At 43.0% G+C, this 72,089-nt stretch overlaps 1 protein-coding gene and 1 non-coding gene across 2 annotated transcripts; one reads left to right on the top strand and one right to left on the bottom strand.

Annotated features, from left to right (window-relative positions):
- Positions 1-23,451: 23,451 nt before the first annotated feature.
- Positions 23,452-23,637, bottom strand: LOC126936759 (U2 spliceosomal RNA). The gene has a single exon (XR_007719565.1). It is a non-coding gene; the product is annotated as a U2 spliceosomal RNA (small nuclear RNA).
- Positions 23,638-27,291: 3,654 nt separating this feature from the next.
- On the top strand, positions 27,292-54,330 carry POU2AF1 (POU class 2 homeobox associating factor 1). Its single transcript, XM_050757737.1, has 5 exons — positions 27,292-27,582; positions 47,716-47,846; positions 48,856-48,898; positions 48,983-49,248; positions 52,102-54,330. The coding sequence occupies exons 1-5, from the start codon at positions 27,567-27,569 to the stop codon at positions 52,414-52,416; spliced, it is 771 nt and encodes a 256-aa protein (XP_050613694.1). The 5' UTR covers positions 27,292-27,566; the 3' UTR covers positions 52,417-54,330.
- The last annotated feature ends 17,759 nt before the right edge of the window (positions 54,331-72,089 follow it).

The following is a 72,089-nucleotide window of genomic DNA, read 5'->3' as shown; positions in this document are numbered from 1 at the left end:
GATGGTGCTCAGTATCCTATCCAGTGGGCCAGCAGGGCCCTACTGAGCCATCCACTCATCCCCCACTCCAGGCATGCAGAAGCTGACAGTCACCTGAAGGTCATCACAATCAAAAGACATTAGTGTGTAGCCAGGCACAGTGGTGTGTGCCTGTAGTCTCAGCTACTCAGGAGGCTGACATGGGAGAATGATCACTTGAGCCCAGTTTAGAGACCCTGTCTCTAAAACAAAAACAAAAGAACACTAGTTTGTAGTGAAATGGTCATATGATTGTTGGTTGTTAGCAAGTCACTTACGTCTTCTAATCTTAAATTGCATCTTCTCTGAAGTAAGGGCACTAGTAAAACCTGTTCCACAGATTTGTTGGGAGAAAGTAAAGCATCATACATTACGAAGGGCAGTAAAGATATGTTATATCTGCAGAATGCTGTAATAATAATTACTAAGTAAGGATGCTAGTAATAATAATATCTAATCTCTATACAGCACTTGCTATATGCCAGAAACTCTTCTAAGTGTTTTATACATATTTAATCCTTACAACAATCTTATAGGATAAGTACTATCATTAAAACTAAGGCACAGAGAGGTTCAGTAGATTGTCCAAAGTTACACAGCTAGCAAGTAGCATAGTCGACATTTAAAATCAGGCTTTGAGTCTGTGCTAACTGCCACGCTATACTTCCTCTTTATGAAGAATGTGAGCATGTACATTTTATAAAGCATAATTTCAGGTAGCCCTCCCTCCCCACTCCCTAAACTCTCTGGCAGCGGCAACATTGGGTTATTGTTCATACTGAGATCAATCCACCCCTGAAAAAGTATCTGGAGTCTGCTGCACATTCCAAATCTTGCCAAAGCTTCTTTGGTGCTCCAGAAAACGATAAAGAGGGTCAGTTTTGTTCTCAGTGAGAGGCCAGGTAACCTCTGCAAACTCTCTGGGTTCTCATGGTTCTGACATTTTTTGTTTTTTTTTTTTGAGATGGAGTCTTGTTCTCATCACCCAGGCTGGAGTGCAATGGCATGATCTCGGCTCACCACACTCTCTGCTTCTCAGGTTCAAGCAATTCTCTTGCCTCAGCCTCCTGAGTAGCTGGGATTACAGGTGCCCACAACCAGGCCCGGCTAATTTTTGTATTTTTAGTAGAGACGGGGTTTTGCCATGTTGGCCTGGCTGGCCTCGAACTCCTGACCTCATGATCCACCCGCCTCGGCCTCCCAAAGGGCTGGGATTACAGGCGTGAGCCACCGCGCCTGGCCAGTTCTGACATCTTAATGTCCACCAGAGTCCTCAGTAGCTGAATCTGACTGCAATGGAGGTGACTCCAGAAATCAGACTACAAATATGCATTAGGAACCCACACTATGACCAGCATAGTGCTGGGATGTGGGGGATGATGTATAGGAAGCAGGATTGTGGTGTGTATCCACAAAGAGTTAGCAATCCAGTTGGAAAGATCCAACAGGTGAAACCACAGAATAAGATAACAAGATAACATGAAGTGACAATGTAATGATTGAAACTGTTCAATATTGACAATGAGACCATGAGAGATAAAGGGAACATGCTACTAATTGTATACCATTCAGTCCCTGGTCTTTATATCAAAGCTCCAAGTTTTCATGTCTCCCAGCATGAATGACCTGTCCTTTCTTCCTAGAGAAACAATTCCAAGAAAAAGGACACTCTTCACTCAGCAGCTCCTGCCGTATTCACTGAGATGTGTTTTTTTGTTTTCCTATGTATTTCTTCATAAGAGATGGTAGATAAGTCAATCTGGGGTCTGTTACCCTTCGAGTAATACCTGAAAAAGTGAGGAGAGCAGAGGGCACTTGGGTCAAGTTGTTATGTCGGATGATTCCCTGCACCCTGTTTCGTGGTGTGCCCTCACCTCTCTAGGGACCTAGAAACTGCTTCCTAACCACAGATGCTTAGGTTGCTTCAGGTAAGGCATCATCTTAATTCTTTGATGGGCAGCAGCCCTTTCTCCTCTAGCTGGATGACATTGGGTAAGTTGCTTACTCTCTTTTGAATTTTAGTTTTCTTCATCTATAAAATGGATGTATTAGTCCATTTTCATGCTGCTGATAAAGACATACCCGAGGCTGGACAATTTACAAAAGACAGAGGTTTAATGGACTCACAGCTCCATGTGACTGGGGAGATGTCACAATCATGGCAGAAGGTGAAAGGCACGTCTTACATGGTGGCAGACAAGAGAAGAGAACTTGTGCAGGGAAACTCCCCTTTATAAAATCATCAGATTTCATGAGACTTATTCACTATCATGAGAACACCATGGGAAAGACCTACCCCCATGATTCAATTACCTCCCACTGGGTCCCCTCCCACAACATGTGGGAATTCAAGATGAGATTTGGGTGGGGACACAGCCAAACCATATCAATGGATATATGAAAGTGTATGTGAGGACAAGCTGAAATAATCAATACAGAGTCCTTACCATCCTGACTGGTACATAATACTTTTTTCTAAAATGATATTTTTGTTATTAGTTCTACTACTAATATCCTCACATTGCTACCAACATTATCATCACCATCATCATTACCACCAACATCATCAATATCATCAATACCATCATCACTGTCATCATCTAACTAGTACATCCCATGTCCCATTTCCTTAGGACCTATTCAAATGACTTGTTGGTTAATCTGATAAATACCAAGCTCTCTTTGAGTGACAATGGCTTAATTTGTCACCCCACTCAGGAATATCTTTATTCAAGTTTGCAAGGGGCAAGAGAGTGACTTACTGAAAATTAATGCTGACAATTGTAGGCCCCATGGTGGGAGAGAAAGGAAGTTAGTTTTGGCCAAATGGACTTTTGGATGCTTCCCAGATCCCCTCCTCTGCAGCTGTCAGTTCTGGCCCAGAGATAAACTGCTTCACTGGATTTTCTCCATTGTCTCGCAATGCAGGTAAAGGAGACCTGAGCCCACAAACAACATTTCCCCTTTCTCCATTAATTACAGTGTCATGGTGAAGGGAGAACTTCATTTTAATTTCAGTCCTACATAACGCAGTGCCTGGAGGAAAACAACAGAAGTGTTTGAGGTTGAAATTCTGAAGCATAAAAAGCACAGGTTAATTACCTTTGGCTTCACAGGCAGATTTCTGTGTACACAATTGTGTTTCATCTTTGTAACCTGAGGCTCTACTTTGAGGGTTTCTCAAGTAGAGAAATTACCCATGCTCTGTCCAGAGTCGTGCTCGAGTTAAGAGCTCACAGGATGATGGGCATAAATACCACTGGAGCAGCCCTATGACTCTTGGGGCTCCCGTAAGAGAAGTCCTTCTCTGGAGAGAGATCGATTTGGCAATTCAGAAGGCTAAAGGGACTCATTCTGAAATTTTTGCTTTGGGGCTCCCACTTAATGTTCTACTCTGCAAAGCGGTGTTCAGTTCCATTGAAATTCTTCACCAAGTCAACACAAATTTCAATGTGGAAATGAGTGTGTGGAGACATTTCTGATGTATTTTATTATTATTATATTATTTTGCTCTTGGCTGAAAACACAGTCAGACCTTTGTGCAGAATGTGGATTCTGAAAGGCCATTGAATGCCAGTTGGGAGAATCTTTAAGGCATCTCAGGGGAACAGTTACCACAAATACAGCACATGCCAACTTGCCTTGAGGCTAGGAAGGCTGAAGCTTTCTCTGTAGCACCCCCACTCTTCCTACATACTAACCCTGAGAGGATCTGGAAGGCACATCCCCTTGGCTGGTACAGGAGGCTTATTCCATTCATCCATCGAACAAATATTTGTTGAGCGTCTGCTGGTGCCAAACCTATTCTAGGTGCCAAGGATATAGCAGTGAACAGAAATAGGCAACAATCCTTCCTGACATAGAATTCCCTTTTCCTCAGGTTGGTTGAATATTGGTATTTTGTTCTCTCTGACTGTATGTGTGTGTGAATTATGTAAATATATCTTAGATTTTATATATAGATCTTAGATTTCTTAGATTGATATAAAATAACATGTAATAAATTTTAAATATATTGACATATTGTATTAGTCTGTAATCACGCTGCTAATAAAGACATACCTGAGACTGGATAATTTATAAAGGAAAGATGTTTAATTGACTCAAGTTCCACATGGCTGGGGAGGCCTCACAATCATGGCAGAAGGTGAATGAGCAACAAAATCACATCTTATGTGGCAGCAGGCAAGAGGGCGGGTGCAGGGAAACTCCCCTTTACAAAACCAGTAGATCTCCTGAGACTTATTCACTATCACGAGAACAGCATGGGAAAAACCTGCCTCCGTGATTCCATTACTTCCCATCGGGTCCCTCCCAAGACATGTAGGGATTATTACAATTCAGTGTGAGATTTGGGTGGAGACACAGAGCCAAACCTTATCACATATAAGCAATATATGAATAAAAATATATAATTATACATTCTTAGATTGTGTGTTCCAAGAAGGCAGGGGTTGAATTCATCCAATTATGTTTGTACAAGCCCAGAATGATACCATTCATTCATTCATTCATTCACTCAACACATACTTTCTGAGTGCCTACTGTGAATTAGGTGATGGGGATACAGTGATGGGCAGAAAACCCCTCAGAGATTATAGTCTAATTTAGTAAATATGAGAACAAAGATAGTGAGGCCATGGTATTTGTTGACATTTAATTTAAGTTTATGATGCACAAATCTTAAATCTTACATCCAAAGAGTCATGCTATATTCATTGCTAGTTGACACATTTTTTTGGCATGAATGACATTGCCCACCCTATGTACAACTTGGTTTTTAAAAATCTTTTTATTTTGAAATAGTTTTAGGTTTGCAGAAAGGTTGCAAAAATAAAGCACAGAGGATTCATATGCTCCCTTCTCCCTGCTTTGTTTTCCCTTTTATTTATTTATTTATTTTTTGAGATGGAGTCTGTCTGTGTTGCCCAGGCTGGAATCACTGCAAGTTCTGCCTCCCAGGTTCACGCCATTCTCCTGCCTCAGTCTGCCAAGTAGCTGGGACTACAGGCGCCCGCCATCATGCCCAGCTAATTTTTTGTGTTTTTAGTAGAGACGGGGTTTCACCATTCACAGGATGGTCTTGATCTCCTGACCTCGTGATCCACCCGCCTCGGCCTCCCGAAGTGCTGGGATTACAGGTGTGAGCCACTGTGCCCGGCCCCAGTTTTCTTTAATGTTATCAACTTATGCAACTATGGTACATTTATCAAAACTAAGAAATTGGCATTTATGTAATACCATGAACTAACTTACAAACTTTATTTGGATTCACCAATTTTCCTATTTTTTTTTTTTTATGTTCCGGGTTCCAGTCAGGAACAGCCTATGAAATCATTCATTGTGACTCTTTAGTGTCCTCTGCTCTGTGAGTTTCTCAGTCTTGTTTTTATGACCTTGACAGTTTTGAGGAGTACTGGTAAGGTATTTTATAGAATGTCCCTCAGTTTGGGTTGTTTGGTGTTGTCTTATGGTTATTCTGGAGCTATGGTTTTTTAGAAAGACTACTATAGAGGTGAAGAGGGCTTCTCGCTACATCCTGCCAAGGCTATATGATATGAACATGACTGGTCACAGGTGACATTAACATTGGTCACTTGGTTAAGGTGGTGTCTGCTAGGTCTCTCCATGGTGAGGTTATTTCTTCCCCTTCATACACTCTTTGTTAGAAGCTAGTCATTAACCAGCCCGCGTGGGAGTGGGAGAGATTAACCTCTATCTCCTAGAGGAAGCCTTCTTTCTTCTTGAGTTTTCCTTACTTATGTGTCTTGTCTTTGGGGATAAGGGCTTTAAGAATCATAAGATTCACTTTGGGAGGCCGAGACGGGCGGATCACAAGGTCAGGAGATCGAGACCATCCTGGCTAACACGGTGAAACCCCATCTCTACTAAAAATACAAAAAATTAGCCGGGCGAGGTGGCGCGCCTGTGGTCCCAGCTACTCGGGAGGCTGAGGCAGGAGAATGGCGGGAACCCGGGAGGCGGAGCTTGCAGTGAGCTGAGATCTGGCCACTGCACTCCAGCCTGGGCGACAGAGCGAGACTCCGTCTCAAAAAAAAAAAAAAAAAAAAGAATCATAAGATTATTTTCCTTTGAAGTGATGTTAAAGTTATGCTATATTAAAGTTTAGACATTTAATCTGTTTGTACTGTACTTTGTTTAGAACATTCTTCATCATTTAACATGAGCTTGTGCAATACAGACAAAGAAGGAGAGAGAGATGAATTTTCATTGGAGGGTTCTAAAGTTCTTGTTATTTGTAAACTAACTCAAGTACTACAGATGCAATACCCTTTCCTCAGTTGAGAGCAGTTTTAGGAACTGCCTATTGTATTTTAAGATAAGAGACTCCATAGTAGTTCAATTCACATAACTATAGAATCACAGAACACTAGGCCTGGGCACAATCATCTGCTCTGGTCTCCTCCCTTTACAGATGGGGAAACTGAGGCACAGAGCGGAAGCATGACTTTTCCGAGGTTGCCCAGCCAGTCAGTGGGAGGCTGGGCCTCCTGCTTCTCAGGGTTCTTTTGCTGTAAATTCCTGTCTGACCTCCCCAGTAACAGAGGGGATTTACACCGTCTCCCCTCACTCCACGCTCACCCCATCTTCCCCCATCCCGCCTCTCTCCAGGGCCTCCCGTTTCTCTCGGTAGATCAGGAATAAGGCCTCTATCCAGACCATACTTAGGACAATGCAGGATTGCAAATACCGCCACACCTCAGTCCCACTCAGCCCACACCCGCCACCCTGAGGGCAGAAGGACCTCTCAGGCTTCAGCCACTTCCCTGCATCCCAGCCCACCAACCTCAGCTGTGGCCTGCAAGTCCCACACCTCTTCTAGCCAGGCTCTGGTACAGGATGGAGACGCTGTGGTTTAAAAGTGGAAGCTCTCTAGTAAATTTGGAGTTCACTCTCAGAGACCGCCGTCCCGGAAACAAGGCGATCAATTCCCTTAGAAGACCACACCCGCTTAAAGCCATGGAGGGACTAAGCAAGTAGGTCTTACCTTCTCAGGGGGCAATATGACTCACAGTTTGCATTTGGGAGAGGAAACAGGAAAAACATTGCCCCCTTCCTCCTACCACCCACTTCCCCTGGGGCTAGAAAGTGAAGGGGTAAACATCTGGCTGAATTTGCCCTGCTCAGGAGATAGGTCATTTCCCCCACGAAAGGAATGAAGCTTAAAATCCCATTGGGCTCCTACGTTCAAAGGGAGTCCAATGATCAAATTCACATGCGAATGCTTTCCAGTGGTTCCCTGGACAATGAATTTTACAGGAGGTCAGGGGAAGAGCTTTCTCATGCCAGAGGCTAAGGGGTATCCAGGGGTTCAGTCAAAATATCTGACTGGCTGGAGTTTTCACATTGCCCATTTGGACAGTCTTGGCCACAGCTGGGGATCCTACAGGAAGCAGAGCCAAAGGTAATGAAAGCCTCCAAGGAAGCGGCTGCAATTGCGGCTTCAAGGGCACCTCCTCCTGCGTGGGGCTTCCACAGATTGGGCAACCCACGTGGTGACGTGAGTAAAGGTGAGGTTTGGGTGCCTCAGTTTCCCTCTGGGGTTGTGCTTCATCCACATATCCCTCTTGGTGTAGGATCTTCAGTTTTCATGCCTTTTCGCCCCATTAAGATCTCTCAGGAAAGCTCAAGAACTCTTTTATGCTAGCATGTAAATCACCGGCTCTGCCTCAAAATATTAGACCTTTACAGGCATCATTGCTTTTAAACAGGGATAAACATGGTTCTCAACCTTGGCCTTGCAGCAATATCACTTATGATACATTTATCAAATACAGAAGACTGGGCCCCACTCAAATTCTATAATGTTAAAAAACAAAAACAAAAACAAACAAAACTCCACAGGTGAATCTCACTCACCAACAGGCCTCACAGCCATCCCTAGTTTAAGTGAGAAGGTGTCACTGTGTGATTCCCAGACCAGCAGCATCACCTTCACCTGGAGCACAGAAATGCAAATTTTCACCCCGTCTCTACTGAAAATACAAAAAATTAGCCGGGTGTGCCCGTGGGCGCCTGTAGTCCCAGCTACTCGGGAGGCTGAGGCGGGAGAATGGCGTGAACCCGGGAGGCAGAGCTTGCAGTGAGCCGAGATGGCGCCACTGCACTCCAGCCTGGGCTACAGAGCGAGACTCAAAAAAAAAAAAAAAAAAAAAAAAAGGAAAAAAGAAAAAAAAAAAAAGATACGCAAATTTTCAGCCTGAACAAGACCTCCTGAATCAGAAACTCTGGAGGTGAGGCCTAGTAATCTGATGCATGCCAAAGTTTGAAAACCACTGCCTTAGGCTAAAGGACCAAGGTCTTACTGGGGCATTTTAGTTAAGATTTGGAGTAATGTGGTTGGAACGCAGGGGTGTCCTCTGAAACCACACTTGGTCAATGGTCGGCTGCTCTGCAAGCACATAGAGCTATCTCTGATTGCTTGTCAATCTATTGAAGCTGTCTCAGACTTGCAGATGATTAGCGGTGTTGGAACCTTTTCTTTCGGTAGGAAAGACAGTGATGATTGACCTAAAGCGGCAGCAACACAGTGGCTAATTAGTGGTGGTGATGGTGGTCATGACTGCCCTCTTCTTTCCACTGATGCCCCACAAGCCACAGACTGTAAGTGAGGGTGGTAGACAGGGCAGAAGCAGAGGATAAGGTGGTGGTAGGGGAAGTTAATGATTTTATTTAAGAGAAATTATACTGAATTAGAGATCATGGAACTCTTGCACACAGTATTTCTTTAACTGTACATTTATCTTTTTTTTTTTTTTTTTTTTTTTTTTTTTTTTTTTTTTTTTTTTTTTTTTTTTTGAGACGGAGTCTCGCTGTGTCACCCAGGCTGGAGTGCAGTGGCGCGATCTCGCTCACTGCAAGCTCCGCCTCCCGGGTTTACGCCATTCTCCTGCCTCAGCCTCCGAGTAGCTGGGACTACAGGCGCCCGCCACCACGCCCGGCTAGTTTTTTTGTATTTTTAGTAGAGACGGGGTTTCACCATGTTAGCCAGGATGGTCTCGATCTCCTGACTTCGTGATCCACCCGCCTCGGCCTCCCAAAGTACTGGGATTACAGGCTTGAGCCACCGCGCCCGGCCACATTTATCTTAAAAACAGTGATCCCAAAGCATCACTTGAAGCATAGTATCTTTACGGCCTGAAAGCACCGTAAATAAGAAGGATTTCCTGAACATTCGGCTGAAATGTGGTGACATTTCAATTCTATTCAATAAGCACTATTCTTAGTATTGGGATACATCAATGAACAAGAGACACTGTCTATAACCTCAGGATGTAGGAAGGAAAACAAATCAGCGAGAAGACAACCCCCCTTACCGCCCCTGCCCTTAAAGAGGAGACACAGATGCCCTGTGAACACCTACCACTTGGCTTGATCTGACATCTGGGACTCAGATGAGTCCTCTCTGGGTAAGTGATGTTTAATCTGAAAACTGAAAATTGAACAGGAATCAGTTAGGCAAAGGGATGGAGGAAAGTAAAGGAAAAGGTGGAGAGAAGAACATTCTAGACAGAGAGAAGCGCTGGTGTGAAGGCCTGGAGTAGAGAGAAACCCTGGTGTGGAAATTTTAAGAACTGCAAGCTGAATATGCTGTATCCTAGAAAGTATGGGGGGAATATGTTAGGAAATGAGGTTAGAAAGGCAGCCATCCCAGCTCCCACAGGGCCTAGGAAGTTAGATGAAGGATTTAGATTAGGGCCTAAGGGCAACTGGAAGGGCAATTGAAGGATTTAAAGCCATGGAAGAAGATGAGAGATTTGCATAAAATATAAATCTCTTGGCTGCATTTGGAAAGTGGATTGGGGGAGGAATTGTGGGTATTTGGAGACAGTCAGGAGACGGGTGTCATACGGATTAAATTTACAAATGTTTGCGTAGGGAAAATATGAAATGAGCTAAGAAATTAGAAGACTAAAATGTGTGCTTCATCTTATGCTCTTTTTCAGCCCTAGTTTCGTTTCTTTGAATGAAACAGCTCTATGAGAGCTCTCTTCAGAGTTTGTATGTTCTCAACACAGTTCCTAGCCAGTGGCATGAATAAATCAACCTATACTAATTGAAAATTAGCTGTGGGCAAACAGTTTAAAACACTGCTGGGCACCATGGGGGATTCCAGGAAGGCTCGGTCCTTGCCTGTGAGAAACTAACAATTGAGTAATGAAAATAAACAGAAACTCTTAACTCTTAACTGTTCATTGAAGATTCAAGTACCATGTGAATAATTATCAAAAAGTGAGGAACTGAATCATAAACACTGTAAAAGGAGGGTTAGAAATGATTTCAGGGAAGTGTAGGTATTGGGCACCTACATCCTTCCTTTGAAGGGTGCTGGGAGGTGGGCGGACCCATATGATTGAGAACACATTGAGGGCGGGAGTAGCGTGAGCTAGGCCTTGTGGTTGCATCCCCATTTGGGGTTACATTTGTCTTGATTTTCAGGGAAGGTTGACTGATCCTCAGACACCATAGAAAAGTATACTAGCTGTTGCCAAAAAACAAGGGGGTAGTGAAATGTTCCCATCTTAATTAGTGGTCACTTTTCTGCTGGAACTGCAGCAGAATGGGGACATGTGGGTAGACTTGGTTGGGAAGGGAAATGGGGCTGACTTGGGAGAGGCCTGGAAAGGGCAGAGGGGACAGGGAGTGCTGTGGGCCTTCCATAACCCTGGCTGGTCACCCTGGAAATCAAGGTGACTGGGTTTCAGAATGTTACCTAGTGCCGAGGCAGTTTACAAGTTACATATAACAGGAGGGACCATTCTAAAAACTCTATCCCCAAAGCCCCAACTCTTTGCCCCTTAGCATGGAGACAATCTGTTCTTATGTAGGAGTTCAACTGCTCTGAAGGGGACATTGGCTCTGAATTGCTCTCAAGTCTCAAGTATCATTTGCTACTTGATGGCCACCTGCCACCATCCTGGGCAGGGGCTGCGGAGAAGGTTGAAGGGCACAGGGACTGAAACTGTCCTGCAACAGCAGCGTCAGGTCTGGGCTGGGCTGGGAGAAGATGGGCATGCCTCCAGGGTAGCTTCTGCGAGATACCTGTACCGGCTGGTGGACCAGGTTGAGGGACTGTGCAAAGTGATCAAGGTGATGTAGGAGGCGTGCCTCTAAGTTTGGCTGGAAGACGTTTGTCTGCAGGGTGAGTTCAAGGGGACATTGCCTAGGGCAGAGTATTTCCAACTCTGTATGTTCTCTGGAGATGCTTGTGGGGCTGCCTGGACTGAGGGCTAGGGAAGCCAAAGGAGTGGGAAGACCCCAAAGACAGCCTATGGGCCCCACCTGCTCCCTTTTCACTGAAGTTGGGGCTTTTCTATCTGCTTTATATTTTGGAGAACTGCTTAATAATTTATTTGAAAAAGAAAAGGATGCTGCTGACAGAAACCAGTTGAAAATCTTTGTCGTTTGAACAGCCTTTTCACAACGTGCTCTTTTGGTCCCATGCCTACCATGCTTGAAGGCATGTCCCTAAAATAGGGGAGGTCCTTGACTCTCGGACACCAACAGGGATGACAGTATTGAACCCAGGACCTGCTCAGTGTGTACATACTCTGCTGGAGTGCTGGGATGCAACTCTGCTGGGGTTGCCGGGAGCAAGGATGGGAGCAGGAGCCAGTGAACTGCCAGCAGGAGGAAGAACAATGGGCTAGTGTGAGTGCTGCCTCAGGGGGCCTGTGGAGGTGACAGTCCACCGGGGCTGCGGAGGCGTGTTTGTCCAGGCAGGAAGCCACATGGGACCTCAGGCCGGTCTCCCCTGGCACAGCTCCTGACCGCACTAGCAGCAGAGCCCCTGGGTGCCTTCAGGATGGAGGAGCTGTTGCTGGATGGCCAAGCCCGCCTGGCCTGGGCCAATTTCTTCCTTACTTCCTGGTTGTGGTTGAGGACTGCCCTCTCTGCTCCAGGAAAAATTCTCCACTATCTTCAGGCCATTTGGCCTTCCTCCTTAGTCACCTCATGGACTCACTATCCAGGAGCCAGATTCCCTGAGCTGAGAGGACTAAGTTCCAATGAAATGGCTTCTGAGGGGGAGAAAACTCATGGATAGGACACCTCATAGATTCTCCATCTATATACATGGAATGAATGATTTTATGAGCATCTCAGGCTTTTCCACTGTATTGAGACTATTAGACCAACAAAGATAGGACCATATCTTGGTAAGTGGCAGTCGTTTTTATCACCAGATGACAACTTTCTTGTGTCAGTTACTTGAAGACGAGGTCTGCCTCTCAAACCAGGCACAGGGCTGGCCACAAGTGTCTGAAGAGGAGGTCAAAGTGGGCCCATATAGAGATAAACAGTAGAAATGAAGAGGCTGTGGAGGTGGACCAGACATTAATTTTCACACTGATTATGTGTATTAGTCTGTTTTCATGCTGTTGATAAAGCTATAGCCAAGACTGGGTATCTTATAAAGAAAAAGAAGTTTAATGGACTAACAGTTCCATATGGCTGTGGGGGCCTCACAATCATGGCGGAAGGCAAAAGGCATGTCTTACGTGGCAGCAGACAAGAGAGAATGAGAACCAAGCAAAAGGGGTTTCCCCTAATAAAACCGTCAGATCTCGTGAGACTTATTCAGTGCCACAAGAACAGTATGGGGGAAACTGCCCCCATGATTCAATTACCTCCCACTGGGTCTCTCCCACAACATGTGGGAATTATAGGAGCCTCAATTCAAGATGAGATTTGGGTGGGGACACAGCCAAACCATATCAGTATGGAAAGGGCAGGAACTTTGGGCCACAGGAATGGGCTGGCTACAGCAAGTTCAGAAAGCTGGACTCATCAACTTAACCTCTTTCCCATGCCTAGTGTTCCCTGGGTTATTCCTAGCGTGCTCTCTCTTGTTCAGTGCTTAGTAATACAATGGCCATTTCTTGGTGAGGCTTCATGGTGTGCCTTTTCATGCAGTATCTGAGTTGATCCTTGTGACAGCCTGGTGAGGATCTCTTGTATCTATATTGTACAGGTGATGAAATCAAGACACAGAGCATTAAGTGCTTTTGCTCAAGGTAACAGTTTTAAGAGGTAGACCTGAGATTTGAACCCAGATCTATTTGATTCCAGAGATCAAATTCTTCATTGCTGTTTGCTATGGAGTTTCTTAGACAGTACCAGTTTGTCTTAACTGTGCTGAGTATTTCTAAGAGCAGAGTTCGAGTTCACATTTGTATGAAGCTTTTCAAAGGGTAGTGGAGCTCCCAGAGTTCAATCAGCATAAAGTGGAGCTTGGGGACAGGTCATGTCACTTGGTCAGTCATCCTTCCCTCCTAGAGCATCTCCCACTCCTCCTCATGCTAGACCTTCGACACTCTGGTTTTGCTTTAGTAACTGGGGAGTTTTTCCTCCTGGCTTTTCTCTGCAACCTCTTCCCATCTGTCCCCAAAGCTGAGAGTGGCTAACCATAAGAGGAAATGGTGATGGTGCATCCTGTATTTGGGACTAGAGTAGTAGATATCAAAGTATACAGTTCTTTGGGCAACCAGCATCCTGGAGACCTGAACTCAGCTACCTCCGGGCTTCAGTGTGTCCTTCTCAGGCAACCGTGGGTTCTGTGCACCATAGTCAGCCGCTGCTGCTGCTGCTTGAGGGTGTGGAGGGCTGTAAGGAACAGGTGTTTCAATGTTGCTCTTTGCTTTGGTTGCTCTAATCAGTCCAAGCTGACATCACAGCCTCTGAGAGATGAGTGAATATGACCATTTAGATTAGATAAAGTGACTCATTGTAATTTACAAACTGTGATTTACTAATCTGGTTCCTCAACTCAGAGTAATAAGAGATCCATGATAACAGTGGATTTGGAGGAAACTTGGGGGAGATCCAGACAGCATCAGGCCGCAGTGCTATCCCTCCTAGCAATCTTTGCCCTCATTTTGATGTGTATGTTCATGAATCTAGGTGACTATATGGTATAATCTGTCATTACTCTGTGGTGTATTCTCACACCTCTCTGTAGTTCAGACAGTACCATAAGACTCCCCTCAGGGCCCAGGCTCAAGCCTATCCATGGGATTGCAAGAATGGCTATCCCTTTTGGGTGCTTACTATTTGCCAGGCACTGTTGTACTGTTTTACACACACTCAATAATCTCACCTTCACAAGAATTCTATAATGTACATACCCGGAGGAGACAAGGTTGGTGGAGGCAGGATCAAACCCAAGCATTTGACTGGCAGGTCTGGGCTCTTAGCTAGCAAACTATGTTACCACTGTGCTGGCTGGAATGTCTATTCTCCCAAAAACTCAGAGCCAAACAGTGAGGGATGAAGGAGCTGGGTGAGGTCCTGCTTTCTGAACAAGATAGCTAGGTGTTATAGAAGAGAACCAGATAAGGCAGTGGTTCTCACATGTGATCCCTGGACCGGCAGCCTCAGCATCACCTCAGAATTTGTTAGAAATGCAAGCCCTCCGGTCCTGTCCTGGACCTACCAAATCAGAAACCCTGGGAATGGTGATTTGGATGCATGACAAAGTTTGAAAATCACTGGAGGCCAGGCATGGTGGCTCACGCCTGTAATTCTAGCACTTTGGGAGGCCGAGGCAGGCGGATCACAAGGTCAGGAGATCAAGACCATTCTGGCTAACATGGTGAAACCTCATCTCTACTAAGAATACGAAAAATTAGCTGGGCGAGGTGGAGGGTACCTGTAGTCCCAGCTACTTGGGAGGCTGAGGCAGGAGAATGGCATTAACCTGGGAGGCAGAGCTTGCAGTGAGCTGAGATCGTGCCACTGCACTCTAGCCTGGGTGACAGAGCAAGACTCCGTCTCCAAAAAGAAAAAAAAAAAAAGAAAAGAAAAAGAAAATCGCTGGAAAAGGGAAGCTGGAGGCTAGGTTCTAGGTCTATCTCTGCCCTTGCCTAGCTAGGTAACCATAGGAAGGTAATTTCACCTCTCTGGTCCTATTTCCTCATTTTAAAAATGAAGTGTTCACTCTAGATTTAGTCACTTTTCATTAATTCAGCAAACATTTATTGAGTGCTTACTGTGTGACTGATTCCGAGAATGCAGAGACATGAAGCTTTCAGAATGGAACAGAATGAGAGCCACGTGGCTTGGGATCATCTGTGGTTACCACTCCAGGTTCAACCCTAGTTAATTCTTGCTGAAACAATTGTTAGAAAGACTCTCTCTAACCTCCCACCCTTTCTCCTAACTCTGATTTATCTTCACTGTTGCCAAAGCCACTTTTAAAAGAAGCGTGACTGTGACCCTGTCACTCCTCAGTGAAAAACCTGCCACGGCTACCTATTGCCCATATTTTCCCAATGGAACACAAATGGAACACAATTGGAAAGACATTTCCAAGGATCACAAGCAGCTTGGAACACAATTTCAAGGACCAGAGTGATGCAACACAATTCCAAACTACTTGTGATCCTTGGAAAGGCGAGAGGCCTCAGACATAACTCTGCCTGTGCCACCCAGGCCTGTAGGATGGTGAGGAGAAAGAAGTCCTGGCCAGCAGAGGTTCTAGGTTCTGTGGAACCTGAGTCCAGTGGCTAAAAAAAGAAAATAAAGACTAGGATTCTCATGCAACATTTGGCAAAACTCTATACTTCCTTGAGACTCCCATGACATTTCTCCTAGATAAACCTGGCTACATTCCTGCCTGTATTTCAAAACCTATAAAAAATTTGGAGCAACACAAAATGGGTATGTTGGCTCAAGACTCAAGACTCTCAAAAGTATGAGTTTGGAGTCTATTGAAGCAACTGGGGCCATTGTCTTCAACAATCAGCATGAATAGGATCCCTGGGGCTTGATGACTGTAGTTAACCTAGGTGGGCTGGAGAACTTACTCTCCAAATTCAGATGCAGCCACTGATGTCTATATGCCCTTAGTGCCCACTTCCTGTGGCATGACTGAGCTTAGAGCTCCCTGAGCTCAGTTCCTACTTTGTTATTGTGAGGGCAGTAGCTGGTGCTCAATTGATATTTCTTGAATTTGTTGCATGTAGAATATCTAGGTTGGATGCCATTGGTGGTTTTTATCTGTATCCCTTAGCTGGGTTTTTAGAAATGCTTTTCTGAATGTGCCCAAGATGTTGATTTTGAAAGATACTTTATGACCCACTGCTTTCCTTGTTCTGATGGGAAGATATTTGTTGTGGCTGCCTCTCCTCTACCTCTCCCCATTTCCACTGGAATGTAAGCTCTAAGAAGTCAGGAGGCTTACTTTCCTTGTTCACTGTTCCATCCTCAATGCCAAATACAGACTGGATGACAGTGGGATGACATTCAGCAAATATTTGCTGAATGAATGAATGAATGCGTGAGTGAATGAATGGATGAATGGATGAATGAATGATCAGCTGTCTGGGACTTAACTTTCTTGTGTGTGTGCGTGTTGTGGGGAATAATGTGATGTGGTGATTATAAGTTATGGAGTCAGATTGCCCAGATTATAATCCTGGCTCTTTTCCTTAAAAACTGTGTGTTTTAGCCAAGTTTCTTAACCTCACTCTGTTTCCTCATATGTAAAATGAGGCTAATACTTCAAAGCATTGTTATGAGGATTAAATGAACTAATATGTGTAAAGTATTTAGAACAGTTCCTCGCATATGGTCAGTGCTCCAGAAGTCTTAGCTATCACTGGCTCTGTGAGCTGGAAGACACACATGGAACTCCTGGAGTTGTTTTATCTCCCTTCTGTCTCCCTCCACTTTTGTTTTTTTATGGTGTGATTGTGTCTATTTATGGGACACATTAATTAAGAGAGACTTTTTTAAAAGAAAAAAGTACTCATGCCAGTCAGTTTATATTTATTGTGTGCCTGTTACATTTATTACTTTTTTCTAAAAAAAAATTAGTATTTTCTCCCAGAGATAGTGATAGCAACACTGGGCTCAAGTCAAAATCTTTCACATTCCTTATTAATGAAAAAATAGTAATAACAGTACCATTATAATATATATCTATAAAAAATAGTAATAACAGTAAAAACAGTAATAACTACCATTTATAGAGTCTTTTCTATATTCTGGGCATTGTGCACTTTGGTGGACCAGGGATCATGGATACCCAGGTATTGATCGAATGTCAGACTTTGTCTCTGGGTTCACTGAGGCCAGGCTTAGCTTACATTGTGCTTTAGTCTCACTCTAGTGTTACTATGGCCAAAAAAACACCTCATGTAGAGTTAATCCTTAACTGAACTGACTGCTCTATCTTTGCAAGCAGATTTCTTTTTTTTCTTTTAGACCTTCAAAATGTCTAAAATTTTGAGTTGTCATTATCTCTTTCTCACCGTTTCCTCTTTTTTTTCCTACACTGACGTTTCTATTTCTATCTCCTTTTCATTTTCTCTGTCTCTTCATTCATTCATTTATTCAAGTTGCTTTCCCACCAAATTATAGAAGTGGTAGTTGAAAAACAGCAGCACAGCTGCCAGCCCTATAGCTCCACCCGTGACCGAAAGTTGCCCAGGAGCATGGCACGCATGCAAATAGACTTGTCTTCACATGTTGGATCCTTTTTCTTTTTATAGGAAACTATACCTTTGATTCATAAGGAAATGGACTTTGGCTTTATTGTAATTCCTATTTTCATGGTGTTTCAGCACAAATCATGAAATACACCTGGTGAAACTCCTGAGTCACTGGAGGGCTTGAAGTTTCAGGAAGAGGAAGAAGAGGAGGTTCCTGTGTGGCATCTTCAGAAAGAAGGATGTTTGGCAAGTATTAGCTCGATCACTTGACAAACTCCTTTCACTTTACTCCTTTGAGCCTTTAGCTTAAGGGGAACACGGCATTGGTCAGTAATTGATTAAACTACCAGCATCCCCAATATATGGTTTTTGGGAGGCTCTGGCCCCTTGTGGGCTTTTAAATGCTGCACAGAGAAGAAATGAGGCTGACAGCTTTGAGTCCTGGACAGGCAGAGTGTGTGCCAGGTCATAGGGTCACTGGATCACTATTCCTTGGGAGAACCATAGGAATGCAATTGTTTCTGGGTGTGGAGCGTTCATGAAGCCAAGCTCCCTGTTGTGTGTGGGAAATGATGGTTATGTGTTTAGCTAGACAAAGGATGTTCCATGCTACTCTTAAGCTGGAGGCTTGTGTTTTTCTTGGTAATCAGGGCGTTCTAGGGGCATTCCAATGAAGAATACTTGAAAGGGGATAGATAGAAAAGGAGATCTTGAGAAAAAAGGAAGGACTAGTGTTTGGTTGTCTAGGGTTGTGCTTCCAAAATCCCAAAGCAATGTCACCTGAATTTTTTTTTTTAAACACCTCCAAACCAGCCAGCCAACCAAGCAACCAAGCAACCAAGCAACCAAGAACCAAGCAACCAAGCAACCAAGCAACTAAGCAACCAAGCAACCAAGCAACAGAGTCATGGCCACTCCATATCTACTGAGTCAGGTTCTCTAGAGGTGGGGCCCAATGAATATCTCTTCATAGTAAGTGTCCCATGTAATTTAGATGGAAATTGTTCTCTAGGAATTCTTGTGGGACTTTCAGTTATAAGAAAAATACATCAGGTTTTTCATACCAGCAATAACTTGCTTGAGCATAGGGACTTTCTTACCTTATTATCCCTAACATTATTTCCAGCACAAAGTTTGTGTCAATAAGTATTTGTAGAAGTATCATGGAAAATATTTCTTGAAGGTGGCCACTGACTGTGCAGGAAGTGGGGAAAAATAATGTTGGTAACATGGAGGAAAAACTGTCAAACAAAGCCCAATGTTCAGTGTGTGGTGCTAAGTAATGGTAAAGAAAAAAGAAGGTCTCTCTGCCTTGGACAGACCACATGGTGAGTAGAATAGCCCGGAAACATTTTCTTTTTGCAAAGACTATTTTTCCCCCAAACTCCATGGCATAATAGCACCAAAAGTAATAACTATCAGGCTTTCTTGATCATCTTCCAAGATCATTTATGGCAGTCTCAGGCCATAGATAATAATTAAAGCCACCTGGTCCTTGGTTTTCTCATCTGCAAAATAGGGCATGGACACTTGCCAGCTGCCTGTGTTAATGCAAGTTTGTCAGAGTGGCCAGAGGCCATCTGTCTAGTACCAGAGGGAGTTCAGGAATGGTCATAAAGAGAGTTGGGCACCTTCCAGCCTGCCGTGGAGGCCAGGCTGTCACACACAATAAAGCCCTGGCTTCTGAACACTGGCACTCATCCAGGCGCCACTTGGGTTGATGCAATCTCTATTTGATCAGATGAATATGATTTCCTTTTCATTGTGCCTAGTCACAATGTCTAATTATTGAAGGCACAATAAAGCTAAAATTCCAATGATTAGGCCTATTCCTAGATAAGAACCTGCCATCCAGCAGTCAGCCATATTTGCAGATGATGTCTGAGAACTTGGGATGAGAGGTGGTTTGGATCTTCCTGTTTCTTCAGAATCAGAATCAGAAGATTTCGTTTTTATAATAATGGGTAGCAGGGCCTGATCTTTTGCGGGCCTGATCTTTTGCAGGCCTGATCTCTTCTCAGAAAACTTGAAATTGGCAAAGTTTGAAGGGCTCCCTAGTGTGCATGAATTTTGAGATCAAAGATATGAAAGGGAATTCAGTGATATATTCTCTTGATCTGAATGGAACAATAAAATTAGTGTACGTAGAAAACTCTATACTAGCCTATCAATGCAACAATTATTATTATTATTTCAACTTGGAAGAGGAGGAAATTAAAGCTAGGAGAGTTTAAACAATGTGACCAAGGCCACATTGCTAGCACTGCAGCCAGATTCCAAACCAGGCTCTCTGACTCTAAATTAAATAATCTCTTCACTATATCCTGCTGCCGAACCCAGAGGGAAATTATGCATAAGAATGAAATGATATACATTTGCCAGAGAAATGAGAAATGGGCTTGTTTAGCTGACTCAGTATGTAAAGAATATGTGAGAAATTGCCTGAAGGCAACCGTGGACTTCGGTATTTTACCTGTGGATTACCCATTTTACCTTGGAGCCCATTACTGTCCTAACTGGACATAAAGCAACTTATCTTTTATGTATTTAAAAATTTGATATCATAGTATTTCTCTATAATAAACAGTGGTTCTTAACTTTGAGACTCTCATGAACGCTATGAACTGTCTTCCAAAGAAAATATGTATATACACATAGGATTCATGGCCCCCCTTTAAAATCACCCTGGTCCTCCCCTCTACTCCCATGTGTCAGGTCAAGAAATCCTCTACAGATCTGACTTTACAAATTGCCCTGAATTTCTGGGCCATAGAAAATCTTCATAGTTCAGAGGTTATTGAGCCTCTAGGCCATCAATTTTTCTATGCACTAGTCCATGTCTGAGTTGATGACAAATCGTTTATTGAAAGGTCATATGAATTTTCTTTCTACCCAACACTGGATATCTAGCTATATGATACTAAACATTTCTGTTTTTTTCACTGCTATATCCCTAAAGTCTGGAATATAACTTGGCACAATTACATGGTATAATTTATATGTTTTATTTTTTGTACTCTATATACAAAAAATTATGTGTAAAATTGTGTGTAAAAATGTTTGGAAATTAATTACGAAAATGCAATAAGACAACTTGTTCTTTGTTGCTCAGGCTGGAATGCAGTGGCATGATCACAGCTCACCTTGACCTACTTGGCTCTAGTAATCCTCCAACCTCCATCTTCAAGTAGCTATAGGCACATGCCACCATGCCTGGCTAATTTTTAATTTTTTTTTGTGGAAATTGGGTCTCACTATGTTGTCTAGGCTGGTCTTGAACTTTTGGGCTCAAGCGATCCTCCCACCTTGGCCTCCCAGAGTGCTGGGATTGCAGGTGTGAGCCAACGCACCGGGCCAGCAACTTGTTCTTAAAGGGAATTTGTTTACAACTTCTCTATTATGTATAACATCACTCTAGATTTTTGGCATATAAACTTTCTCAAGTTAAGGAAGTTTCTTTCTAGTCCTAAGTTTCTAAGAGTTATTTTTCTTAAATTACAAATAGATGTTGGACTTTATCAAATGTTTAGATATTTGATTGAGATAATTTAATAATTTTTCTCCTGAAGTTTATCAATGTGGTGAATTACACTGATAGGTTTTCTAAGAATAAACCATCCTTGCATTCCTGGGATAAATCTTACATATTATAATGTATTATTATTATATCATGATGTATTAGTCCTTAATATACTATTGAATTCAGCAAGCAAATATTTTGTTCAGGATTTTTGAATTGATGTTCACAAATTAGATGGCCTATAATTTTCTTTTCTTATATTGACCTTATTTAGTTTTAGAATCAAGATTACATGATTGGATCTTTAAAGTAATTTAAATTTAATGCAGAAATCTGTCTTTTAATTGGTGAGTTTAATCTTCTTAAATTCATTATTGTTACTGAGCTAGTAGAACCTATCCTGCCAACTTATTCCTGTTTTCCATTCATTGTAATTTTTAAATATATCCTTCCCGTTTTTCATAGAAAGATTCAGTTTCTCTCAGAATGCTCAAAAGTTAAATGTTTAAAATTTAAAAGCTAAACTTTTAAACATTAAAAGTTAAACAGAATGTTTAAAATTTCATTTATGAAAAAGTTAGAATGTTTAAAAGTTTAACTTTTTTGTTTTGTTATAAGTTTTTTTTTGTTTTTATGATAAGAACAAAAGTGGCGGTTGCCTCTTACTTCAGATCCATTTTTGTGTTTATTTGTCCTTCCGATCCACTTTTATGTTTATTTGTCCCTATTGATTTCTTAAATTTATTGATAGCTGTATTTTTTCCTTAGAAAACAAAAGCACTAGTGCATTTTGATTTCTCTTTGATCTCCTCAAGGGTCACATTTTGGAAAATTAAATATAATATAATACAAATGGTATTCTCTGGACTTGTGTAATCATGTTTTTTTAAAGATATTTTGTTTTGTGTTGTTATGGATGAATTTTCTCCTTTTCCCAGCTTTAAGAAAATTCCTATAATATACTTTATCCAGTATTTGATTACCTTTTGCTCTCATATTTCTTGCAACATCCTCCCGGGTCACTCTTTTCTTTTGAATGCTTTCTCTAAGAGCAGTTTTAATGGGAGTCTTGTAGGGTTGAAGATGTTTTCATTATGCTACAATATTTGAATGGAAATTTGGCTAGATTTAAAATTATAGGTTCAGTGTTCATTTTCTTAAATACTTTAAAAATATTTCTTCATTATCTGCTTGCATCTAGTTTTGCTGTGGAAAAGAATGCTGTCATTTTGATTCTTGTTCCTTAGCTATAAACATATTCTTTTTCTCAGTAAGCTTTTAGAATATCCTCTTTGTACTGGTTGTTTTAAAGTTTCATTATAACGTATCAAAGTGTTTGTTTTACCTTACCTCTATTGTTGTCCATGAGGCCTTTCAATCAAAGATTTTTCATCTTTTTTTTTTTTTTTTTTCAATTTTAGGAATTTGTCATTTCTGTAAGACAAGGACAAGGCAAGAATAACCACTATTTCCATTGTTACTTGTCATAGTACTGGCCAACACTATAGGAAAGGAAAAAAATAAGAGATGGAAGAATTGGAAGGGAAAAAATAAAACTGCCATTGCTTTCAGAAGAGATCACCTTCTACCTAGAAAGACTATGATAACCAACAAACTATTAGAATACATAAAATAGTTCAGCAAGGTTTCTAGAAATAAGATAAACTCTCAAATATTGGAATTTTTCTATAGCATCACTAACCAACTAGAAAATTATATAAAAAACAAGATGCCATTCACAATGTCAACAGAAACTATAGCATAATTGAGAATGTTTATTTAAGAATTATACTATGCTCCTGTGGAGAAAATTTTAAAACTCTAATAATAAAAGACATGGAATATGATCTGAAGAGATGGAGAGCTATCCCATGCTCAGCTGGGCCAAATTAATTTTATAATGACATCACTCTTGCTTGAAGTAATCTATAAATTCAATGAAAACCAATACAAATTTCAGTTTTTTTTTTTTTTTTTTTTTTTTTTTTGGGTACAGGGGGAGTCTCTCCCTGTTGCCCAGGCTGGAGTGCAGTGGCGCGATCTTGGCTCACTGCAACCTCCATCTCCTGGGTTCAAGCTATTCTTCTGCCTCAGCCTCCTATGTAGCTGGGATTATAGGTGCTCACCACCATGCCCAGCTGATTTTTGTATTTTTAGTAGAGACGGGGTTTTGCCATTTTGGCCAGGCTGGTCTCGAACTCCTGACCTCAGGTGATCCATCTGCCTCGGCCTCCCAAAGTGCTGGGATTACAGGCGTGAGCCATGGTGCTGGCTGGATTTTTTGAGGAACTTGATAAACTTATTTGAAAAATTTAAGCTGTACTATAATAAATAACAATAAAAACTATAAACAATGAGACCAGTAAAATAAAATAGGTCCATGTACATAAAGTATGTATTTATATTTAACAAAAACATACTATGAATAAAGTTAGCAGATGACAAGAGTGAAGAAATTTGTGTTAAGTAAAACTGAAAATATCTAGAACTGTACATCTAGAATACAGATGTGCCAAGAATTTCTGCTGATCAACAAGGAAAAGAGCAATCCCAGTATAGAAATTGGCAAAGGAATGAACAGACATTTTAAACTGGCAAGAACAGATACTACACTTGATCTTAGCCAAAAGGCCAAGAAGTGATTGAAGGGGTATTTTGGAGAAGAGAAACTCCATAGGGTTAACATGCATAGGAAGACATGCTTACATTTATTAGTATTAGTAATGTGAAATAAACCACGATGCTATCACTGCACTATTACACTAAAAACAAACAAACAAACAAAAAAAACAAAGAAAACCACTACACTGTTGCTATCACTATATCTACCACACTGGCAACATTTATTTAGACCTTGGATAATGCCAAGTTTGGTGGTAAAGTGGAAATATGAGAAGCTGGTGGAAGAATGAACTGCTGGTGGAAGTCTTGGACAGCAATTTGTTTGTATTCAGTCAGATTAAACATATGCCTATTCTTTGGCACAGTAATTCCACCTCTGGGTATATAACCTCAAGGAAATTTTCACATGCCTCTGAAAAAAGATGCATATAAGAATGTTCATCGATGCTTTGTTTGTGGAAGAGGAAGCTGGAGACAATCTGCTTAAGTGAAATGCAGTGCTCGCACACCATAGAATACTTTGCAGGTGTTAGAAGTGATGCACGGAATGTCTACATCGATGTGGATAGATCTTACAACACTGTGCTGAATTAAAAAAATAAGAAACGATGTGAAATGCATAATATAACATCATCTACATGAGTTAAAAATCTAGACATGCCAAACAATACATATCTTATAAGAACAGGCACAAATGTCTACAAATAAAAGCTTCAACATCAACCACTGAAAAGAGTTGCCCTGATTGGAATGGTGGGTGGGTGGTGGGGGTATGAGGGGACAGGAAAAAGAATAGACATGGAAAATAAGGGGGAAAGTAGATGAATGAATAAATAAATTATGGAGCAAAATAAGATAGGGGCTTTCAGAAATCAAAAATGATGAGAATGAAGATGATTAAAGGCTAAATGAAAAGAAAAGATCAAGACTTGGCAGAGGTAATGGCATATAATAAGCACTCTGTAAATATTTATTAAATGATGAAGAAATGAAGTCGATGGTGAATCTTTTTGCAAGGCTAAAATTTCTTTTGCAATATGAATCAGTGCTCTTTAATAAATTATTTTAGAAGTTTTGATCTTGGCATATCAAATTCCTTAAAAATGTGAGCACACCTGTATTTGGAGACATCTGGATCATGTTCACAGATTTTTTTTCTTTTCTTCCACTTCTTGAGACACTGCATAAACATAGGCGCCTCTTTTGAACTATGCCATGCAGTTTGACTTTTGATTCTAAGTCACAGAAAATGTTTTCCTGGAAAATATTTGCTGTTTTGATCAAGCTTGATTCCAAAGCATCTGCCTATATATGGTCACTGATATGCAGGGTATTTGCTGGAAGAAATGAGCTGGAATCTGCCTCATGAGCTTTGAGGCCATAAGAGTGGATGGGTTTATTGCTGGCCATGATGGTGGGCTTGCCTACTGACATTTTGTTTTTCTGCCACTGTACAAGATCTGATTTGTCAGAGTAGCTGTGGGTCTCACCTTTTCCTTCGCTCTTTCCAACGGACAGAAATTTATCCCATGAGATATAGCTTCTATTGATCTGCTTCAGGTTTTAATAATAATGATCCTATATTACTACTAACAAACATGGCTGACACTTGGCATTTACTGCTTTCAACTTAATAAATATCTTTTAGTGTAATTATTTAGAGCTCTGACTCTAGTCAGATGAACTTGGGTCTGGCATCAACCTATAACCTGATAGCTTGGTGACATTAGACAGATGAAATTCCCTAAGCATTTGTTTGTTTCTCTGAACAATACAGACAGAAGTTTCCTTACAGCGTTGTTGTGGTGACTAGATTAGGTAACGTATTTAAGGCTTAACATGGAGCCTCCTGCACAGTAAGTGGTTATTATTATTACTTTGTGGAAATCATTGTGCTAGGCCTGTGGGGAGAAACTGAGATGAATAGGAAAAAGTTCTGAATTTCATGGACTTCGAGAGAATAAGACATGACCAAAATAGACAAAAGACAGACCCATGGGAGAGAGGACCAGCAAGGTCACATATCCTCCTAAGAACCTGTGAGACACTCACAGAACTGATTCTTCATTTTATAAATGAGGAAACTGAGGCTTATGTGACTTGTTGAAGGGGACACAGCGAGTGAGTGTCACAGCCTTCATGGGAACCCACAACTCCTGTGACTGAGGCAGGCCTGAGGGATGTGCCTCTGTTTCTCATGGAAACTCCTCGGTGCAGCCTAAAGCCTTGTGATGCTGCCCCCTGCCAGGCCAGGGTGTGGACTGCCAGCCACCACAGCATGGGGGCCTCCGCTGTCCTGAACTTCAGAGGCTTTGCGGGGAGGGCTTAGAGCCAGCCAGGAGACAGCCTTCCCTGGCTTTTGAGTGAGTCATTTATGAAATGTGGACAGCAATTCTCCTCAAGACCTGCCCTCAAATCAACAACCTATTGGAGACAGTGATTCCTAACTTCATCAGATGAATTTTTACGGGGGGTCAGTATGCTTCAGGTCTTGTGTGGGGCACCGGAGAGGCAAAGATGAAACCTCTTTGAGAAACTGACAGAGTCGTGTGACAATTCACCATCACATAATGAACAAAGTGCTCTAAGATCTGAGAAGAGGGACAAATATTTTCTGGGCTAGGGGGTTTGTCCTTCCGGCAAGAGAGGACAGCAAGGTCAAAGGCAGGGAATTGCATGGGTGTTTGGTGGTGCTTAGAGGGCACTGGGACCAGTGGTAGGAGGGCAGTGGGTGGTGAGGCTGGAAAGGAAGGCAAGGGCTCGATTGTGGGAGGCCTCCTAGGCCTCCAGCTCTGTGGCTGAAGGGAGAAGGTGAATGCTTTGTAGGCCAGATGACAGCATGATCAGCTCTAGGGAGTGCAAGATGGCTCTGAGGCAGTATGGACGGCAGAGCAGCAAGGCCCCACGCCAGCTCTAGGGGTCATAGCCAAGGGGTCTTGACCCCAAACTGACTGAGTCCCTGGAGCCTGAGCATGTGGACCTCAGATATGCAGTGGCAGAAGGCTTCCAAACTGGGAAGGAGCCAGTAGCCAACAGCCCCTACACTTCCAGACGGGGAGCCCATGACTTTTACTTCAAGAAGCTTCCTGTTATCAGTGGCTGGGCACTCGCAGAGAGGCCCTGTTCATCCTGTGCCTACAAGCCCAGCTCCAGTCAAAGAGCACGGGCATGTTCTCCTTTCTTCCCTGAGGGTTGGCCTCCTTCTCCGTGGGCATAGCCGCCATCAGAACCAGCGCCCCCATATTTCAGCATGATTAAGCCTTGCCATTTTGGGGGTGGCTGGGGGCGAGGGGAGGGGCTATTGTGTTTCAAAATGGAATAAACAGAAAAGCAATATTAAAAGAATGAGGAGGTTGTTTACTGAGGCTTGAAGAGATGACAGGTGTTTCCTCCCAGTTGAGAACCAGTGACCCCTGGGAATCGCATTTCCCGCTGAGCAGACCCCATGGCGGGCTGAGTCCTGCCCATGCCCTGGTGGCCTGGAAGCCTGCATGGGCGCCGTGCAAAGACCAACGTTTTCCAGAGGAGCTTTTGGGCTCATCACTGGCCTGCGGAGGGCTTGACACGGGGTTCCCACAGCTTGCTCCACACCACCTTCACACCCACACCCAGCAGGTCCCCGTGGGGCCGGTGTAGGCCGTGGCTGCCCGCGCTGCGCTGTTGCTCTGTCCCAGCTGGCTGGCTCCGGGTGTGGAGCACTCTGGGCCGGGGCCTCTGGGGCGCGCACAGTGGGGTGACAGGCAGCCTGGCTGCAGAAACGTTGCACCCGTGCCTGAGGTGGGAGGATGTGATGACGCGGCCCACGCAGCGGGAACCCAGGCCTTTAAAAAGCCCAGGAAACAGCCTCAGCGCAAGCGGTGGCTCCACTGGAGGAAAACACACCCCGGTCTCACATTAAAGAAGCCAAACTGTCGGCTTCAAAGAGAAAAGGCAACATCCTGTCACAGGCCATGCTCTGGCAAAAACGTAAGTGGTTTGGCTGTGGCTGTCAGACCCAAGCCAGCGCCAGCAGGGCCGGGCGATCACCGCTTGGCCTGGAATTGGGGAGTTGGTGGTGGAGGAGATGGGGTTACGGGGGAGAGGGGAGGGGGTCTAGGTTCCAAGCCCGGGAGTGGGGAGGGGGGAGGTGGGCGGGATGGAGCCTGGTGGAGAAACTAGCCTGTCAGAGGTGATGCTGATTTTCCAGGCTGGAGGGGAACGAACTAGTGTTCCAAGGTGGGACGGCTCAGGGTACCTCCGCTTCTGTGCATGAATCACTGTGGTGAAGAAAGGGCAATTTATGATTCACACAACAAAAGCCAGATGTGGGATGGGTTTGGTGTTTGGAGGGAAAAGCCATGCAGTTCTTTACAGGAGGGGCTTTATTTCCATAAGTAGTGGCTCTTCAGCCTGCTGTTGAATTCCCTGGGCCTGTTTCTAGCTGAGTGACTTAGCTTTCTGCCAGGGCGTGACTTGTTCCTGTGGATACCCTGGGAGGAGTGGAGACCTGGCTTGGTGAAGCGTGTCCTCACTCGCTCCACTGTCTTGCCTTTTGTCATTCTTTTTCCCCCTCTGTGACAAGGCTTGTCTATCCCACTGCAAAGGGAGCAGTGGGTTTATCTTTGGCCTTGATTTTTATCCCTGAAGTTGGACGGAACAACTGTGAACTTTATTTTTCTTTATGTGGACCAAACAGTGACTTACCTTACTAATAACTGAAATAATACAGATTATTTACAACATTCTTTTCATGAGGTAAACGAAGTCAACTCATCAGCTCTGAGAGTTGAACCTTATTGGGGCTTAGTTCTATACTTCCTCAAGCAAGAAGAATGACAAAAAATTGCTCTTTCTCTTAAAGATTCTTAGTTCCTTAAAATGGCTTTTAATTAACTTAAGTACGCCGTGCCTCAAGCAAACTTAATATAAGAGAATCTAGATTTACAGAAAAAGATAAATTAGGGAGTATGTTTATTTTATGGAAAGATACTCAATTGGATCCATTAAAGTTCTGAAAATATAACTTCATTGATTAAAATGTTACACTGTCACCTTATCACCAATTTACTCTTTTTGCTTTATATCTTATGTAAATTTCTCTGGAATTAAGCTGATTAACAAGTAACACAGAAGAGTGATTTCAAAATTTCTCAGATTGTGAAGACCCACCATTGTTTGGTATCAGTAAGATCCATTTTTTAAAAAATAAAGGGAAATGAACTTTAATTTGGGTTTGAGAGTTATGGACTCCTTCCCAGATAACTAGGAATATTCAAGAATGGTTGGCATGCAACTCTTACCAACAGGCGATGGGGCAGCGGCAGCCTATCTTTCATGGGACCATGGCAGCTGACCCTGTTGTGAATGCTCTGTGGATGAGAGCAGGTGGGCATTCATTTCTTTACTGGGGGCTCCTAAGCATCTGTGTGTCTTTACGCTTAGGGCTGCATCATTTGATTTTTGTGTGAGCCCCTGGAGGGAGTTTTGCCTCAGCTCCTGCCTTCTATGAGCAAGTCACTTTCCTTTTTCTCAATCCTTAGATTTTTCGTATGTGAAGTGGGGGTAAAAATCATACCCACTCTGAGGACCTACCCTTAGTAAGTGAGGTGCCCCTGAAGTCATGTTCATTGCTCTGTCTGCATCAGCCTCTCAGCCTCTGAGATATGAGTTGCTTCCCTGCATTCACAGTCTGCCATATTCTCCCCTCTTGGTTCCGTACTACATTTTTTCGTTTCTAATTCCTTCTAAGAGATGAACAGACTTTTTCTTTGTGTGTGTGTGTTGTTGTTGTTTTTTTTTTTTTGAGACAGAGTCTTGCTCTGTTGCCCAGGTTGGAGTGCAGTGGTGCGATCTCAGCTCACTGCAACCTCTGCCTCCTGGGTTCAAGTGATTCTGTCCCCTCAGCCTCCCTAGTAACTGGGACTACAGGCGCCACCACCACACCCAGGCAATTTTTTTGTATTTTTAGTAGAGATGGTGTTTTAGTATGTTGTCCAGGCCGGACTCAAGTGATCCACTCGCTTCGGTGAGTGCTGGGATAACAGGTGTGAGTCACCGTGCCTATCCCCCAATTGTTTTAAAGGGGATGCTGGAGGGCATGCTTCCTGCTCACACTCTGGAGACCAGTCAGATACAGCAAAACTCCATTGTAAGGGAGACCACATTGTAAGCTCATCAATGGAATAACTGGGGTGAATGTTTCCCCATGTTCAGATGAACACGAATCAAAATTATCTTGAATTGTCTTTTAAGCCTTAAAGGAAGAGTAGGAGAGACCCTGGGCTCTGGACCCATCCCCTTAGCCCGAACCCAAGTATGTGGTAGAGAGGGCACCTGGGTGACTAAACCCTGTGGGAAAATCAGTAAAAACAGGGCAGCATGTCAGCCCACTTAGAATCACCCGGTGGAAGGGCAGGGTTTGAAATCAGACACCAAGAGTGCTGAAAGGGCACTTTCTTTTTTCAGAAAACACCCTCGAGGCATGAGCTGAAATGACTGTACTATGGGGTTCTGGAAAGGGTTAAGAAAACATTCACTTTGTGAATGTTACCTCCTCCCTACCTAGCCCATGACCCTAGTTTGTGGACTAAATGTGAACCCTGGCTTTTGGTTAAGACTAGAGCATAACGTGACAAAGCCCAGAACTGCTGGCACAGAGAAGTAGAAATCTTCAAGCCCCAACCAATGGGTGTGAGATTTGCTTGATGGGCCAACTGGATGAAGAAGTCACTCCATCTGTAGATTCTCTCCCTGGGTTCTGGACTTGGACCTGCTGGTCAGGTGTAGATGTGAAGCATTACTATCCCTCCCCAGCTAGTAGTGGAAATAGCAGGAACCTTGGAGGGAGACCGGTCTGGGTTTGAAAGTTGACTGTGCAACTTAGTTCTTTTTTGTGAGAAGGAAATTTCCATTCATTTCCTCATCTGGGAAGCGGGAATTCTAATTCTGCCTCCCAAGGTTTTTGTGAGAATTAAAGTAGAGAATGTAGGTAAAATGATAGCAAGTTTCCTGCTAAGTAGTGATAGTGGTGAGTTAGTACCTTCCGTCCTGGAAACCTCCTGTGGGCCCATCTTGAGTGATCAGTGTTATGTTAAATTCGTATAACCTTTTCCACACTTTGATTAGAATAGTTAAAAAGCCACAGTCTATGGGCGCCTGTAGTTCCAGCTACTCGGGAGGCTGAGGCAGGAGAATGACTTGAACCCGGGAGGCGGAGCTTGCAGTGAGCCGAGATGGCGCCACTGCACTCCAGCCTGGGAGACGGAGTGAGACTCCGTCTCCAAAAAAAAAAAAAATAATAAAAAATAAAAATAAAAATAAAAAAGCCACAGTCTAAATATTCTTGGGTGATAGGATATTGCAAAGTTTTCCAAGGATCTAAAATAGGGGTCTGCAAACTATGGCCTCTGTGCCAAATCAGGCCTATCACCCCATTTGTAAATAAAGTTTTACTGGAACACAGCTATGTTTATCATTTGAATATTGTCTAGGGCTGCTTTTGCTACACGGCAGAGTTGTATAGTTGTGATAGAGACTGTGCAGCATACAAAGCCTAAAATATTTACTCTCTGGCTTATTATAGAAAAACATTGCCAACCTCTGGTCTCAGATGATTTGCTTGGTTCTTCAGGCATTCATTTCCTTAAGATACTCAGTATCCTGGAGTTGTACAATGCCAACACCAATGGAAATAAAACTTGCAGCCAATTCATTAAATAATTTGGACAATGCCCCAAATTGATTTAATTGAATTTCTTCCTTAAAAGTGATAGGACTGTGTATAATAAACTGAACTCCATTTGTTAGAAAGTGAACAAATTCAACAGTTGCTTTTTATTGTTGTTGTTTGTATTAGGGAATAATCTACATGCTAATCCAAGGCAGGCTTGACTGATTTTCTTTGGACTGGCTCATTGTCTTGGTGTCCTGTAGACTTGACCTTGAAACAGGAAATAAATCGTATCCAATTATTATGTCATGGATATGCCTTTGCTTTCAGACAACTTGAACAGAGCAGAGATTTAGGAAACAGAAAAATTAAGGCCTTAAAATTCTCATCAACATAGAACTCTGCTATCCAGATTTACTCTAGGGTTCCACTAAAGAGCCAGCATTTTTTGGGAGGCAGTTAAAGATAAGTAAAATGTGTATTATACATACAATTTTTGGAAGCCTGTCTCCCACATAAATTTAAGCACAAGATATAATGGGAAGGAATTTAGGTTTCTGGACAACCTCTAATATTTCTATTATATGTTACAACCTTTACTTATTTAATAAGCCTAGTGAGCACCTTTACTTCTTACCAAGTTGATTCCATTGATTCAGCAGTTCTTTTTTTGAGATGGAGTCTTGCTCTGTCGCCCAGGCTGGAGTGCAGTGGTGCAATATCAGCTCACTGCAACCTCTGCCTCCGAATTCAAGCGATTCTCCTGCCTCAGCCTCCTGTGTAGCTGAGATTACAGGCACAGGCCACAATGCCTGGCTAATTTTGCATTTTTATTGGAGATGGGGTTTCACCATGTTGGCCAGGCTGGTCTCGAACTCCTGACCTCGAATGATCCACCTGTCTTGGCCTCCCAAAGTGCTGGGATTACAGGCGTGAACCACCACACCTGGCCAATTAATCAGTTCTTGCTGTTAAGGGCAAGTAGAATCCAAAAGAGAGACACGAATTCACATGCACCTTCTGGAGGTGAAATAAAGGACAAACGCCAACAAAACATGCAGATTTAATTGGTAAAAGAGCAGATGATGCTCTTGATGGATATTTTACTTACTGCCCCTTACATTTATTTACTAAAGAAAATGCCAGATTTGTCCTCAAAGTTACTGACTCAGAAGTTTTGAAAGCTCTCTTCCAATTCACACTTGAGATTCCGTTCTTTCATGAGGAACCAAAAAAAAAAAAAAAAAAAAAAAAAAAATTCAAGTTTGCCTACACTTGTTCATTAAATGTGTGGACATTTAATTCATAAAGAAGTCTTGTAAATGTTTGCTTTTAACTTTCCCATTACAAAGTAAGTGTTTTTTCCCCCTTTGACATCTTTCTAAAGTAGTTTATTTTCCCTCTTAATGAAGATGTTCACCAATTTCTTATTCTGAGCCAACCAAACCAAAGTTGGCTAACTGATTATGAACATTAACATAATTCTCACCTTTACGAAATGCTTAGTAACACTCTAGTTTTCTCGTTTTTGTAGAACTGCTTGACAAAAGTGAGCCTACCTGGGATGGGGAGGCCTTCTCTGAAACACTCTTGTCCTGCTTGTGTGATGCTGGGGACAAAGCACTGTCCTTGAAGGCAGGAGCCAGGGTTCTACTTTCCATTCTAAAGATAATTAGGTGGGAGACCTTAAGCAAGCCACCTAACCACTTGGGGTCTCAGATCTTCTAGTGTTGGAATGGACTTGCCTTTTCCTGGCTAATTTTCCTAGAGATTGAACTTGATTGAGGTTCTTTTCCAGCTCTAATTGCTGAGTTTTCCTGAGTGTTTATATAAAAAATAAATACACATTTTAAATCAGAAGTCCTTAATTTGATAGATGGGATTCTTATGTCTGCTTAGGTAGCGTTTTTCCACCTTGGCCACACACTGGAATTCTCTGAGGAGATTTAAGAAACACAGATGCCTGGATCTCAACCTAGAGCTTCTGATTAAATTGTCCTGGGCATCGGAGGGGAGCTGCAAATGCCTCCCAGGGGGGAAGGCTGAGAACTGCTGACCTGGAGGTTGAAATGGATGGCTTCTAATAAACCTTTGGGCATTACTAAGAGCAGAAGAATGCTCAATACGTTTATCAGTGATAAACAAACATCTTTGGGGGATGGAGAACTTATTTGGTGCTATGCAGTATACAAAATGTTCTGTTAGATCAGTCTGGATTACATTTGATTGCTGGTGAAGAGACCTGAAATAACATAGATTTAAGTAAGACAGTGGTGTCCTTTCTCTCACATAAAAGAAGTCCACAGTACGGTGTTCAGGATCGTATGGAGTCTCACGGTGCCAACATCATCCCACACTCCTTCTGTCTTTCTAATCTGCTGTCCCTGGCATGTGGCTCTTGTCCTCAAGGTTTTTTTCACAGTTGCCATTGTAACTCCAGCCATCACATCTGTGATCATCACATCTTCGGACAAGAAAGAAGAAGAAAAGGGAACAGCAAAAGATCATGCCTCCCAATCGCTGCCCCTTCTCCCTGCCCAACACGCAACTTCTGCTGACATCTGATGCCATTTCTACCCACAAGGGAGAACAGCATAATTGTTTAACTGGGCACCTTGCCACCCTCCATAATGCAGGGGTTGTTAGAAAGGAAGGGAAGGCGGATGTTGAGTGTAACAACTGCCAGTCTTCACTATGCGTTGAGTGCATTATCTCATTTAATCCTCATGAAAACTCCATGAAGCAGATTCTATTGTAAGATCCATGTTATAGATGAGGAAACTGAATCATGAAGAATAAGTTAATAACTCTCCCACAAAGCAAAATTCATCTGAACAGACCTCAAGTGTTGGCCTGCTAAGCTGTCCTGTCTGCCTGCCACAGTGCCTGTCTCTCTCACAGTGCTTAGGAGGTACTCCTGGTAAAAGCACAGGCCTTCCATGTCAGATAAGGGACCAATGGCAAAATGAGGCCTGCAGACGGTAGTTCATACCATGAGAACTCATTTTGATTGTTTAACATTTACTTCAGCTTACTTGTTGAAGAAAATAAGGCTCTGCTTGCTGCTGTGCCTCCTCTGGGGGACTCTTTGAAGACATTTTAGCTACAATAAAAGGTTCAGAGAAGGACCTAGAGTTTGCCCCCAAATAACCCAGCCCTACTGTTTTCTGGGCAGTTTTAGTAGAGAGCCGGATGTGGCAGGCAGCCTTTGCTGGGAGCCAAGGCTTCTGCCTCCTTGGCACTTCCTTCACTCTGAACTTTCTAGACTTTGGAAAAGTCAGACTGCTCCTTCATATCTGCGTGTCTGTGTGTGTGTGTGTATGTTTAGGTGGGGTATGGAGAGTAAGACGTCGAGAGTAGGGTTTAACTTTGAGTTAGAGAGTGACACTTCTGTTCTTTCTTTGCCTTTAGTAGTTACAGTTTAGCTTCTGGGGCAGGTGGATCTGAGGTTGAGTCCTAGGTTTATGCCTTTCTGGTTGTGTGACGCTTTCCTCCTTCTGCCACCATTTCTTTATAATGATGCACCAGGGGTGTGACTCTTACTTTACGGGATTATGGTAGGGGTTTTCTGCTGTGCTTGGCATTAAGTAAACACTCAATAAATATTAGTTGCTGTTATTATTTTCCCATTCTGTCACAATCTACCTCTGAAGACAAAGGTTATGCCGGCTAATTTTAGATTACAATTTGTATGTCTTCTGAGTTCTGCATTTCTTGTGAAATGGCAGGCCACATATCTCCAGTCTTACAACTTGTAGTGGGTTAGTGATCAGGGTTACTTCTGATGATTAATCTGACCATTCTGTGATCAAACTTGGAACTTGGGTCACAATTTTCCTACCGACCTTGTAAGGTAGGGTGGCGGCAAGGCTTGTACTGACTGGCAAACTTGTGTTTGTTTTTTTTAATTCACAAGATTGGACTGAGTGTTTGTAATCCAGTTGTGAGCAGAATGACACTTGAAATATGCAAGAAATAGATACCGAAAACTGAAACAACAATGTGTGGCCTCCTTTTCTTAGTAACAGTTTCATTAGTACCACTTTCTGGGAAGAGCTGGTCACCAAAAACTTATAAACCAGAATCATTCTCAGACCAGGTGCTGGGACAAAAAAGGATTTGACCAGTCTTAAATTAAATTACTTTTTAATCCACTAAAAAGAGCCATACGTTTCACTGGAAGAGAGCAAGCATACAGGACATTGTTAAAACTTTCCAGGACTAGGAAATGCTGAGGTGACAGAAAGGAAAGGAAAGAAGAGAGGCAAGAGAGTTGACAATAGGAGCAAGTCTTAATGTTAGATGAAAGGCACACCAATTCAGAAAGGAAAGGAATAGAAGGAAAATCAACCATCTCTTCATCATCCCATGCAGGTATGCATCCCTCTAGGCATCCATCCAATAATGGAATTATTTCCAGCTAGAGAAACCAACCAATGAAATAAATGATCTTCAGCAGAATGTGGGGACGATGGAATCAGGGAAGATGTCATGGAACATATAGAATGGGTTTGGATCCTGAAGAATAGATGGTAATCAGACTTCTGGCTTAGATCCTGGGGTGTGCAGATGTATCTTAGGACATAAAATATTAGCACTGGGAAGAAAATCCAAAGATATCTAGGCTGATATCTATAACATTTTTGTTACAAAATCCCTTATTCAAATCTAGTGTAGAACTTCAGTATAAGTATAAAAATGGTGCAGTTTTGGGGGAATATCTGGAGCTCTGATTGCTCATGTTCCCTCACATTTCCCTGCCATTCTCACTCTGTTGGCACCTGCACGCACCACAACTATATTCCAGGGTTCTTCAGATCACAGCTGGATCCCCCTGACCTGGCCAATCTACCCCTCTTTTTAGCAAGATCCCTGCTAGCTGGTTACAGAGAGTGGCAGTGAGTGGCTGTGAAACATGTTGCATTGGTCTTCATCAAACTTTGAAGCTGTGAAAACTATGTGTTCAGTCTTTGTGGGTCTCTTGTGAATAAGGAGGGGGTAAATTCCTAAAAAACTGACCAAGTGACTTCTTTCTCAGGCTTGAGACTAACAACCACTCCCCTTCTCCTATGTCCATCATAAAGGAATCCCTTGCATTATGAGAGCCATTGGCTAGTAAAGCTGAACATTATCCAGAAAGCTCCTCTTGACCAGCCGTGTTGTCTCTCATGAATCCATTGTTAGGGCTACTCTCACTCACATAGGCTGCACCCCAAGCCACCATGAGCCTTGGAGCTTGGGCAGTTGGGTCTGACTCCAAATACAAAACTAATGCTGGGGTCTGAAGAGTCCATCCTCCAAGGAATTGGTCCTTACGTGATGGTCTCAGGAAAAGTTAATTTTTTTCAATAAAGCTCTCTTTGGTCTGGAAAAGCCAAAATTAGATATTGTTTGAATCAAGGAACAAAAAATCGGATAGCCATCTGCCTCCTCCAGCTGCCTAACCACAGGTTATTCCCATCCTAGCTTGGTGGGCAATTCTAGATTCAAGCCTTGATCTAATAAGGAAAGAGCCAGCCCTTTCCTTTGCTCCATCCCTCACTGGGGTGCTGCCTTGTTATAGAATTGGGGTGGCCACTGGGGTAGGTAGACTCTCCTCATTCACCTTCTGATCTGGGACGGTAGGTCTGGAGCTCTGTTTAGGCCCTTTCTCTCTCCTTCTGATGCCCTACTCTCAGCAGAGCTGAGGCAATGCCAAATATGTAATCCAGGAATCTGCTTTGCTCTACAAGGTGATTAAACTCCCATCTATGGGCACTGAAGAGCCCTCCCTTGCCCATTGCCACATTTCTATTCCATATGCGATATGTGCTCCTAGGTTTCTAGCCCCCTTGAAGGAGTATCTACAACACAGCCTCAGCCATGGCTGTGTCCCTGGCCTTTAGGCGATACGTATAGGTTCCTTATGGGGCTGCATCTGAGGTCAGGACAAGGGAATGCCATCATATTCTGTCTGCAGCCTACTCACTGCCATTCACAAATATCCAAGGTTTTCATTTCTAGTCATCCTTTAAAAACTTAAATCTGCTGCAAACCTAATCTTCTGGTGACTGCTGGAGAAAGAAGTCTTCTGCTCAGCTCATGGTATTTTTTATACAAGGCCATTTCCAGGGTTTGGCATCTCCTGTCTAGGATTGCTGTATGAAAGCGAGGTCTTTGACCAGCCCCTCTGCAGCATCATTGGCCTCCCTGTCTCCTAAGTGGGGGTATCTTGCTGCCTGGGGAATCCAGGTACCTGAGAGATGAATTCCAGGAGCATAGTGAAGGCAGGTAGAGACATGCCTTGCAGGCAGCAGAAGGCCCTGGGTATGCTGAAGACAGAGACATTCAGTATCAGGATGTAGCTGAATGGGGGCAAGTTAGGTCACTGTGCCAAGGCTACTTCTCCGATGACAGATGGGCCATGGATTGTTGGGGAGAAAAGGCTGTTTGTTGGGAGCACATTATGCACCAGGTGTTTCATTGTGTTAATCTCCTACAGTTCTCATGATAACCCTTTGAGACGGATATTATTACTTTCATTTTGCAGATGGGGAAACCGAGGCACACACTGGTTAAGTGATTTGCCAAGAGTCACACAGGTGATAAACAACATAGCAGACTTTCTAAACAAACTATAGAAATGATCCCTGAAAGAATAGTCTTCATAGCAGACTTTCTAAACTAGGTCTAGTCCCAAACTATAGCACACTGCTTCTCAATGACAAGGATTTTAGTGTTGCACTGCGTCCTTCTTCTCCTCCCGGTTGAAGAGTGCCCTCAATTAGATGGAGGCAGGTTATGACTTCATCAAGGGTAGCTCTAGCCTGGCACAAAAAGCCTCTGCAAAGTTGAATCTTAGCAAGTCACGCTCGAGACTCGGCATGGAAGCTCTGAAACCTGCTGATTTCCATTTTAGAATCTGAGTTCCCTGGACTCCTCTTCTCTTGATGGGCCAATCAGCCAAGATAGGATAGGACCAGCTAGTGACACACCCTTAGGATTCACTCAGGACCTGTCACTTAGAGTGTCTGGGACAAGGGTCTGCTCATGGTGTGGCCTGAGCCTCTGGCCCCAGACCAGCCCCTCTGCATTGGAGACAGAACAGTCATATCTCTTGCACTCTCCTCTATACAGTCTCTACAGACTTGGGGCCCCAATTTGCTGCTTGTTCAAGCCTTACTAAACCAGGTGTAGGTGGAAACTATCCAAACAAGACAGAACCACTTCAGTTCTGAGGCAGATGCAACTCTGTCACACTTTGTAATTCTAAATTTGTTTGTGCAATTATTTGATTAAAGTCTGTGTACCCCACTAGGCTAGATTGTAAGCTCCAAGAGGGCAAGAACCTCATCTGTTCTGCTCAGCAAGTACTTGCTCAGTGAATGCTCTGCCAGGGGTCTCTTGGTCTTGTCCCCTACCCTGGGACACAGTGTATCTGCGATGGGAACCCTTTCTGCTCTGGTGACCCCAGTTTCTGTAAAAGGCAGGCAGATGCAGCTGCTTTCTCAGGTGGACCTGTCCGCTGTCATTTCAGTCGAAAAATACCAAAAATAAAACCTTGCGGGGAATTGTTTGGGTCTCTCAGTTCTCGTCACTCCTCATGTGAGAAGGCTGCTGACAAGGTTCTCGTGGACTGATCTTTCCTCTCTTGGCTGGGCAACAGCATTTCTTGGGGAAATTGGCAATTGAGGGAGACTGGATCAGGGTAGTCCAAGTCCAGACTTTAACTGGAGCAAGGAGGGTTAGGACGGGGCCAGGAATCATTTGATGATTGACCTGCAGTGTCACTCAGAGAAATAAACGGGACTTGCCCGGGCAGGGACGAGGCAGGCAGTGAGGCGGAAGTGGACTGCACTTGGAATCACAGGTCCTGGGCTTGGTTGAGGACACTGTTACTTATAAGTGTAGTCCTCGGGCAAGTCACTGAACATCTCTGAGCATCTCTTTCCTTCTCGGTAAAGAAAGGGAGGGGAAGAGGAATACGTTGTAGTGAGGCCCCATCTGCAATCATTAGCATCAAAATCTCTATGGAACATCATGCAAATAGGAGTGTGGTGATTTCAGAGTTCCGGAGAGTTAAGAATGTGACCAGGAAACACATGGACCTTTGCCACCCATTCATTCAACAGACCTGAGTCCCTGGGAACAGAGAATGGGTACAAACAGCCTTTTGCGCTTGACCTGATCTGCAGGAGGCTCAGAGAAAGGGAGATGTGGTGTGGAAGGTACGGAGAGTGCCGGGGAAAGGATCCCTGGGAGTAGTGCCTGTGAGGGAAGGGTTAGAGGGCTGCTGCCACGTGGAAACCTCTTGCACTTGAGGCCTTTGGCTGCCCCCACCTGCGGTTGTGGGGTGGGACACCCAGAAGTTTAGGGACAATCCAGGTAATCCTGAGGCCTCAGGGTGTAAATGCTCAGGTCTGAGCTTGGTGGAGATGGGTGGTCTCCTGTGGGTCAGTGGGCTCTTGACTTCAACCTAACACAACCTAGAGGGATCTCTGTGTGACTGCCCTGGGGGTCCATTCCCTGCTGGCTATGACGTCCGTTAAGTAGGAATCACTCCGACCCTAGACCACTTTGGTCTGGGGCTCTGTGGCTCAAAGACTGAACAACCCTCTGCTGTCACCCCCAACATACCTTAAGAGTGTCCCCTGGGTCCCATTGTCAGGGCTGCTCTTTCTAGGTCCTGGTGGCTTGCCTAGGTCTGGGGAAATTCTCAATGACCGTGGCCCCTGGGTCAGCCTTTCCCAGGGGACCTTCCTATGGTTAATGAGTGAGCTCTTTGGGGCTGATGGGAAGGGATAGTCTTTTAGAATGGGGGACACAGGGAGGGCACATGCCACTGTCTGTTCCTTTATCTTCTCCACCCAGACCAGAGAATGTGAGGTCAGCCACCATCTTTGTGATCTGATAAAGGCATCCCAGCCTACCAAGCAAGACATTACAACTTATTCCTTGGCTGTCCAGCAGCCTTGCAGGCAACATCAAATTGTACTTCAGTCGTGGTTCCCCTTTCTCTCATGTCTTCCAGTCACCTCTAAAGCCACCATTTCCCCCCTGCTGTCTTTTTCTCCTCTGTCCTGGGTATCATCCAGATTGCAGGATATATGAGTGACGTGTTTGTATTTCCTGGCTGCAGGGTCCTCTCAGCTCAAATGTTAGTGAATGGAAAGCCTGCGTTTACATGCATATGGGATTTCTTTGTTGGCCTACATTAAAAAACAACAACAACAAAAGGTAAACCACAATGTAGTGTAAATGAGCGGGAAAGCCTTTCTGTAGTGTGTCAAGTTCAACCTTTGACCAAAACCCAACTTCTTTCTTCCTGTTTGGAAAAATATCAGCCATTGTCCATGAATGGAAAGAAAAAATTTGAAAACTGACTCAGACCGTTACCGTAAGAAAAGCATCCACATTAGTGTTTCAGTTAAAGATGTGAATAATCCTTTAGCCAACTGGAGTTAATGTTCTCTAGAAGTCCTTGGACCACAAACACAAACGAAATTCTTTACATGAAAATGTAAACAACTCTTTTTTTTTTTTTTTTGAGACAGAGTTTCGCTTCTGTCGCCCAGGCTGCAATGGTGCGATCTCGGCTCACTGCAACCTCTGCCTCCTGGGTTCAAGTGATTCTTCTGCCTCAGCCTCCCGAGTAGCTGAGATTACAGGCTCCTGCCACAGCATCCAGCTAATTCTTCTATGAAATGTAAAGAATTCTTTATATGAAAGTGACAGGTGCCAGCAACTATTGTGACTTGATTTTCAGTTAGAAGCCAGGGCAAGTTTATTGGCAATAGTCTTGAATTCCTATTGTTCAATTAGTTTTGCTACAAATAAAGAGAAAATTATATTTCTTCTCAGTGGGTCTTTTTTTTTTCTTTTTTTTTTAAAAAAGAAAAACAAACAAACACTGAAGATTCAATAGCATAAGATATTTCCGGTGGTTATTAGAGTGATCAATAGTGTGTCACTATTAACAGTGTGTCACATGTCCTTCTGGGCTAGGAGTTTTTATCTTTCAAAATGGCCTTGTGTGGCTACAAGGTTTACCTGTTTTTTAGGTAAGTTCCTAAAAAAATTGACCAAGTGACTTCTTTTTCAGGCTTGATACTAACAACCACTCCCTTTCTCCAATGTCCTTCATAAAGGAATCCCTTGTATCATGAGGGCCGCTGGTTAGTAAAGGTGAGAATTATCCAGAAAGCTCCTCTTGACTGTCCGTGATGTCTCCCATGAATCCATTGTTAGGGCTACTCTCACTCATGTAGGCTGCACCCCAGGCAACCATGAGCCTTGGAACTCGGGCAGTTGGGTCTGACCCCAAATACAAAACTAATGCTGGGGTCTGAAGAGTCCATCCTCCAAGAAAGTGGTCCTTACATGATGGTCTCAGGAAAAGTTATTTTTTTCATAAGGCTCTCTTTGGTCTTGAAAAGCCCAAATTAGATAATGCTTAAATCAAGGAACAAACAACTGGATATTCAGCTGCCTCCTCCAGTTGCCTAACTACAGATTATTCCCATGTTATTCCTATCCTAGATCAGATGGGCAGTTCCAGATTCAAGCCTTGATCTAATAAGGAAAGATACATTCCTCTCCTCTGCTCCATCCCTCACTGTGGTGCTGCCTTGCCGATTCAAGTTTCAACCAGTCAGTTGTGAATGGAGGGTACTCTCAGTAGGTGAGGTGGTGGGACGGAAATGCATGCTTATCCTGCAGCCCACCTCACCATTAGAGCAACTGTCTTAACTGTTGTCCACTCCAGTGCCTGGCCCTGGCAGCTCATGGGATGTCACAAGAGGACAATGGCTGGGAGAAGGGCCTTCTCTCAAGGGTGCCTTGGAGGCTGTTTTAGGGAACGACTGGCTTCTGACATGGGCTGTCTTAAAGTTACCCCAGAAGAGAAGTTACCATTGACCAGGCCCTAGGTGTTTGCTTAGCTCAGAGCCATCAGGAGGGACTTACCTCCTTAGATGAGTAGCTCCTGCACTATGGTGTGAATGTGGTCTGCAAGGTGTCATTAAATAAACAAGTGCTGACAATTTTGCATATTTCCTGGGTGATATTTTATTATACTTTCATCAAGGAACTGGAGAACCATATTTATTTAAATCAGGACACTCCATATGTTCCTAGCTTGGTGCAAAGCAGGCGCAAATGTCCACGTGCAGCCAGGTTGCTGGCTGAGGTGACCAGTTTGCTTGAGTTTTCATGCTCTGCACTCTCCAGCAGAACAGCAGCTGCAGGACTCTTATTTTTGTGATGTAGAGCATGTCTGGGTGTGTGGCAGGGGGAACTGAAATCGTCTCTGCTGACTTTTTATACCTACAGATTTTGTTTCATTGCTCATTTTGGAAAAGGGAAGCCCTTATAGGGGCCAAATTGATGGTTTTTCTGTAAATGATGTTTCCCCCCCTCAAACTCCATTGGCTTGACTTCCAGTGGTATAGAAAGGCAACATGGTGAACTTCTCAGCCCGAAAAAGGAGATTTCCAATCAGGGCCGAGAGGCTCATGCTAAGGTGGAAAGATTTTCCTCCGTGATGGACTCTTGGATACCCACAGGAGACTTAAAAGGCCCTCAGACCACAGGATTAATGGTGAGAAAGCTTCGGGCTTTGAGGTTATACTACCTGGAGCTACAAGTTAATTGGGGGGTTATTAAAATCTCTGGAGAACTCGACTTTGGGAAATTGGGTTTCTATCTTATTATTTCAATCTCCTGGTTTATTTTCTTTGGATGTATTATTATTATTTTAAGAAATTTATTTAAAAAGTTAAAAATATTTCTTTTACGTATTATAATTTAGTTGTTTTAAAGTTAATTCAGGGATCCGGGTGCCCCAAGGTGAGGCAATCGTGATTTTAGACACACTTTTTTCCTCTCCCAAATTTGTATTTGTGGGCTCCGTTCTCATGCTGGTGGCAGTAGGGAGCTCGGTGTTTACTGTGGAATTAAAAATGTTTATTGTTGCTGCACATAGGTTGGTGTGAAAGGTACCAACTACAAGTTTCAACTTGCAAAAACACTTGGCTGTTGGGCTCCTTTGGAATCGTCTTGAGGCTTCAGATTCTGATGTTTCATGAGCACTTTACAAAGTCACTCTGAGAAGCACCCTCCCTCTTACCTGCTCAGTTGGAGTCAGTTACAGGTTTCCTTGGCAGCTGACTGTGGACACATGTCGGGCAGTCAGGAGACCCTTGGGAGCTGTGGGAGTCCTGCAACGGCAATAGGAAGAGGTGGGGACTTAGAGATTGCTCCATATATGGTCTGTTGTGCCAGGGCACACCTGTTGACACTGCGTTCCAAGGAAGTCCAGACATTACAGGGTGATACTCTCTGTCCACAGCACCTCTGCCAAGCGCTCTTTGTTAATTGATTTAGAAACAGTAGGAGGCAGGAAGCCCTCTCTTGACAAGATCCTGGAAGTACCCAGCTGGTCCCCTTCCAGCCAAGTGTGTGGTGTGTCCACTTTCTGGGAGGGACTGGGACCAGCAGGTCTTTGAGCCCTTCCTCAGAAGTGTACATGCAAACGAGAGGGGGCTGAGCCATACACCTGTCTCTGAGATGGTCTGAGCTATGTGCATATGAGATTGAGCCCTTCTTGTCCCTCAGCTGAATTAAGATGGTGACCACAGTGCTCAGACCCCCAAGTAACCCCATTTCCCAAATTTCTTTTGAGTACACAATGCCTCAGACTGTACTTTATGCCTAAGGAATAGCTGGGAACCCAACTGAAGACAAGTGTGAATTGCAGGGTATGACTGAACAGAACTGATGTATGCAACAGCATGGACAGAACTGGAGGACGTTATGTGAAGGGAATAAGCCAGGAACAGAAAGACACAATTCTCATACTCTCACTTGTATGCGGGAACTAAAAATTCACACAGTTGAACTCATGGAGATAGAGAGTAGAATGATGGCTACCAGAAGCTGGGAAGGGCAGCAGGGGGAGTGGGAGTGGGGATGATTAATGGGTACAAAAATATAGTTAGATAGAATGAATATGATCTAGTATTTGATAGCACAACAGGGTGACTATAGTCAACAATAATTTATGGTACACTTAAAAATAACTGAAAGTGTAATTGGATGTCACAAAGAAGTGACAAATGCTTGAGGGGACGGGTGCTTTATCTACCTGGATGTGATGAGTATGCATTGCATGCCCGTATCCAAATATCTCGTGTACCCCATAAATACATACACTGACTATGTACTCACAAAGTTTAAAACCAAAAATGCTGATGTGGCCATGGGGTGAGCCTGAGAAAGAGTGAGCAGAGTGTGGGAGGGCAGGTGCCCTGTTTGCTGACAAGTCAGATCGTACCTGGGGCCTGTGGTCATCCCTGGGCACCACCCAGCAGTAGGGAAAGTGGCAAATGGAACTTGTGCAAGAGTGACTCACCCAGAAGGAATGTGGGGGGAGTAAAACCATGTCATTTAGAAATAGCTGAAGGAATGAGAAGTCCCTTCAGCCCTGGGGGGCACCTGGTATCTCTCCTCAGATGTGGGAAAGGAATATTACTACTAATACTCATGATAACAGGAGTGCACATGTGTTAAATGCTCTGTGCCAAACTCTATTCCAAACACTTCACATGCAATTCTTAAATTACCCTACAACATACATACCATTATGATCTTCACTTTATAGATGAGACAACTGTAAATGGATTAAGAATTGTGAGTTTCATTAGAAGGTAGTGGAGGGAAATATGACGCGAGTTACCATAAGTTAACCTCAGGAGGAAGACCTGTCTGACATAATATCTCCCCAAAAGGAAGGTGGAAAAGGCTGGAGGGAAGAGAATTAAAACCACATGTATCGAGCATCTACCCTATGCCAGACATGGCCTTTGGAGCTCCCCATGTATTATTTCGGTTAATCCTCACAACCACTGTGTGAGAGAAAAATTATTATTCCTGTTTTACAAATGAGGAAATTGAAGCCTAGAGACATTAAATAAATCTAAGAACTTTCCACCAGTAAGTGACAGCCCAGATTTGAATACACGTAGGTGTGGCTCTCAAGTCTACTGTCATTGGTGTTCAGAGCAAAGGTGGAGGTGCACTGGTGGCCCCGGGGCACAGAACCAGGCTGGTTCCCCGGCTAGACACTCCCATGGCACCCTGAATTTCACAAGTTGTGACACATTCATCTGCTGGTAACTTTTGTTGCTTGTCTTCCCCATTAGACTGCAAGATCCGCGTGGGTGGGTGCTGCATGGGTCCTGCTCAGCGCTGTACTCCTAGGCGCTAGAAATATTTGAAAGAATGAATGAACACCAGTAGAGATCTCTTGTTCAGACTGGGGAAGTTAAAATAAGGATAATGAAACTGCTATTGGGATGTTATCGGGAGATGCTTATGTTAAATTAGGACTGAATTATCAACGGTTGTAATCCCAGTATATTTTCAGAATTACCTGAGAGATTTTTTTTTTTTTTGAGACAGAGTCTCACTCTGTTGCCAGGCTGGAGTGCAATGGTGCGATCTCGGCTCACTGCAACCTCACCTCCCAGGTTCAAGAGATTCCCCTGTGTCAGCCTCCCAAGTAACTGGGATTACAGGCATGTGCCACCACATCCAGCTAATTTTTTGTATTTCAGTAGAGACAGGCTTTCACCATGTTGGTCAGGATGGTCTTAATCTCCCGACCTTGTGATCCACCCACCTCAGCCTCCCAAGAAAGATTTTTATGCATACAGATTCCTAGGCCCATATCAGCCCCCTAGAATCAGACTCTCCTGGAGCAGGACCTGTACCTGCACATTGCATCATTTCCCGGTTGATTTGCTACCTGGCCAGCTGAGGGACCTTGGAGGATGGGTCTGAAGTCCACCTGAGATACTGGGATTCCTGACTCCCTTCATCTGCCTCTGGGGCTCACTTCCCACTTCCTGTTGCCTCTTCCCACTTCCTGTTGCTCAAACTTCTCTCTGCCTTCTGGGCTTCAAGGCCAGGCCTCGCTTGTGGCTGGCGCCTGGAGGGAGGTCTGGTGCCGAGTCAGGCATGGGACCTTATCAGCTGGGTATTTACTGAGCAAAGTTCAACCAGGGCAGCGCTGGAGATCCGGGTTTAACAGATACCTAGGCTTCCGGGACTTTGATTCAGAGCCCAGGTCCCTGGGGCCCTTATCGGTGGATAATAATGGGCTCCCTGTGGAAGTCCTAAGGGCTAGTATTTCTTGGCTTACCCAGGCCTGGTCTCTGAGAGCCCAGGGACCCTAGGCCACAGGCTGTCTAGGTGGACAGCTTGTTGCTTCCCAGCCACGGCTGCTTTTCAATTGCTCTCCCAGGCCAGGAAGGGCCCTATGCACTGGCTCTTACTTGGGTCAATGCTTTGGTCTCCTGGCTTTGACAGCAAGAGGGGAAGGAAACCTTCCCTCAGCAGCAGGTGGACACTCTCTGGCCCCAGGGCACATGGATCTCCCTTGGGTAACTGTCCCATGCCGTGGAAGTCACCAAGAACCTGGGAGCCACTTGCCTTTATCCTAAAGGTGTAGGAGAGATGAAGGGAAGACAAATGGCAGCATGTCTTAAAGAATCACCCAATCGATTAATCAATAAGTATCAACTGAGCTTAAAACGGATGGGCATGCCACTGGGAAGATATGGAGAAATAAGGTACAAGAACTCCCTTGAGACGTTTATAATCTAGTTGTGGGTATAAGACACTTCCATCACAAAGAATAACTGTTACATAACTGAATTTTTTGAATGTCTATGCTGTGTTTATTTGAGGCATATACTGTTCTACCAATATGCCACATCAGGTGACTTCTCTCAATATTCCTTTGACAAAGAAACTGAAGATTAAGAGGCACAGAGACGTTTAGAACTTGCCCAGGAACACACAGCGAGGTGATGGCAGGGGCAGGATTTGAGGCCTGTGCCATCTGGCTCAGAGTCCCTGCCCTTCCCGCTGTCCCCTGCTGCCACCTGATGAATACTAATCAGATCTGGAAATGTTTGAGAGGCTGTAGAATGTGGAAATTCCTCAGGCTGCAGGGGTCAAGCAGGAGGGCTGCACTTGGGTTGGGTCAGCAAGAGTCAAGAGGTTGGAAGAAGTGAGAGGGAATTCTGACCGTGGAAAACCTCAACCACAGATAAGGAGGTGAGACATGCAGGAACATGTAGAGAACACAGACAGACCTGGTTGGAGTCAGGGTTTGTGTAGTAGAGAGTGTGCAAAGTGGTGAGAAAAATGGGTTCGGATCTCATTCTGAAGGCTGCCCAATTCTAGAATAAGAAGATGGGCCTTCGTTGTCCGGGTGCAGGGGGCCTACAGAAGGTTTGGGAGTAGGAGGAGTGACAATGCTGGAGAAGCATTCTAGGAAGTGTCACGTGGTTCTCTGTGTTCAAGCACGACTTAGGGGAGCAGACAGATCCATGAGGAGATGAGCACTTTGGGGTGCGGGCTCGTCTGAGAAGGACCATGGGCTCCAGGGACATTGCTTTTCACAGCCACAGCTCCGGAGCAAGCCCCCGCCCCGGCCCGGCCATACCAGGGCGTCCGCGTGAAGGAGCCAGTGAAGGAACTGCTGAGGAGGAAGCGAGGCCATGCCAGCAGCGGGGCAGCGCCTGCACCTACGGCGGTGAGAGTGTGTGTGTGTCTGACGGGGTGTGTGTGTGAGACAGAATGTGTGTGTTAGAGATAGTGTGAGAGTGTATGTGTGTGTGAGGGAGTGTGTGGGTGTGTGTGAGAGTGTGTGAGTGCGTATGTGTGACAGTGTGTATGAGTGTGACAGAGTAGTGTGTGTGAGTGTGAGAGAGAATGTGTGTGTGCGTGTGTGTCAGCGTGTGTGAGAGTGTATGTGTGTATGAGGGAGTGTGTGAGAGAGTGTGTAGGAGAGTATGTGTGAGAGAGCGTATGTGTGAGCGTGTGTGAGAGTGTGTGTATGAGTGTGACAGAGTAGTGTGTGTGAGTGTGAGAGAGAATGTGTGTGTGTGTGTGTGTCAGCGTGTGTGAGAGTGTATGTGTGTATGAGGGAGTGTGTGAGAGTGTAGGAGAGTATGTGTGAGAGAGTGTATGTGTGAACGTGTGTGACAGTGTGTGTGAGAGTTTGTGTGAGAGTGTGTGTGAGTGTGTGTGAGAGAGAGTGTAAGAGTGTGTACATGTGAGAGTGTGTGTGTTTGTGTGTGTGTGAGAGAGTGTGTGTTTGTGTGTGTGCAGGCAGACAGGTTGGGAGGTGACCAAGGGGATCAGGCAGGAAGGAGTGCAGGTCACATGGTGGAGGCTGCCAGGCATAGAGCCAGGGTGGAGCAACCGGGATGAGGGATCGGGACTGGCTCAGTTGGCCCACTGAACACAGCTACTGTCAAGGCCTGAGTGAGCGAATGACTCATATACCCTGGTGTGAGTTGGGGGCTCACCCTGAGAAGAGGAAGACACCAGCTCCCTGAGCACACAGACTTCCTGCTAAATGGAAACACAAATCCCTCAAGTGTAGGTGGTGATGGTTGGGATACCGGGTGGGGTGTTTTGTTCTAACCAGAGAGTTTCCTATCTTCTACTCTCCTGCCCCGAGGCCCTCTGGACAAGTTCCCTGCACAGGGCCAGTTGGCAATGGCTAAACACTGACCCTGGTCTCCTCTCCCCTCTAGGTGGTGCTGCCCCATCAGCCCCTGGCGACCTACACCACAGTGGGTAAGAGTGCCCCGTAGCCCTGGTGGCCCCCAGGCCTCTCATCTGGGTGGCATCTGCAGTTCTGAAATTTCCTTCTTCCCACAGGTCCTTCCTGCCTGGACGTGGAAGGCTCTGTGTCTGCAGTGACGGAGGAGGGTGCTCTGTGTGCCGGCTGGCTCTCCCAGCCCACTCCGGCCACCCTCCAGCCCCTGGCCCCATGGACACCTTACACCGAGTATGTGCCCCATGAAGCCGTCAGCTGTCCCTACTCCGCTGACATGTATGTGCAGCCCGTGTGCCCCAGCTACACGGTGGTGGGGCCCTCCTCAGTGTTGACCTACGCCTCTCCGCCACTCATCACCAATGTCACGGTATGTCACACAAAGGCAGAGCTGCACCCGCCCATGCTGAGTGCACCCTTTTAGAACCAGAGCTGACTTCCCTACCCTGATCTTCCTTGCTATTGATTCTCAGGATAATCAGGTCATCAAAGCTTGCCTTGTCCTCCACGGAGGCCTGCTCTGATTCTCATTTGCTGAAATATCTTTCACAAAGATGTCTCACAGCCTCTCTTGTCATCCTTTCTGCTCCTCAGGACTGGGGAGGTCTTCTCTGATTCCCTGTTCTAAATCTCCCCAGCTTCCCTGCAAGCAGTGAGTCTTGGTGTTGAGTTGAAGTTTTTAGTGAATGGGGTACCATGTGAGATCTACATGGGGTCTTGTGTTGGAACCAGGCTTTCCTTTCTATTCAGATAACTTAGGGAGTGATCGTTCACTTAATAATGGGACTTAACAGAAGATTTCTAGGCTGAACAACAGGTGATATTTTTGATGGCGTCAGACCCACTTGTGGGGTAATTTTTTAAAGTTCTGTCTCTATTGTCAGATTGCCTGTGTTCAAATTCCTGCCCCTTCACTTACTAGCTATGTGACTCTGGGTTTAGTGACTTAAAACTCTCTGAACCTCAGTGTCTTCATCGGTAAAATGGGAATACCAAGAAAAGGGTCATTGTCAGGATCAAATGAAATAATGCATGTGGAGGGCTTAGCAGTGTCTGGCATACAGAAATCACTAATATATATTAGTTATTATCATCATATCAAAATCTGCTAACATTAACTAAGGGCCTGATGGGAAAGGAAGAGCCTCTTCCCCCGGGAGTGAAGGAAGGAGAGGAAATAGATTTATATTAATGGTGCCTATTTGACTAAAGGAATGGGAATTTTGCAAGTGTTCAAGGGCAAAAAGACCTGTGGTTACAGCTGTATTCAGCTCCAGTCCAGGGAAACCGTGAGAAGTAGAGCTTGGCCTTCAGCAGTCCCAAAGCCCACCTTCGATGGTGGAGCTTGCTTTGGTCCACCTTGTCTCCTCCATTTCCCTCCAGGGTCCAGTGTCATCCTGATGCACCTGCCCCTGCCTCCAAGCACCTTCTATGAAAGGCCTGCAGGAGCCCTTCCATCCCAGGTCCACCTGCTACCCAGCAAACCAATTTTGGAGCCTGGATGATGATAGATAAGAAGGAGTTAATCCAACTCCCTCTCCCAGGCACCTCATTTCCATGTCAGGGAGCCTGGGGAGAGGGTGGTGGGTGGAGGACTCATGGTTTCCAGCCATTTCATTACCAAGGATTCCTTTCATTGTTTATCCCCTTTCATCATCCCCACCTTTTGCTTTGAAAAGTTCTGTATATCAAACAAACGGTATTTATTAAGAATTAATTTATTTGTTTTGCCATTTTGTGAATTAACTCATCAAAGCTGTCTAGAGCTATAAGTCCACACTCCTGATCAGCAGAGATAAGACCTGCTGTGGTACTGAGTGGATGTAATTCTATTCCCCAGCAAATAAACCTATAGTTGCAATAGATTTGTACAGGTGTATGACTGGGAAATGTAGAATTTCCATCTGGATTTGTGAAAGCTGGGAATAATGAGGCTTTCCCAGATTCTGTCTGGTTTCAGGACACTGGGATAGGGACCACTGGCTTACACCTCAGCCCAGATTTTGGAAGGCTGGAAGGCCTCTGAGACCATTTCCAGCTCTATCATTCTATGCAAAAACACCCTAAAGTCTTGCTAATCAAACTCTGGTCCCTGGACTGGCCACATTGGAGTCCCCTGAGATCTGATTAGATATGCAAAATCCCAGACTTCTTGTGCCAGAAGCTGTATTGTAACAAGATCTGCAGGAGGTTAAGAAAAGCCTTGCCCTAAATGATTTTAACAGTTTGCTGTCAAGACACAGTGACAATAGGAGCAATATGTGACAGGAGAGACGGGGATGGTAGGGAGAGATTTTGGCATCTCTCTCATGAATCCATGCAAAGAGCATCCTCTTCTATCTGCTTTCCTCAAGTGTGAAAGGGAAGTTAAGAATCCAGGCCCCGCCTCTGTTGCAGGCCTGACCTGAGGTTTGTGAGGGAAGTCGCCCGTGCAGGTGAGAGGTATGACTCGTAGAGCAGGCAGGAGAAGGACTCTAACCCTTGGAGGGTCATGGTGGGTGCCCGTAAGTGGGACAACGATGGAGATCAGCTCAGAGACAGAGGAGGAGGAGGATGTGGAAGGCACCAGGCAGCAGCAGGAAGCAAGGCCAAGTTTGCTGACAAAGCAGTGAGTGCTTCCCCCAGCTGGGGATGGCCAGGCTTCCCCATGCTGGCCATTACTAGAGGCGACAGAACTGTGTTGGCTCATGGGGACCTCCAAAGCTGTTGTGTGGAGCCTGGACTGTCTTTGTGTCTGGGCAGGGTAGTGGCCACCTTCCAGATACAGCTGCCAGGCTATGGTTTAACATGTATTTTCACAGATTTTAAGGTGCATTTATTTTTCACATTTTAAGATCTCTGAAATAGAAATGAATTTTGTATTCAACGAAACCTGGAAAATCCTCTCTAATTGGCTTAACCCAATGAGTTCATTATTATTTGTATTCTATTTCGTAGATGAGAAAAATGAGCCTTCCAAGCAAGAAGTGGCCTGAGCAAAGACATATAGCTAGGAAGGGTCAGGGTTGGGGCTGCGGTTGAAGTCTGCCTGGCTTCTTCCTTGGGGGTCTGCCTGGCTTCTCCCTTGGGGGAGACTTTGAGCAGGAGGAGGTGGAGTCCCATGAAGTGAGAAACCAGGAAAGGGCAGAGTTGAAGGGGGAGATGGAGACCCCTCTAAGGGCAAGGATGGGTGGGTGGGTCTCCCAGGGCTGCTAACCCTCTGTCCCGTGTTTCCCTGTCACAGACAAGAAGCTCCGCCACGCCCGCAGTGGGGCCTCCGCTGGAGGGCCCAGAGCACCAGGCACCCCTCACCTATTTCCCGTGGCCTCAGCCCCTTTCCACGCTACCCACCTCCACCCTGCAGTACCAGCCCCCGGCCCCAGCCCTACCTGGGCCCCAGTTTGTCCAGCTCCCCATCTCTATCCCAGAGCCAGTCCTTCAGGACATGGAAGATCCCAGGAGAGCCACCAGCTCACTGACCATCGACAAGCTGCTTTTGGAGGAAGAGGATAGCGACGCCTACGCGCTCAACCACACTCTCTCTGTGGAAGGCTTTTAGGGGTGGCTCCCACCTGAGTCCTGTTCCCTGAAACTGGGATTTGAAAATGAGCCTGGAATTGAGCCCCGAATTCAAGCTTGTTTGGAGTAGTTATTTGATAACTACACTTTCTACACACAGCTAGAATTGTAGACTTGTAAACCTTCCTTCCCTTCTTCCTTCCCCTCCCTCCATCCCTCACTTCCTCCCTCTCTCCTTCCCTTCCTCCTTCCCCTCCCTCCCTCACTTCCTTCCTCTCCCCCTCTCCTTCCCTTCTTCCCCTCCCTCCCTCTTTCCTTCCCAACCCCTTCCTTCCTTTTCCTCCTTCCGTCCCTCCCTTCCCTCCTTCCTTCTCCCTTTCCTTCCCTCCCTCCCTTCCTCCCTCCCCCTCCTCTCTCGCTTCTTCTTTCTTCCTTACTTCTTTTTTCGATTCTGTCCCATTTTGGGAGGTAATTATAGGGATTTTAGCAATAACGTTTTATGTCAAATGTTGCCAAGTCTGTGGTCCATGGGCTTTCATTTCTGTTACATTTCATTTCTTGGAAAAGGCTCCCTTTCTCCAGTGTCTGCTGAAACTTCTTAGGGCCACTCACACCCTCTGTCATTTTAAGATGTATGCGGTGGCCAGCAGGAAGATCAGCCCTGACAGCACCTCCTGAGAAAGGCAGCCAAGGGCCTACCCTGATGCCAGAGTCCTTGAGCTGTCAGTTCCCACAGTTGCTCCTTTGTTTGCTCTTCTCAGCATCAGCCAGATTTACAGTTTGGGCAGCAAAATCGCAAGGCCTGGGGCTCAGGGTAGTAAGGGGTGGGGAGTGGGTGGGAGGGAAAAAAGAACATTAGGGTGGGTGGGGACAGGCCAGTGACGAAGAGAGGGACAGAGGAGGGATGGGAACAGGCTGTGCGTCTTAGTTGGAGAGAGGGGTGTGGGAGGAAGCTTGAGTTTGATGCAGGGAGGAGGAAGGCTGAGGAATGACTTGGCTCCAGATTACTTGGTTATTAAGAAGAACAATAAACTGAAGGAAAGCATTGCTTGAAGTGGTGAAAACCACTGCTCTCCTTGAGGATATGTGCAAGGGAAGTTGGGCTGTTGTAAACAGGGCGAAGGACGTGTTTGACCATTTCTGTCTCACCTCTAGGCCCTCTGCTGGTGCTGTGGAGGCCAAGACCCCATGAAGCCTAAAGGTGATGGGTCCTTGCCTAGGCTTAGTGCTACCATGTGGGTTTCGTTTCTTTTCTTTCTTTCTTTCTTTTTTTTTTTGTTTTTTTCTTGAGATGGAGTCTCACTCTATTGTCCAGGCTGGAGTGCAATGGCATGATCTTGGCTCACTGCAACCTCCGTCTCCCAGGTTCAAGTGATTCTCCTGCCTCAGCCTCCTGAATAGCTGGGATTACAGGTGCATGCCACCATGCCTGGCTAATTTTTGTATTTTTAGTAGAGACGGAGTTTCACCATGTTGGCCAGGCTGGTCTCGAACTCCTGACCTTGTGATCTGCCCGCCTTGGTCTCTCAAAGTGCTGGGATTACAGGCATGAGCCACCGCACTCGGCCTTTTACCATGTGGGTTTCTTTAGTGTCTTAAAAGCATCCATAACCCACCATTCTGTGGAGCCAAGGTCCCCTCTACCCAAACACCCTCCCTCCTGCGGACTTCTAGAGCCTCAGCCAGAAGTACCGTTAGGTTTAATTTTAATTTGTTTTGCTGAAGAAACATCAGGTTTGTAGGAGACTGAGTTGTTAGCAGGGATGCTTAGCTCCTGATAGTGAACGTGTACCTTGGGAACTGGCACATTCATCTGCTAATAGCATCGTCGTCACTATTAAGCAGACACTTCAGCTGGTAGAATCCATGTAGAAGTCATGGACTTTTCTGGGAAATGACAGTTTCTTTGACACACTTTCTTTGCCCACTTTAAATAAAAACTCTGGAGAAAGTTGCCTGTTTTGGATTTTTTTTTTCTACTTAGGATTAGTTTTGACCCAGATTTCTCTGTGTCTGCCTAAAATCCCACTACACAGATCTTGAATTGTTTTTATTCAGATATTTTTTAGATTTAAAAGCTCAAGACAGCATTTGAGACGATACATTTACATCTTTTTTGGTAGTGATGGTAAGTAGGTGGGCGGCAGTTTCAGTCCTGTTTGATTAAAAGCCCTGGTTTTTCATAAGAAAAGACACTATTATGCAAGGTTTTTCAGTGTACTATTTGAGAGGGTGCAGAAGCAACCTCCATAAAGGAGTTAAAGTTGGCAAAAACCAGCAAAGAATTAAAGTACTTTACCTATTTGCTAAGATAAATGGTCTATTTTTTCTCTTATCTTGAGGTCAAATGTCTTGGTAGTAGTACATCTGGGTTTCTTCGCGAGTTACTCTGCTAAGATGGAAACATTTTCATAAAGATTTGTAGAGACTTTTCTGTGCCAAAGTGTTTCATTTCTTATCAAGTTAATCCCCCTAAGCTTTCAGTCGCATGTTAGACAGTGTGATTAGAGGAAGGAACTTAACACTAGTCTTGTTGACTTTGCAAATTGATCTGTTGCAGAAGAAGATAAAACCAGCCCCCACTGTGCCTGCAGTCCACTTCTCCCAAGCAGAACATGCGCGTGGCTAATGGGCTTGTTGTCCAGGAGAGTGGGGAGCTGAGGAGAGGAAGGAAATCTTTTAACTTGATGGCTCTTCCTGTTATTCATGCCATCATGAGTAACTTCTCATGACGCTGAGTGTTCAGGGATAAGTTCTACCGTGGGCATTTCCACAGCAGGCTCTGAAAATCCATCAAACAGGATCCAGGAGCATGTGACATCAGGCGGGAACCGTGACCTAAGGAAGCCATCTCATAGGGCCAGACATCACCACGGAATGAAAATTCCAGAAGCCAATTAGTCCTCTCCAAGATCAGTCCATGGAGTGAGTTACAGTTTGGAAGGGGTCTCCTTTTCCTGGTGATTTTCTGAGTTTCTAAAATCCCCTGAGCTCACTGCCTTCATTGGTTAATCTTTGTTGGAGTAATTGTTTAAAAATTATCCACACTATTCTGCTATGTGTCTTATTTCCAGATTTTGGAGGACGAGAGCACATCCAGTGATTTAGCCCTCTTTAGATTACCAGCACCATTGTCTTTTTGGCTTATTCTCCCTGAAAACCAGAACCCAGAAAAATGACATGGAAGGAAAGTGTTTTGAGGTTTTATCTTCAGCTTTAGTGAGGCTCAAGTGAAAGGGAAGATCTATTAAAAATGCATTTGCCTTACTGTCTTTTGAGGTAGAGGCTTGAACAACTTGATCTGCAACTTGAAGAAGAGTGTGGCCGGTGCGATGTAGACTACTGCTTTACGAGATTCTGATCCATGAGGCTGTCCAATTCCAGCATAAAACAGGGTAGCAAGGAGACAAGTATGTGGCTAAGATGAAGAAGGTAGACATCTGGAAAAGAACAAAATCACATGACCAAGTGTCTTAAATTCTCTGAATATCAGGCTGCACTCATCTCTAAGTGGAAATCTGAAGACATGTTCTAAAGCTAAACACAAATTTCTTGAAATCAGAAACCACAGATAACTTATTTTGCATTAACTTACTTCATTTGAGTGTCAAATATGAGACTCTCTCAATAATTTCCTGTTGAATTGAATTAAATGGGGGGATTCCCTATCCACTACTTCTAAATATTGATATAGATGATTGCAAGTTGATTATAATGAAGTCTCCTTTATTGGATGGACAGAGACATGATGCTTGGCAGATGTTTTTTCTGAAAGCTTGAGTAGAAACATCCATAAGCTGGTGCTATTAATCTGTTTGTCAGTTCTTCTACAGCTGTGGCTGCTGTGGAAGGTGTTTCATTCATTCATTCAACACAGATTTAAAAAATTTTATTTTATTGAAAATTGACAATTTATATATGTTTGTGGGGTATGAATATAATATAATATATTACGGGATGCAATTTACAGATTGATGTTATAACTTATGAATACATTGTGAAATACTTAAATCAAGCTAACATATCCATTATCTCCACTACTTATTTTTTTGTGGTGAGAATATTTGCAGTTTACTCTCTTAGAAATTTTGAAATGTACAATACATTATTATTAATTATATTCACCATGCTGTGCAATAGATCTCAAAAAAAACCACAACAAACTTGTTCCTCCTTTCTAACTAAGACTTTGTACCATTTGAACATATCTCCATTCCCCCGTACCCCAGCCTCTATAACTAGCATTCTACTCTCTGCTTCTATGTGTTTGATTCTTTTAGATTCCACATATAAGGGAAAACATGCAGTATCTGTCTTTCTGTGTCTGGCTTGTTTCACTCAGCATAATGTTCTCCATTCATCCACATTGTTGCCAATGGTAGAATTCCCTTAGTTTTAAAGGCTGAATAGTATTCCATTATGTATATATGCCATATTTTCTCTATCCGTTCATTGCTTGAGGACACTTAGGTTGATTTCATAACTTGGTTATTGTGAATAGCGCTGTAATGAACATTGGAATGCAGACGTCTTTTTGACACACGGATTTAAAATCTTCTGGGTAAGTACCCAGAAGTGAGATTGCTGGATCATATGGTAATTCTACTTTAAACTTTTCAAGGAATGTCCATACAGTTTTCCGTAATGGCTGTACTAATTTACATTCCCACCAACAGTGTACAGGGGTTTCCTTTTCTCTACATCCTTGCCAACACTTGCTATCTTTTCTTTTTGATAACAGCCATTCTGACAGGTGTGAAATGATATCTCATTGTTTTAATTTGCATTTCTCCAATGATTAGTGATGTTGAACATTTTTTTCATAAATATGTTAGCCATCAGCACATATTTATTGAGTGCCAACTCTGGGCTAGGCAGGCATCGTGGATTATTATAGAAGTCTGCTTTGAAATAGTTTTCTAGCTTAGTGATCTCTTTTCAGTATGAGTGTCCATTCTTATATATGTACATTTAGTTATTTATAAATTGTATTCTTGAGCTATTTGTACCCTACAAACATATAGCTAATTGTATAAACTATAAAACATTCACAATAATAGGAATTTTAAAAGATGAGGTAAATATGAAAATAAGTACGTTAACTATTTTATTTATTGACTACAACAATTCATTTGACCTCATTAACTGTAAATAATATCTAGAAGGAGCATCTTTGTGATATAATGATTTGAAGATCTGGGTTTAGCTCCAATTGATTTCGGTGTTTTGTCATAGCTGAAAAAGATACCACACAAAGATATTTAGATCCAAATAAAAAGAGTATATCATTGGCTGTGCTAAATGAATTACAAAAATTATTTTAAAATTTCTTCCATCAATCACGCAAAGGTGTTATTTTAAAATTTAGTCAGTAAATTATGTCAACTGGTCTTACACACTTACTGAAGGACCTTTTTAGCCCATTGAGTTAAACCCACTCAAACTCTTTATTTGGAAAAATTTTCAGCAACCTAAAAAATTCTGCTTCTACATCTTTTTTTAAAAAGACTGAAGATGTGGAAGTTTTTATGGGTGACACACACCTATATTGTTGTTAGCAACAATATCACATGATGGAAACATTCCTAGATATCTACTAAATTTTCACTTTATAAATGTTCTCCTCATTGCATGAATTTCAAAAAGCATTAATGTTATCTTGATCTTGATGGGCTGGATTAAGTACAAATTGTGTTTACTACTTAAAAAATATCTGCAGGTAACATATTTTGGACAACCAACTTATCAACCAAAAAAGATCAGCAAATTTAGTGTGCTTGTATTTGTATTAAGTAAATATGTATTGTTAATTAATTTAATTTAATTATATAGAATTCATTAATTTAATTATATGATTAACTTAATTCTATATAATTCATTAATTTAATTATATATGTGATTCATTTTTAAGTTTCACAGTTCTTTGGGTGTCTTTAGTCATGAGATCATCAGTGATTCTTTTTATGGCACAAAAGGGTCTCATATCATTATAAAGACTGTACATTTAGTGATGTTGGGTCTGTAAAATTAACCACACTGATATCATCCTTAAATCTCAATATGTTGCAATATGATGGGAGTGAATTAACTGAGGGCATCACCGTTACCCCCCGTTTCCATGCATAACTTCCTCTTGTACCTGAGGACACGCTCAGAACCATGAGTCACACATAACTAAAGTGTGGAGAGCACCAACACTACGGTGACCAACTCATCTTGGTTTGCCTGGGAATTTCATGGCTTTAGCATTGAAAGTCCTGTTCTAATATATCCTCCAGTCTGGGGCAAACCTGGACATTTGGTCACACCAGTCCACATTAATATTGTCTGGTCCATGTTAATGTGGACTGGTATGACCGAATGTCCAGGTTTATTATTTATGTTTATTATTCAAATATAAATAAATCTTAATTTCCTTTTCCTTTGCTTATTTTTTCTTTTACTTCTTTTTCTTTTTTCTTTCTTTTTTTCTTTTTCTTCTTCTTTTTTTCTTTTTCTTCTTCTTTTTTTAAAAATAAATTAGGAGTTTCTTTTTTCATTCCAATGGATTGTCTCATGTGGTCCCTAAGACACGTGCAACCCACTTTGGTCTCTTTGGAGCTTGTGAAAGCAATTCTTGCGTAACAGATTTCTCACTCAGATCCCCTCTGGACACCACAGGAGAGAAGTTGGCTCTGGCCTGAGGAACACTGATGTTATTTGTTCTAAGATGGGACTGGGTCCAGGGGCATCAGTGGTTCTGCCAGGGGGTGATCATGGTGTTTGTAAGGAGTGGAGTAGCATGGGATACACCATCTTTATATGCTCTCCTACAACAAAAATCTGCTTCTCATTAAAAGTTTTCTTTATCCAACTTATCCTAAAGTTACACTCATATTAATATGATAATGTTTAACTCATCTAGGAAAACCTTAAGAGGAAGAAAACACACTTTTCATAAGATCCAGATGTTGTCTTACCCCACCCAAGCCAATTAGTTGGAAATCTATAACAGCAGTTCTCAACCTTGGCTGCACATTAGAATCACTTGGGAATCTGAAAAATCCCTGTGTCCAGACTGTGCCTTTGGCTGATTAAAATGGACTTGCTGGGGGTGGATGCAGGCATCAGGAATTTTTAAAGCTCTTCCAGGCGTTTCCAATGTGTGGTGAAAGCTGAGAACCACCACGCATCTACCTTTCCCCTCCTGTGGGGGGTGGGACTGTGGTTGAATCTGAATGCTAAGAAAGAGTTCTCAGAGGCAACTTGTGTATGGCATGTAGCATGGATGCTGTCCTATTCAATTAGAGGTTTTTTCCCCCCTTACTAAACCAGGCAGGGTTAGGGTAATGTGTACTCTCTTCATTAGAGAGTGAAAGCCCAGTGGTCTTAGCAGTCACTATAGAAGGTCTTTAGAGTAGACTGACTCAGCAAGAAGGTATCAGCTGAAGTGATTTTAAATGTCTTTTATCTGGCAGCATGACGATTTCCTTTTCATGTGTGCAGACCCATAAGCAAATGCAAGAATGAAACATAAAGAAAATAGCAAGATGTCGGAGGCATCTGCCCCTTGTCTCACCTGTGTACTTTTAAACCTCAGTAGTAGATTGACATATTCAAATATGGGGCAAGGTGGGTCAGGTGAAAAGATAATGGAGACAGCAAGTATGGTAGAACCCCACATTTAAGCCTTTATCTGAAGTCCGCTCAGTGCCTCCCTGGGCAAAGGGCTTTATGACATTCAAGTCAAACCAAAATTTAAAGAATGAACCATATAGGACTGATAAATCTGCTTTTCCTAGTAAGAACTAGTGTTCCACAACTAGTGTAGTTCCACAACTAGTGTCCTTATTTCCTATTTTTGATTCTACCTATTTCAGTGGAGAAAGGTTTTATTGTCTGTAGTAGCTGAAAGAGCTGGAGGACTTGGGGCTCAGGAGCCTGAAGAAGATTGTCACCAACTTCTGGTAGATGAGAATGGAGACCCTTGCTTCCTTTACAATGTGCTATAACATTTATGTGCTGGATACTGTGCTACCTGCTAAGAAATTCAAAGAAAAGTCAGGTGCATCCTTGATCACAAGAAACTCAGAGTTATTGGGGCAAATGGAAGGTTATAATATAGTAAAACAGGTAGAGTGGTAGATATAAACACAGGTGCTGTTCATCTCACATTTGCTAAGGAGATGTTACCATGATCTCACTTAAGCCTCTCAGAAAGCAAATAAGGGATGCACTACTTTAATTCCCATGTATAGGAGGGAGAAACAGACTTAAAGAGGTTAAGTCACTCATCCAAGTTTACACAGTCAACGGCAGTGCTGGTGTTCAAATCCAGCATGTTCAATGTTTGTTCTTTTAATCCTGTAGCCACATAGCTACCAACATTACTGGTGGCTATTTGGATGACTGCTATTTTTATTTTATCAAGCCTTAGCTCACATCAATACATCAAGTGTTTATTGAGTGTCTTTCTGTCGTGGCAGACACTATGGATGAAGAGGACTGGATGGTTGGAATGTTTCCACCTGGAGTACCTCAGATTATGGCAACTCAGCGGCTTATATAATGGGAGAATTCACACTGAGAGGAGCAGACAGAGAGAAGTGGATGTGAAAGTCTCATGCTTGTGCTCTGGGACATCTAGCCAGTTCTGAATTCAGAGTAGACATGCAGAGAGAAAGGCAATATTTTCTGCCAGCATGTTGGTTGCTCTGTGCCCCTGTAATCTAGAATCTACATGGTTAGTGGTCTTCTCTTCAAAATCATATATAGGTTCTAGTAGCCTAATGGCATCCTAAACTTTCACCTTACCATGCTGATTGCCTATGTATTAATTTCCAAACCTCATGGTTTGGAAATGAATGAAGTAACAGAATGAAGTAATTTTATTTTAAATCCACAGTGTACACACTTAGGAGACAGAGGAATAAACATGAATCTACATAAATAGACATATTTAATGGATACACACAGATTATAGCTGGAATTCTTACCTTCTGGTACTTTTGTGGTCTCTGTTGAACTTTGTCCCTCAGTTGACTTATAGCCAATGAATAGGTCAGCAGAGGCAGCAGCATTGCTGTGTGCAGGGGTTTTTTTCTGGGTGTTCTGATCTTGCAAGTTGCAATTAAAATTCTGAGTCTGCCGTGCCTTCTTGGGCTCAGATTCTTTTTCTCCGTCAATCAAAGAGAGTATCATTTGCCCATTTCTTAGAGAATGAGGCATTTTGAGATTGTGTCTGCAGAAGTACTTGATGCAAGTTGATGCCTCGGTGCTTTATGAAATCAAGGGGCCCGATTGTGGCAGCTTTATTTTCATTACGCTCCTTTTTTAGGCCTTTTTTAGGGATATATTATTTACCGATTCAACAAATGCTTAGTGAGCAACTACTATGTCCAGCCTAGAACTTGGACACTTTACACATCAAGAAGGTTGCCTTACTTCTTTGTTTCCTGACATATTTAACACAAGTCAGAATATTTAAAAGACTAAAAGTAAATGTATTAAGCATTTTGGTCAGTTTTAACACAAAATACAGTTCTGATAAGTTATCTATCAAAATTTTCTAATCTGTAGATTTGGCTTAAAATGCCTTTCAGAAGACGGAAAGATGTGATCAATGTGATGTTTTTACAGAGAAAATTCTAAATAGGTATTTCTCTTTACTCTAAAAGTGATTGTCTTTTGTTTTTCCAAGTGACTCAGACTTACATATCCATGTTCTCACCTTGTAAACTGAAATCAGCAAGCCATCTTACTAAACAAAAATAGTATAATCCTTTGTGTATACACAAACACAGAGTCCCAGGGCCTTGGGGGAAAAGATGCAATAAAAATGCCTCAATAACATGGCTGACTTGATTTCTAGAGAAATTCTCTCTGCCTTGGGAAAGTAAGTTAGAGGCAAGCTTTTTCAGGGTTGCATCATTTGGCCCTATTCACCTCTCAGGAACAGTGACTTCCTGGTCTGTGCACTTGAAGACCAAGAGGCAGGCCGGAGATGCTAGTGAGGCTCAGGGGCTTTGAGGAGCCTTGCCAGATCCCAACAGTGACTCAGCAGCAATACACAGGGAAGAATTCAGACTGCGGTGCATCTGTTCACTGCTGTGTTCCATTATTACATGGTTACATACACAGAATGTCCACTGATGACATATCATAAGCAGAAGACTAGGCCTTGCATCTTAAACTTTTAAAATTTAAAAACAGTTGGCCAGGCGCAGTGGCTCATGCCTGTAATCCCAGCACTTTGGGAGGCCAAGGTGGGTGGGATCACCTGAAATCATGAGTTCTAGACGAGCCTGGCCAACATGGTGAAACCCCATCTCTACTAAATACAAAAAAAAAAAAAAAAAGTTAGCCAGCCAAGCCAGGCATGGTGGCAGGCACCTATAGTCCCAGGTATTCAGGAGGCTAAGGCAGGAGAATCCCTTGAACCCATGAGGAGGAGGTTGCAGTGAGCCGAGATTGCACCACTGCATTCCAGCCTGGACGACAGAGCGACTCCATCTCAAAAAAAAAAAAAAAAAAAAAAAAAAAAATTTAAAAACAGCTCACAGGTATGATAGAAATACTTTATAAACAAAATTTAAATATAAATTATTTTTCTTATAGATATAGAATCTCCTGGCTGGAAAATAATTACTTTCTTCCATATCGCAGTCATTTTTCACCAGTTTTCAGTCTGAAGTAAAAGTACCTTTTATATACTTAAATTATGTGATTGTCAGAAGCTTTATCATACTAGTAATTGCAGTTATTAAAATTAGAATGTACACACAGTCTTACTGAAAACCCTGCATATTCTTCTGCTTTGAAAATGCAACGCAATAGTCCAGGTTGATCAGAAGCTTGGGTGTTGGATAACCCATTCGGGACACAGGTGGGCTGGTAAGCAGCCGGGAGAGGTATATCTAATGGGGTTCGATTCCTTAGGTTTATGCCCTGAGGTTACCATAGAGAGTTTTGATACTTCACATCAGCGTTACTTTTTTTTCTTCTATCTATAATTTTATTATGAAAATTTTTAAACATGCAGAAAAGTTTAAAGAATTGTACGGTGAATGCCTGTAATCACCTAGATTCTACAATGAACATTTAGCACTAGATAACCAGAAATCTATCAATCCATCTATTGACCCTGTATTTTTCTGTTAGATGCATTTCAAAGTAAGCTAAGCCATCAGTGCACTCACCCTAAAGACTTTAGGATGTATATATTAAACTGATATTAACCTAAGGCTCTTTCTTTTTTTTATTGTGAGGTCAAATTTACATAGAGCAAAACATACAAATCTTAAGGATATCATTCGATGAGTTTTGGAAAATAAGTACAGAGGTGTAACCCAAATCTCTATTAATATACAAAACAATACTATTAATCCCCAAATTTCCTCATGCTCCTTATCAATCTGTCTCCACTTCTATCTCCTTAGAGGCAACCACCAATTTCTTTTCACCGTAGATTAGCATTGCTTGTAGAATAAGTGTGAATGGAATTACACAGCATGCACTCTTTGTGTAGCTCTTCTTTCACTTAGCATAATGTTTTTCCATACTCATCCATATATTGTTGCATGTATAGGCAGTTCCTTTTCTGCTGAATATTATTGCATTGCATGAATCTACCATACTTTGGTTATTTATTCTCCTATTGATCTATACCTGGGCTGTTTCCAGTTTTTGGCTATTATGAATACAGCTGCTAAGAACATTCTTGTACAGTTTTTTTTTTTTGCATGTTTTTATTTCTTTTGGGTAAATACTTAAGAATGAATCACTGGCTCGTATAGTAGATATATGTTTAGTTTTACAAGATAACCATCAGACTTTTTCCAAAGTGGTTGTGCCATTTTTTACTCTCACCACCAACAAATAAGAATTCTGGTTATTCTACATCTTCAACAATATTTGGGGTATTTCACCCCAACATTTGGGGTATAATTTTCATTTCTTTGATGACTAATGAAAGACATTTTGTCATATATGTATTTGATGTTTATCTTCCATTGTGAAGTGTCTGTTTAAATCTTTTGATCACTTTTTAATAGGGCGACTTGTCTTTTTATTATTGAATTATAGTCCTTTATCCATTCTGAATACAATTCCTTCATCAGATATACGTTCTGTGAACATTTTTTCCCAGGCTGCAGCTTACCTATTCATTTTTCTACTGGTGTGTTTTGTGAAGTTTTAAAATTCAATGCAGTACAATTTATCATTTTTAATGGGCATGTATTTCTGTTTCCTATCTAGGAAATCTTTGCCTGCCCCTCAAGTTGTGAAGATAGCTTATTTTCTTCCAGAAAGTTGATAGTTTTATGTTTTACAATTAAATTTATAATTCTGTGTGTGTGTGTGTGTGTGTATGTGTGTGTGTGTGTGTGTGTGTGTGTGTGTGTGTGTGTGTGTATGTGTGTGTGTGTGTGTATGTGTGTGTGTGTGTGTGTATGTGTGTGTGTGTATGTGTGTGTGTGTGTGTGTGTGTGTGTGTGTGTATGTGTGTGTATGTGTGTGTGTATGTGTGTATGTGTGTGTATGTATGTGTGTGTGTGTGTGTGTATGTGTGTGTGTGTATGTGTGTGTGTGTGTGTGTGTGTGTGTATGTGTGTGTGCGTGTGTGTGTGTGTGTGTGTATGTGTGTGTGTGTATGTGTGTGTGCGTGTATGTGTGTGTGTGTGTATGTGTGTGTGTGTGTGTGTATGTGTGTGTGTGTGTGTGTGTGTGTGTGTGTGTGTGTGTGTGTGTGTGTGTGTGTGTGTGTGTGTGTGTGTGTGTGTGTGTGTGTGTGTGTGTGTGTGTGTGTGTGTGTGTGTGTGTGTGTGTGTGTGTGTGTGTGTGTATGTGTGTGTGTGTATGTGTGTGTGTGTGTATGTGTGGTATGAGGCAGGAGTCGAGGTTTTCTTTTGTTTTCTACATGGATATTTCGTTGTCTAGCACATTGTTGTTGACAACCCTTTTCTTTCTTTTTTAGATTGCTCTGATGCTTTTGTTGAAAATTAAATTATATGTGTGATTCTATTTCTAGACTGTTTTCTGATCTACTGATTTATTTATCTATCCTACGTCAGTACCATACTGTCTTAATACAGCTCTATAAGAAGTTTTAAAATCAAATATGTAAGTTCCCCAACTTTGTTTTTTTTTCAAGATTACTTTAAACATTTTAGATCTTCTGTAGTTTCATATAAATTTTAGAATCAGCTTGTCAATTCCTACAAAGAAAACCTGTTGAAATTGTAATTGGGATTGTGATAAATCTTTAGATCAATTTTTAGATAATTGACATCTTAAAACATTGTATCTTCCAACCCAAAAACATGGTATGTCTCTTCACAGATTTAGATCTTTTAAACTTTTTCTCAGCAAGGTTTTGTAGTCTTCAGTGCATAAGTCATGCACATGTTTTAAAAATGTAGTCCTAAGTATTTTACGTTTTTGTAAAAAGAATTTTTTAAAATTTTATTTTCTAATTGCTGCTAGTAGATACAAATATCATTAATTTTTGTGGATTGAGATTGTATCCTGCAATCTTGCTAAGCACACTTGTTGGTTCTAGTAGCTATTTTATTTTATTTCATTTTATTTTATTTTTGAGACAAAGTCTCACTCTTGTCCCCCAGGCAGGAGTGCAATGGAGTGATCTCAGCTCACCACAACCTCCACCTCCCGGGTTCAAGTGATCTTCCTTCCTCAGCCCCTGAGTAGCTGGGATTACAGGCATGCGCCACCACACTGGCTAATTTTGTATTTTTAGTAGAGACGGGGTTTCTCCACATGGGTCAGGCTGGTCTTGAACTCTCGACATCAGGTGGTCTGCCCGCCTTGGCCTCCCAAAGTGCTGGGATCTCAGGAGTGAGCCACCGCACCTGGCCGCTCTTTTTTTATTCCTTAGGTTTTTATATGTAAACATTTCATATCTCAGTTGAGGTTTTCCTTCTTTTTTTTCCTTCCAATTGGTATTCTTTTTAAAAAAATTGTATTGCATTGGCTACGATCTCCAGTACAATGATGAATAGAAGCAGTGAGAGACAGCGTTGTTGCTTTGTTTCCAGTCTTACAGAGAAAGCACTCAATCTTTCACCATTATGTGTGATATTAGTTGTAGATTTTTATATGGGTGCCCTTCGTCAGCTTGAAAAAGTACCCTTTTATTTCCAATTTGCAGAAAAGAAAATCACAAGTGGCGTTGAATTTGTCATATGACTTTTTTGATCCATTGGGATGATCATGCTGATTTTCTCCCTCACTCACCACTAATATAGTGAATTATATTGATAGATTATTTTGAAAGTTAAATTAACCTTGTATTCCTGGGATAAATCTGACTTAGCCACAACATATTGTTTTTCTGGTAAAGATTTTTTGTCTACATTCATGAGGACTATTTGCCTGTAATTTTTTTCTCATAATGTCTTTGTCAGATTTTTGTATAGCTGCATAAACTGAATTAAGAAGTATTCCTTTTCTGTTTTCTGCAAATAGTTCATAAAAGATTGGTGTTACTTTTTCCCTGAAATGCTGACATAATTCACCAGTGAAAGTATCTGGGCCTAGAATTTTCTTTGTGGAAATGTTTTTGATGACAAGTTCAATTTCTTTAATAGATAAATGACTACTTAGATTTCTAAAAAACCAGTGTCATTTGTGGTAATTTTTATTTTTCAAGGACTTTGTTCATTTCATCAAAGTTGTCAAATTTATTGGCATAAAGTTGTTAACAATATGTTACTGTTGTTCTTTTAGTGACTGTAGAATCTGTAGTGATGTCTTTCACTCCTGATATTGGCAACTTGAACTCTCTCTCTTTCTTTTTTACCTCAACTTATCTAGCTAGGGTTTATTAATTTTCTTGATCTTTCTTGATTTTTCCAAAGAATCAGCTTCGGCTTTGTAAATGTTGTCTATTGTTTTTCAATGTTGTATGTCATTGATTTCTACTCTTATCTTTTATTATTTCTTCCTTCTACTTAATTTGGTTTTACTTCACTCTTCTTCAACTAGATCAGTGTTTCTCAACCTTGGCATTATTGACATTTTTGATTGGACAATTCTTTGTTGTGAGGAACTAGCCTACATATTGTAGGGTGTTCAGCATCAACCCTGGCCTCTACCTGTTAGATGCCAATAGCTCTTCCCCACCCAGTTGTGAAAACAAAAATGTCTCTAGATACTGGGGAACAAAGTAACTTCTGGTTGAGAATTATTGATCTATATTTTAAAGATATGGCTTAAAGTCATTGATTTTTCTTTTAGTATCTTTTTTCTTTCCTAATATACATATTCAAAGCTATACATTTCCTTTAATACTATCTTAGCTGCATTTAAGTTTTAATATTTTTTATTTTATTATTCAATTAGAAATATTTTCTAATTTTCTTTATGCTTTCTTGTATGGCCCATAATTTATTTAGATATGTTCTGTTTAATTTCCAAGTATTTTGGCATTTTTCTAGATACATTGTTACCTCTTTGCAATTTAATTCCTTTGTGAGAAAATATACTCTGTAAGACTTCAGTCTTTTTAGATGTATTGAGACTTGTTTTACGAACAAACGTTTAGTGTTTCTTGGGGAATATACCACGTTATCTTGAAAAAAAAGTAAATTCCGTAATGGTTGGGTGTAGTGTACTTAATAACAGTTAACTAATAAACATTAATTTAGTCAAGGTGATAGTGTTGTTCACGACTTCTGTGTATTTATTGATTATTTTGGTTGAAAATGTTAAAATCTCTAGTTATTATTTTAAATTTATTTCTCCATTTAATTCTGTTGACTTTTGATTCATGTGTTTTGAATCTCTGTTATTTGAGATATACACATTTATGATTGTTAGGCATTTCTCATGAGTAGGCTGTCTTATCATTGTAAAATATCCCTTTTTATCTCTGCTGATACTGATTGTCTTGAAATCTACTTTATTTGATATAAATATAGACACTTAATCTCCTTATGCTTACTGTTTGCTCAGTGGCACTTGTGTTACTTTTGTAAGTAGAAATAATATTGTAAAATTTTATATTTATATGGTACATTATTGATGAAGAGATTGGCTTCTATGCTCTCCTTTGACATTCTCAGCAATCTTAGAGATAAATAATATTGTTATCTCCATTTTACAGAGATTAAACTGAGTCCACAGGAATTATGTGACTGTCCCAAGATTACAGTGGTGAGTGAGCACCAGCCAGGTCGCTGTTTTACCCTGATTCCTGGACTCTTGACCATTATACTATGCCATTCTCTACAGATTAAGTGGAAGGAGAATTGGAGAGATCCTGTGTGGCAACTCACAGGATAGGTGAGAGTGAAGGTAGGAAGTGTATATGGAGAAGGTGTCTTCTAAAGACACAGTGTTCATAGTTCCACTCCAGGGCTCAAGGAACAGTGGCTTATGCCTGTAATCACAGCAATTTGGGAGACAGAGGTGTGCAGATCGCTTGAGCCCAGGAGTTCAAGACCAACCTGGGCAACATGGCAGAACCCTGTCTCTACAAAAAATAAAAAAAATTAGCTGGGCATGTTGGTGGCATGTGCCTGTTGTCCCAGCTACTTGGTGAGCCAAGGTGGGAGGATGGCTTGAGCCTGGGAAGTTGAGGCTGCAATGAGCTGTGTTCATCACATTGCACTTCAGCCTTATTGACAATGCGAGACCCTGCTTCAAAAGAAAAAAAAAAAGATCGGCTGTAAAGAAGAAACTTTTGGTTATAAAGTCGGTGAGGCATTGTCAGGAGTACTGGAGTGAATGGAATCAGCAAGATCTGTCAGTGTCAAAGGAGGGGCTCTAAATGTCACCGTCACAACATACACACATAATGGCCATCATCCAATTACCTTCATTATGTTGCATGTATTATAGTTTGGCCTTGAGGCAGAGGGCAGGATAAGATGATCTCTGCTGGGCTACCTGCCCTAAGATTCCATGACTCCTTCTTAGGGGAGCCACAAGAGAAGTTGATGTCTTGAGGTGCCAGTCAGATGGAGAAACTGACTTTCCTTGCAGGAGCCCTTCCTTGCTACTCATCTGGCAATCTATGTCCCAAGTGGCCAAGCTGTGGGCACCCCCAGGCCAGGCTGTTCCAGCTGGACCCAGGAGCTCAGCTATGCAAATATCCATTATGAGTTTGTATTTGTGGCAACCTCACCTCTTGTTTTTAAATCTCCATTGCCCACTAGAAGAGATTCTGTCTAGAAAATCTGAACAGTAGTTTTTAATTAGTTTGTTTTTTGTTCAAATGGTGAGTTTCTTAACTTGTAGGCGTGGACTTGTGATTTTATTAGCTATTCTTAGCTTCATTCTGGTGATTTATCTAACAAAATTTTATTTTGCTTTCATTTGCCACCTAATCCAATGCTATAATCTACACTTCTGCAATTTGTTGTTCCTAAAATAAGCTGTGACCTTCCGCGCCTATGTTTTCGACATGCCCTTTTTCTCCTCATTGACTCACATCTAATGCCCAGTTCAAATACCACTTTATCTGAGAGCTCCCCACCGACCCAATATGGCCAGAGTAAATGACTCTGAACTCCCAAAGCCTATTTAAGACATCCTTCCCCTTCCAGCGAACCTTGAGCATCTCCAGGAGGAAACCTACTCCCCTTCAGAAGGTGTACATAGGCAGGGGCTGGGTTTCATACCCCGTGGGGCAAGGACAAACCCACTGGGTGAGGTGTGCACCGGTTACACCAGTCCTGAGTGGTCACTCTCCACTCATCAAGTTAACAGAGAGCTTCGAGATCTTCTTCACAAAGAGGGCTTCTCATGGTAGAGAGCACTCCAGCTAAGGAGGGGCAAATGTTCAGATGTTCAGAAGGGTGATGAGCTTAGGCCCTTTTAACTCCCTCTGTAGGCATACGCCAAGGTTTCTGCTGGTTACCAGTCACTCTCCACTCATCAAGTTGTCATGTCTGGGGAAGACTCTTTGCATTGACCAGTGGTGTCTACTTTTGCTCTATAGCTAGATAGAAAGGGTTAAGCAGTTAGGCAATCCCCCTGTGGCTCAGTAATTTCTGGAGAATTAGCACAAGTAACTTGGATAATGCAGACTTATCTCCTGGATGATGCAGTGCCCTGCAATCCCAATGCAAATGAGCTCCAGCTGTGTTAGCCTTGGTGGCTAAGGAGTCTGGCTGGCCCATTCCTGGGAGCCTTTGCAGATAACTGTTGGGAGTTCTTGCAGATCCTCCAGCCCAGGGGACAGACAGCAAAAGTCCTGACAGAACTTCCTATGTTGGGGGTAAGAATTATGCTACAGGTGACTATCACCACCTTCTCACCAGATAGGGTTAGCAATAAGGTCAGGAGTAAGGCACAAAGGGCTGAGGGGCTCTTCAGTCTTGCCCCATTCTATTTCTTTTCATAGGACTTATCCCAGTCACACAGGTGTGCAAAGTCATCTTCTGTTGTCCCACAAAACCTCTAATTATTTAGTAAGCACTTATATAGGACTTACTATGTGTTAAGCACTGTTGAAAGTACTTAACAGATATTAACTCATTCCCTCCTATGGCAACCTCAGCATTCTGGCTCGGAGTCTGTGACTGGCTATGGTGAGCATGACCTGGGAGGTCAGACAGATCTTAGCTTCAAAGCCTGGTTCTATCACTTCATAGATCTGTGACCAAGAGCAAGTTGTTTGGTGCCCATCTGCCCCGGTTTTCCCATTTATAAGATGGGTCTTCAAGAGATTGCGTTGAAGATTAAATGAGATCGTGCACACAAAGCACTCAGCCTAGGACCTGATGTTTTACGTGATGGGTGGCTGTGATGACAATGAGGAGGAAAACCTGCTTTCTCAGGGATTTCTCTCTGAAGTCTGTGGGATTTGATGCCAATGTGCTCTCCCCTGAACAGAAAACTGTCTACTGTGTTCTAGAGACATGTGGCCACCACCTTTCTAAACTCTGGAATTCCACTGGGGGTGATCAGGGGTTCCACTTACATGGGGATCTCCATGCCCTCAGGAGATCTGCTGTCTGGTGAAATGATAAAGAAAGCACAGGAAGTTGTTAAACCAGAGATCCTACCAGAGAGTCTTAGGACACTGTCCAGGCAGAAAACTCAGCTCCGTGCATTTACGCTTCTGATCTGTTCACTTCTTTGCCAGGTGCAGCAGAAACCTTGGCTTATGCCTGCAGAGGGAGTTATAAGGGCCTAAGCTCATCACCCTACTGAACATCTGAACATTTGCCCCTTCTTAGCTGGAGTGCTCTCTACCATGAGAAGCCCTCTTTGTGAAGAAGATCCCGAAGCTCTCTGTTAACAAGGCAGCCTAGGACATAGGGCCCCCCTCGCCGCATCTCCAGGGAGAAACTCCTATTCCAATCCTGCCCCTTTAGTGGAAGGGAGGACAGGAGTCTTGACCATCCTAAACCCATTCACTGTGTTTTCCCTTGAATATTCAGGGATCTGGAATGCTCTCAGGGAAAGCACAGCGAAGAGGCCCAGGTCCTGGGTGTCACTGAAAGGTCCAAAGGCACCAGCTGGGAGTTGAGGATAACCTTTGCCCCTTTGTAATGTCACTTCAAGCCTGTCTTTTGCTAGAGGCCTGGGACTCTTAGACTCCCTCTGACCTCCGGGCTGGCCCTACTGATCTCTGGGCTGGTAGGCCTGAGTTTTGCCGGCAGCCTCAGACACCAGGAAGCCTGATGATCCAGCTCTTTACCCGCTCCCAATCCCCACTTCCCCACCTACAAGTTAGCCAGCTGGCAGAAAGTTAATGAGTGA

Source organism: Macaca thibetana, chromosome 14 (assembly GCF_024542745.1).
Source record: "Macaca thibetana thibetana isolate TM-01 chromosome 14, ASM2454274v1, whole genome shotgun sequence".
In the NCBI taxonomy this organism is placed as follows: Eukaryota; Metazoa; Chordata; class Mammalia; order Primates; family Cercopithecidae; genus Macaca; species Macaca thibetana.
This window is presented reverse-complemented; position numbering and strand designations above follow the sequence as displayed.

What these genes read in the sequence shown, in the direction of transcription:
- POU2AF1 (XM_050757737.1), top strand. An exon ending in GGCGACCTACACCACAGTGG is followed by an intron (nt 48,899 to 48,982) that starts GTAAGAGTGCCC and finishes TTCTTCCCACAG; the next exon opens with GTCCTTCCTGCCTGGACGTG. An exon ending in CACTCATCACCAATGTCACG is followed by an intron (nt 49,249 to 52,101) that starts GTATGTCACACA and finishes TCCCTGTCACAG; the next exon opens with ACAAGAAGCTCCGCCACGCC.